This window comes from Eulemur rufifrons, chromosome 13, assembly GCF_041146395.1.
Source record: "Eulemur rufifrons isolate Redbay chromosome 13, OSU_ERuf_1, whole genome shotgun sequence".
In the NCBI taxonomy this organism is placed as follows: domain Eukaryota; kingdom Metazoa; phylum Chordata; class Mammalia; order Primates; family Lemuridae; genus Eulemur; species Eulemur rufifrons.
In genome coordinates, this window is record NC_090995.1 from 10,531,504 (window position 1) to 10,599,149 (window position 67,646).

At 40.4% G+C, this 67,646-nt stretch overlaps 2 protein-coding genes and 1 pseudogene across 3 annotated transcripts; all 3 read right to left on the bottom strand.

The window, feature by feature from the left end:
- Positions 1–10,096: 10,096 nt before the first annotated feature.
- On the bottom strand, positions 10,097–20,558 carry MEPE (matrix extracellular phosphoglycoprotein). Of its 2 annotated transcripts, XM_069485520.1 has the most exons (4): positions 20,505–20,558; positions 16,079–16,132; positions 13,869–13,961; positions 10,097–11,572 (listed from the first exon to the last, which is right to left on the bottom strand). In XM_069485520.1, the coding sequence occupies exons 1-4, from the start codon at positions 20,556–20,558 to the stop codon at positions 10,097–10,099; spliced, it is 1,677 nt and encodes a 558-aa protein (XP_069341621.1). The 2 variants fall into 2 exon arrangements, with proteins under 2 accessions (XP_069341621.1, XP_069341622.1); XM_069485521.1 differs by lacking the exon at positions 13,869–13,961.
- On the bottom strand, positions 14,304–15,068 carry LOC138393902 (RAD9, HUS1, RAD1-interacting nuclear orphan protein 1 pseudogene; annotated as a pseudogene).
- Positions 20,559–29,472: 8,914 nt separating the features above from the next.
- Positions 29,473–37,238, bottom strand: IBSP (integrin binding sialoprotein). The gene is made up of 6 exons (XM_069485588.1): positions 37,185–37,238; positions 37,041–37,091; positions 36,873–36,950; positions 32,774–32,839; positions 30,540–30,692; positions 29,473–29,982 (listed from the first exon to the last, which is right to left on the bottom strand). Exons 1-6 carry the CDS (start codon positions 37,236–37,238, stop codon positions 29,473–29,475), a joined length of 912 nt encoding a protein of 303 aa, XP_069341689.1.
- Between the last annotated feature and the right edge of the window lie 30,408 nt (positions 37,239–67,646).

Genomic DNA, 67,646 nt, shown 5'->3' on the forward strand with positions numbered 1-67,646 from the left:
TTTAAAGAGGAGACATTTACATATTGTCTCTACACATTTTTCTCACATTATGATGCATAGTTAAGCTCTATGCAGTATATAGTTAGTCCCATTCGTACAGAGATACCAGTCTTATGTGTGAGCACTTTCCAATGCCCTGCTGGCCTCACAGTTTGAAGCCCCTTAAGTTTTAGGGTGCTTTAACAATATTTATAATTATATTTCTGTGATGATTCAAACCTGGTTTTTATGTTTTCCAATTTTCCTTCAGTTGCTGTCGTTTTTGTATTTAAGTCCTTAGAGAGTCCTCTACTCAAGTGTACACGTCCACGACCCTAATCTGTATCCAAATATTTGAGAATTAAGTCCTATGCTTAGTATTTGCTATATAGACCCCATCCCTCCTCATCTAAACCACATGATTTGACCTTTCCTGAAGGCAATATATTAATTAGCATTAAATAAAGACGATTGGCTTAATGTACTCCAAGTACACAACCTATACAAATGTGTTTTAATTATTTAGCTTGCTTGGTAGAATAGGGAGGCCATTGGTACTATATTGTTGTGAATGACAAATCAATTAAGCTATTCACAGTCATCAGGTACTTCTGGGAAGTACTGGCGCATCCAATAATTAGGAGTGGGTGGGAAATTATAGAATTCCTTCCCCACAACTTTGCCAGCATGGTGGCACATCACAGTGAAAACAAGTCTTGGACAGAATGGTTCCACATGTTCAAGCATTTATTAGTATTTTTGGTTTTTTTTTTTTTCTTTCAATTCTTTTACAGGACTTGGAGACCAGATCAAGCATTTATTAGCAAACAGGCAAAAACAGCCAAGAGCCTGTTCCTGTGGGCACAATAAAGTCCCCATTCTGTCTTTTTAGGCTCTGCAATAGCACCTTGGATGAAAGGGTCACTCTCAGGCACGTGTAATAACATTCTGATGACAGGTCCTGCTAACCTCCTAGTTGGGTCAGGACATAGAATCCTTCATTAATCGGGAGATCAGATGACCTTACTTACTCTAGAAGAATTAGGCTACTGGGGGCATCAGATTCTCTCACTCTGTTTATTCAGAAAGGGGAAACTTGAGGGGATCTTTCTAGCTTGCTGTAGGTCTCTTCAGGTTTATCCTGAATGGGGTTCCCTCAGCTTTCCGAATCTGTAGGTTTTTGTCTTTTGCCAAATTTGGAAAGTTTTCCGCCTTATTTCTCCAAGCACTTTTTCAGCTCTGCCTTCTTTTTCCCCTCCTTCTAGAACACCAATGACATTAAGTGTTAGATTTTTTGTTATAGTCCTTCAGGTCGCTGAGCCTCTGCTCTTGTTTTTTGTTTCTTTGTTTTTACTGGCATTTTCTCTGTGTTCAGGTTGAATAATTTCTACTGTTCCACCTTCCAGTTCCCTGATTCTTTCCTCTGTTCCTCCATTCTTTTATTGAGTCCATCCACTGAGTTTTTTAAAAAAATTTCAGTTCTAGTATTTTTCAGGTCTGATATTTCCATTTGGTATTTCTTTATGTCTTTTATTTCTTTGCTGAGACTTTCTGTTTTTCCATATGTTCGAAGTGTGTTTATAGCTTTGTCGTTGAAGCATTTTTATGATGGCTGCTTTAACATGATTTTTCAGGAAATTCTACCATTTCTGCCATTTCAATGTAGACATTGATTGATTGCCTTTTTTCATTCAGTGTGAGATCTTCCGATTTCTTTGTATGATGAGTGTTTTTCAGTTGAGTCCTGAATATTTTCATATTATGTTACGAGACTCTGGGTCTTGCTTAACTTATGTTTTAAAATGCTGGTTTTCTATGACACCACTCTAGCAGGATAGGGGTAGAAGCCCAGGTTTCCTGCTTGGCTTTCTTTGGCATCCAAGTGTGTGTGTGTCGGGTGGAGTGGAGGGGTCCTCACTACTCCCGGCAGGGGGGAAAGTTCTGGCTCCCCACATGGTCTCCATTGACCCCACAGGGCCAGCTTGTTACAGGCTGGCTGGAACAAAAGCCCCAGCTCCCTTCTCAGCCTTCTCTGACACCACCCTGGTGGTGATGGGGTTGGGGCATCTTGTGACGGCCGCTCGAGGGTGGAAGGCTTCTCACTCAGCCTTGGCTTGGATGGGTTGGGCTGGGGCCCCAGGTTTTTCTGTGGTGTTTGACTGGAGTAGAGTGGTTATTGTCTAAAAGCGTTCAGTCTTGTTGGGCTGCCCCTTCTCTGTTCTTTTGGCTAAAGCGTGCAGGCTTCTGTTGGAGCTTTTTTTGGTCCGCATTTGTTGGCATTCCTGGGTTGCTGGGATCCTCAGCTCCCAATCGGTGATACACGACAAAAAGAAAACCCAGGAACCTTACCACGTTGTCATTCCTTGAGTCTCAAGGTCCCTGGCCAGTCTGCCTAATTCTCTCCACCTTTCAGAGTTTTCTTTGGTTTCTTTTACATGTGTTCAGATTTTAGCTGTAATTTCAGTTGTAATTTGATGGCCATCTCTTTCACCTTCCCAGAGAGTCATCTGTTTTTTAAGTCTGCATTATCACAATTTTTTTGTATTGTCTTGTCACTATTCCGATTTCACCTTTTGATAGTTTTACTGGTCTTAGAGATTCAGAAAACGCTGCAGAGCTCAGCATGTTGATATTAGCAAGGCGTTTGACACCATTCTCTTGTGGGCACATCTAGGCTAGGTAATAACAGAGCTGGGTTCATTATTAGCTGAGCTGCTGCACTTGCAAGGTATTGATTAATAAATCAGCATCAGCCTACAGGGGAGCTGAGGTCAGGATGCCACGGGGCACCGTCCTATCCTGGCCTCTGCCCTGCTGAATACTCCTACAAACAGCTGAGATGAACACCCAGGAGGTATTTGCCTCTCAAAAACTGGGAGTGATGGTTAGTATGTAGGCTCACAAAATCAAGATGGAAAAAACCTTGTTAAAATAGCATTAGGAAATATAACATTATAGATTTTGGTTTGGAACATAAATGATATTACATGTTACAAAGTGCAGAGCTGGTCTAATATTGGTTTTTATGGAGTAAGCGAACAGGAAGAAAACCCAGAAGGTTAGTACTTATATGATTCGAAATTAAATAAGAAGCAGGGAAACTGATATTAATTCAGCCTGTATTTTGGGACCAAGCACTGGCACAGGGATTTTGTGGGTACCAAGGAGTCTAGTAACATCCTAGACTGTCTGACCAGGAGTGAGTGGCCAGAATAGAAGAGGAAACTGTCACACTGTGTGCCGGGATGTTCTAACAATATGTGGAATATTGTGCCCAACTAATTGGAGGGGACTAATGTGGTGAAGGGTCACAGGGAAGGTCACCGAAAAATGTTTAAATTTAATGAGGAGAGGCGTAGAAAACATGAAAGATATCATGTGGAAAAAGAATAAATCATTCTGTTTATCACCAAGAGTATAAAGTAATGAGCTCCCTGTTAGTGTAAGTATGTAAGCAGTGGCAAAATTATCCGCTACTAGGGGTAAAACAAAGTGAACCTGATTTACATGAGCACTGGACCAGATGATCTCTAAGCTTCCTTCTAAGAGTCTGTGCACCTCTAGAGAGCAAGTTAGAAAGAGAATGGCTAAGTGGTGATGTCAGGGGGTTTAGCCTCACAAAACTAAGCACAGCTGGTCTTTGGCTTTAATGAGATCCAGACATTAGTAATCAAAAGAGATATTTTTAGTTAAGATAAATTCCAGCTATTATCTAAGGAAACAGGAAATTCAGAGTTTTGTAGGAGAGATGTGTGCAAAAAAAAAAAAAAAAAAAAAATCTGGATTAAAGTTTCCAGGGGTGGAAGGTGACCATTATTATTCAAACAAAAGAGTCCTTGTTTGCTATTAGGGAGTTTTACAGTCAAGGGATCTGGGCATTAAAAACGACAGCCACCTGCTTGTATATCTTTAAAAACGACTTCTTTAGGGAGATAGCATTTCCAAATTTAATTATGAATGAGATTAACAAAGTCTCTCTCTCTGCTTAACTTTATTTCAAAATGGGTTTAAAAAAAAAAATGAGTGAGGTTGCCATCTAGTGACTGTTTTCTGGCGTTCAACATTAGAAGCTCTAGAACGTGGGTCCCTATGGTAGTGATTCTCAAATCTGGCTGTGCATTAGTATCACCTGGAAGTTTTCCTAAAATTCAGATTCCTAGAACCCACCAAAGAATCAGAATCTTTGGAGAAGTAGCTTCCGAGGTTATTCTTCATTAGAAAGATCTTCAGATGACGGACTGGACCTAGTCTGCCACGGAAGTTAGGAATTAACTGCCCTGGGGCATATTTTGTGTGGACGCAATTATGCAAAGTGTAGTGTTCACCTACTTGCTGTAAGGACCTGGTTTCCGGCGTATGTAACTTGGTTTTGCATCTTCATATCTGATATTTGAAATAGACTTGGCAGTGCTAGGAATTTACTCGACTGCTACATACAATACTTGACCGAAGATGTTTATTGTTAACACTGATTTTAATGATTATTAACTAAAAACGATTTGAATGCCCATCGATAGCAGATTGGCTAAAAACCGACAGTAAATCCAAGCACTGAAATTCTATGCAGCCATTTAAAAAGAATGGGTGGCCATCACATATAATACAATTTTTATTTGCCAATCATACCTCAATAAGCTAAAAAATAGCTAATATTATGGATATCGGTCAAATACCAGTGGCATTAAGATTTGATGTAGAAAAACACAAGACTTTATGATAGAGAAAAACTGAGAAAACACTAAATATCCTTCAACAGTAGACCGAACAAACTGTGGTAGATATATATGATAAAATTTAAAAATGATTTTAAAATATGGTAAAATGACGCATTAAGCTAACAAAACGGGATATCAAAAAGAATAAAAAATACGATACCAGTGTTTTTAAAATGTATATGCGTATATACTTAGGAAAAGAACTGGAAGGACAAAATGTGATACAACTAATTTTTTCGTTACATCTTTCTATGTTTTTTGTAATTTTATATAATACATTTTTCTTTTCTTTAATCATCCGAAAAACCATCAACATTATTTTGAAAAAGAAAGACACGCAAATTCATTCCAGGGTTATTCTCAAATGCTTTTAGTAAGTGCTAGGTGAACAGGTGAGGGTTGAAATCGTGAGGCCTCCTCGTCTGCTCACTAAGCCCTGAAGGACCCCGTGCCAGGCTGGAGAGGCAGAGCGGATGCTCGTTTCTGTTGGCTACAGGTAGGTTCAGGGGTTCAGGCGGCTTTCACACTTGTATTCTCCGTCTTCCTTGATCCCCCCCATCTCCTGTCCCTCGTTATTCATATAAAACACTATGGCACACCCCAGGGGCCCTTCCCAGGAGGGGGCTTGTTCCTTTTATTTATCTGGATCTCTGTGGAAGACAGAGCTCCACCCCTGCACAAGGACAAAGGCAGATTTTGTAGACGAGCATCACAGATTCGTGGATCATTGCTTAAAAATCCTGCTAACGGAAGATTCCATTGATAGGGCGTGGTCTCCTCGAACGCAAACTTCTGTGCGCTGTGCAAACTCAATCTCACATTGGCACGTTGCGACTTCCGCTCCTTTGCACTTTCAACTTTTGGTCCTTTAGTTCCTTCTTCGTTTTCTTGTCACACTTTGTCTGTTCAGTCTTTGACAGAGAGGCTAACTTCGAACAGTTGCAATTGTATCGTGTTAGAGTGACCAGTTCGTAGGTGACCTGGGGTAGCCCGTGGCTCTACAACTGCCAGATTATTTCCCACGGATCAGTAAATGCGGGAAGCCACAGATGCACATTGTGAGCCGTTTCTGTTTTGCAAGAGTCTATCGAAAGGTCCGTTTTCATACGGTATCTTGTAAATTCACTTTAAACCACGCTTTCATTATTTGTTCATGTGAGATAATCCACAAGGACAAACTGTCTCTTCATCATAGACTGACACACTCCCACAAGGCCAGACCAGTACAGGGGAAGGTCCAGACAGGCCGCAGACCGATATCGGAGACCCAGGAGACTGATTTGAAGGTCACCGGGAAAGATGCCCACGCTGGTGATTTCCAACTTTGCCTCGTATTAAAACCACCGGAGGAATGTGTTATACCTGAAAATCCCTGGACCCCGTTCATGGCCTTTGATCACAAATATCACTCCATCCATTTACAAATGCAGTGTTTCTAAGATCTGCCCCAGACCACCTGCATCAGAATCGCCGCTTTGCTGAACATACAGCTTGCTTTCTTCATATAATACACCTGGGTATCTTCTGGAGGTGCTCTTATTGTTTTAAGTAAAAATTATTTAAATTAAAATTGTTTAACTTGTGTTACTAATCCATTAACCTAACAATGGTAACAGTCTACCTAAAATTCAAACATAGCAATGGCCACACCTCTAAACAGGAGCATATATGCTATACTGAACCATCCCCACAGATTTATAACGTATTGTTCATTTAGTGAAACAGAGTTGATTCGAGGCTCTTCCTGTCCTCATTGTCTAGTCTAAACCAAATATCTTCATGTAGGTTTTCTTGCAACTATTGTGTGAGTCCACTCATTGTTTTTACTTTTTTTCTCATCTGGATTTCCAGAAAACTTTTCTTTCCAGACTTCCCCATTAAGTTTTTTCTAATCTCTGTTCCACAACCCCCTTCTCTTTCTGCTCCCAATTCCTTTTCCCATGACTTTCATCCAGACTCATCTATTTCTTCTCCTTTTCCTTTGGGCCACCTAATACTATATTTTAACAACTGTGACCTTAAGTGTCAACGTCTTTGCTAGTAGAGTTTACCTGACTAGGAGTTGTTTCTGGAAGGTGAGCTTCTGTGAAAGCATTGGAGTGTCTTGAGCTCTAGCTTAGTCAAAGCAGGTCCTAAAGAGAGAGCGAGGGGACCACATGATGTTTCTTGCAGACCACAGCAATGATCTGTTGAGTGACCTCTGATGGCCAGGTATCTTCCTCCCAACTTTCGCAGACCCCCACCTCCCCCACCGCCACTTCCCGGTCCTCTGAGTGGGGAGATCTAGCTTAAGTTCTAAACTACATACAGTCTCATTTAAGATCACCGACTGTGAAGCTCTCATTTATCTGTCGAGACTGTCTGCAGCTTCTCTAAATGTGCAATGGTCATTTAGTAAATGAGCTACATGCGATGCCGAACAGGATCCGATATCTTGCCCTGACTAGCTGGAGTTGCTAAGATCAGATTAATTAGGGTTGCAAAGTCAAGGTCGATATTTACAAGCAGAGAAACCTGGGAAGGTGAGGTTAGAGGGAGTGGTCAGGTTACACATAAGTGACAGAGCTGGAGCCTGGTCCCGGGGCTGGTACAGCAACCTTTTCTTTTTGGGCACACACACACACAAAGGCAGATTAGATCATTTTCCATCATCCTTTATAAGGCAGCTACACAAGGCTGAAATTTTCTGCCCTATTTTGGAAATCCGTGTTTATTTTGTAAAAAATGACGCTAGTGCAGCTCTATGGCTGAAACACGGGTGTGGATAAAACACAGGCCACTCCTGACTGCAGGCCGTCCTGTGGACCTCTGGTCCTCCCGCGTTCAGACTAACTCCTCCACCTCTGCGTCCGATAGCAGCGCATCGCGGGTGCTCAAGTGTTTCTAGCTTCCCTTAAATGGAGGAAGAAAATATAAACTTTGCCAGTGTTTGGAGAAAAACCCATGAACACTCATGTTTGGAGAGAGGAAACAGGGTCTGACCAGAGAAATGAAATGTACAGTTTCTCCACTAGATAGCAGACTAGGACAGATTAACTCTGGAAGCTGCCACCTGTATTTACCCAAGGAAAGCATTCATTTTCCCTGTCAGTTCATGCTTTCCCTGCACTACAACGAGCATTTTTCATGCGATCAGACCATTCACATGTAAAAGTCCGATATCACCTGGAATGTAAGTAGCAGGTTGACTGCAGTTCATTAATCTGCAATTCTGATGTAGTTTTCTTCACTTCATTCATTGCCTCCGATTTTGGTGGTTCCCCCCCCCCCCCAATTGTCTTTTATAAAAAAAAAAAAAAAGCAAAGTACTAGGAATAATTTATTCTGGAATTCTGATGGTGACATTAGGTGACAGGTTAAGACTTTCCATTGATACTGATCTCTGTTATATCCAGAAGACGGAGAACAAATGAGGGTTCTCCTCAGCATTCCTTTCAAGTTTCTCTCTCTCTCTCTCTCTCTCTCTCTGTGTACACACATATACACACACATATGCATATGGTGCATGAATGTACACACACTTCATGTTTGTACACATCATATATAATGTGTATTATGTACTATGTACATCTATCTTTGTAATATATGGCAATATAGTCAGCGTTTAAGAGCAAGGACTCTGGAGCCAGACTCCCCGGGTATAAACCCTACCTCACTAGCTGGGCCATTTACTTACAGTTTTGTGTCTCAGTTTCCTCGTCTGTAGGATGGAGATTGTCATGGTACCCATGTTATAGAGTAGCTGAACAGATTAAAGGATTTAACAGATCATGGCACCTGGTAACTATGCAAATCATGTTAGTGATTATTATTTATGTGTATGTGGAGCAACTGATTTATTCCATAGTTTATATGGCCACTTTTATTTGGTAAAAAATACCTTCTATCTACCCAATGTGGGAGTTCATATTTTTGAAGGCGCCATGTTGTTTTGATATTGACTTGTATTCACTTTTGCTACACACATTATTCAACTCACTACTCTAAGTGCTGTATAGAATGCGCCAGTCATGATTTCTGCTGTTTGGGAACTTAGATCTTAACAAGACAAGGGAAATCATGTGCACTTTTCTTTCTCTGTTCTCTGTTTCTCCCTTTCTTCTTCTCTTGGCCCTCCTCATTTAGAAGAATGTCGGGAATGGAGAGATATATAAATGAAAAATTCAATTCGGCTACCAATTACCAAAAACAAAAACAAACAAACAAACAAAAAAACCCGAACAGCGGCTCAAGAAATAGAGAATTATTTTTCTCACAGAACGAGGACACTGGAGGCAGGAGGCTGATGGAGCTGGCTCAGGGGCACCTCTCTGATTATTTTGCCCTCTGCTTCATGGCCACAAGATGGCTGCCACACCTCCTGCCATCATGTTCACATAGAGCCAAGGATAGAGGAAGAAAGAAGGAAGGGTGGTATGCCAGCTGTGTGAGTTCTTATCAGGAGGAACAAAAACCCTTCCTGAACTCTGCCTCCCTCCCTTACCAAAAGACTTAGGTCTAATTTCCAGAACAGTGTCACAAGGCCATCATTAGCTGAAAAAACATTTATACCAAAACACAAGAAAAGGAAATAGGCTGGAAATGAGTTGGAATCAGCCAATGAATAATCCCTGCCAAACTCAGTTTTTGCCTTGGTTTTGCATTTGTGTTTCTCCTCAAATTCTCCCTGTTCCCCTTCCCCCACCCTTCTTATCCTTTTTGTCTGGAAGGAGCTAGAATTGAGAAAAATAATAATACGGAGATTTGTTTCAGGAAATAATATTTGCCTCATAAGAAGTGATAAATGCGACAGAGGAAAGCGCGTAGGAGGATAGGAAGTAGGATATTTTTATAAGAGCAGAGAGGGGTCAGAGGAGAAAGGCCAAGCTGGTTCCAGCTTTCTCGGCGGATTAATTCCATATAGGCACTGCCTTTGCTAGAGACAGAGCTAACCTTGTTGCCTCTGAAATGAAGCACCACAGACAACAGGGTTTCCTATAGATCATTTAATTACAATTTAACAGAGAGAGAGAGAGACAGAGAGAGACTGTTTATTTCCATGTCTATAGAGCAAACAACAGCGCAAGGCATTTGTGACATTCACAAACTATTTTAAAATGACACCTATTCAAAGGTTACCTACTTCATCAAAATCCTTAAGGAGTTTTTTTGTTGTTGTTGTTTACTTAAAAAAAAAGCATTATAACGTTGAATACGATTTCATGCTATGACCATTAAAACAGGAAAAATGCCCCCGAGCAGACCAGGCTTCCTGGCTCACTCAATTCCCACCCCCCACCCCCCCACCAACCCCTGCTCTGTCCTCCCTTTATTGGGCCTGCCACATCAGGTGGCTCTCCTCTGTGGTGACTCCCAGACGGCTAGCTCTTCAAACCTCGACCCTGCTGCGAATTCCTCGTGGACTAGTCACCGTCGCTCTCACTGGAACTGCCGCTGTCAGATGACTCACTACTGTCGTCCTTTCTACGGGAACTGAACCTCCTGTGGAAACGGGGTCTTCTGTGACCCCCGGAGCCTTTTCTTTGTGGTATACCATTATTTCGCACAGAATTATTGGGTCCATGGGGTACGTCATGGTATCTTCTGCTGTGTGCTAGATCCCTTTCATTATTGGGGCCATAATGGGAACCTATTTCGTTTTGAACTTCATTATCAAGACCACGAGAAGGAATGAACGGGCCCTGACTGTGGCCGTTACTAGAATATCTTTGTTTTTCATTAACGGTTCCTTGGTTCCTGGAAGAATGTTCTGTGCCCTTTCTAGTGCTACCTTTGCCGTTTTTAGGGATTTCATTATAATGGGTACTTCCGGTTATATCACTGCTGCCGCCTTTTCTTGTCCCTTTGGAGGGTGTGTGAGGGAAGTGGAACTCTACTTTCCCCTGGTGGGCATTTTGGCTGCCAGCATCCACTCTGTTCCCTTCTTTTCCAGGGAGTTCCTGGAAGTTGGTACTACCTACGATGTCGTTGCCGCCCTCCACAAGGCTAACATCGACAGCATCTGGCTCTTTCGCTGTTTGATCCTCGGTCCCAATGGCATCATCACCATTTTCTTCTCTCTCTGGGATCTCATTATAACCTGGCCCTCTTGTGTCCTGAGTCACCGCCTCAGCTTCACCTGGGCCCGAAACCCCCGTTTGAATATCCACCCCTTCCAGGTCAGGACCAATAATAGCTCCTCCTTTACCAGGAATGTCCTTAAAAGGTTGGCCATCGCCACTGAAGGAAGAGATATCATTGTCCCCTCTCTCCTGAAGATCTGCATAGCCACTACCTTCAAAATCGCTGGGGATTTTTTTGACTTTTGAGAGATGTTTTAGGTAGTTAGGGTTCTTCTGGGTATCAGGACTGCTTTGGGTTTTTATTGGACTTTTCTGGGCTTGGACATCTCTTTGAGGATTCTTTTTACCTTTTGAGGGGGCTTTAGCGTAGTTGACACCTGCTGGAATCTTGTTTAGAACATTCCTAGGTTTGTTCTTTTTGTTTTCTTCCCCCAAGAGTTTAATCGCAGTCACTGGTCCCATCATGTACTGCAGATTTTTTCGGATGACAGCTGTGCTGTACTCTTCTTGCTCATGCAGTTTGCTGACGGCATCGTCTCCGTCATCAGCCACTTTGTTCCCCGGTGATTCGGGATATATGGACATCTTCAGGTCATCGTGGACGTTCTCCTTGTTCCTGATACTATGGTCTTCATTCGGTGTCTGTCTATTCACGAAACGATTTGGGGATTTACTACTTGGGTTATTTTCACTGGCTTCAGAAAGGGACACATTTTTCTCTCTTTCCTGGACAATATTTTCTTTAGGTGATGGCTCTTCACGTCTTCCCTTGTCCAAATGGTGAAGAACAGTATCGTCTTTGTTTTTCTCTTCCTGCTAAAGCACAATTTTCAAGATAAAGTGATTATTTTATGTACAATTTTAAAAATAGAATAATTCTTAGGCAATATAAAAAAAAAACAACCCAACCACCAGATACTAATAAAAAGGGTCTATGAACTCAATAGAGGTTTGGTGGCAGAACAATGTGGTCAAGGAGAAAGAGAAGCTGAGACTGACTTTGCCCTCTGCCTCTCGCTATTTCTCTGTGGCAGAGCTAGATACAGAAGTCTTTGAGAGTCTAGTCTGGAGCTTTCCAGAGGGTGTCACCATAGAGGCACAGACTCTCAGGGGCCCCCCGGTACAAGTCTTTCCCAGTTTTCATAACCTATGGTCAACTCTTCTTACCTTGAACACTTCACGGGCTAATTACTTTTCAGGGCAGATCTTTTCAGCCATGGATAGTTGTAATTGTTTCAATTAGTCCATTTTAGTTATTAAGCCTTTTTCTATTTGGGCACCACTAGAAGGCTTTTTCTTTGTAATGTGCCAACCTGTAGTATTTTTAAGGTATAATTTGAAAGGATTCATTTTTAAAAGTTATGATACTATCATTTACCAATTTTTTTATATTGATGAGTATATTCTGAAAATAAATAAGATTTTTCCATGAGAAAAATAATAGCGATACACCTTGTCGTGGTATAGTATATTTGTCAATAAAAGGTATTTTAAACATTTGACTGATTTGAAATCATTGAGTTTTGGAAAGTTTTACTTTGACATTGACATTTTCCTTTGCAATCAAGCTCATTTACTCCCTGCTCATAGAACCTTTTGAATTAAACAGGTGGGTTAGAGAAGCAGTAGCTTATAATAATCCCTTCCTAATTTTTTTCCATCCCTACTCTGAAGTGGGAAGTTTTGTTTTATTTTTGGTGCGTCCTCTGCTTTTAAAACGGAAGCGTGTATATTAAATAGCCTTTCATTAGAAGACTAAATAGAGTTCTTTTATAAATGGAAACATAAAACAACTTTTAAACTGCAGTGTGTGATGGTTAACCATTTTTGCATTGGAGAAAATACTTTAAAGATAGAAAAAGCTTTGTGTTCTGATTTGCTTATGTTCAATGATTTCTGGTTGGGCTGTGCACCAGTGGCTGGTCTGCTTTTCTATCTCTGTGTCTTGGCTCATGTAATTTCTTTTCATGGAGAACATGGAGAATGGCTTCTCTCACTCACTTCTGTTTGCTCAAATCCGACTCATCCTCCAAGGCCCAGCTCAGTTATTTCCATTATATAGCTTTCCCTGAACACCAGGCCAGAAACTAATTTCTTTCTACTCCAAGCTCCTAAAGCAGGATCTTTCTTTTTCTTCCTACCTTCCTTTCTTTCTTCCTTCCTTCTTTCCCTCCTTCTCTCTCTCTCTCTCTTTCTTTTACCGCTCACTTAGTATTTTCCACATTCTATCTTGATTTATAATGATTTTGGTGAGTGCCTTTTGTTTATTTTCTAAGATCCTGCAGAGAAATAATTAAGTTTTACCAATCATTTTATCTCACATACCATCTTACACAACAGAAAGAACTCAAACATATATTTGTCAAATGATAAGTTTTTGCTTATTTACATAACCAGTTAGATGTACTCTTAGAGATACCATCCAAAGGACATTGAGCAGAAGAAAGACACATTCGGAAAGGAAACTACTACTTCCCTGGGAAATGAAGCCAGATTTGGAAAAAGCAAAGAGTTCTTTTGCTGGTGGCATTTTCAGCTGTTTCCAGCCCTTTGGCCAATTAGTCTGCAAGAAGGGACTGAGTGAAAAGAATTATTGTCATCCCGGCGACAAAGGCCTCATTCTTTCTCTTCTGAGCATCCTGACACAGATGGAGTCACCCATGGAATAAATTTAAGAGACACTAAAATGTGTCACTTTTTAGACCAAAATGATTTATTAGCTTTCCCCTGGTGAAATCCCCACTGTTAGAGCATATGGTAGAATATGTTCTGAAAACCTCCTTATAAGAGATGAAACATTATTCAGAAGCAATAACCGGGCCGTCCATGAGCATCTGGGGGCCGCTAGGACCACACCTGCAGTGGCAGGTCATGAGGCAGAGCAAGATTTGGGCCACGGCGTGGGGTGGGGACGAAGAAGGTTCTGGAACACAGGGTTCTGCAGCAGAGAGGCTCGAGGAGCACTTGAGTGTGGGGAAAGGGGCAGAGGTGCCAGCCACAGACGGAAGCCCCGGAGCAGGCAAAAGTAAACTTCACCTCCCCTCCAGGTTTTCCTGGGGTGAGTCCAGAGTTTGGATCACAGTAAGGATGGTCACTCAAAGATTGAGCTTACCTGTATGTCAGTTGCATTTTTCTTCCCAGGTGATGTGTAAACATACTTAAAAGTATAATACCCATGCTTCTCATGGTGACCCTTGTACGTTATCTACAAAAACATAACATTATATTAAGGTGGGTTTCTCTTTTACTAAGAAGTTTTCTGGCTCTCTCTTTTTTTTTTTTTTTCCTGCAACCATTTATTTACATACATTTTAAACAGTTAATACAAGAAAAATATGAAGTGGACAGTTTATGACACAAGGTATCTTAAAAAGCAAATCAGGGAATTGAATTCCCTTATGACGCCAGGACTCTAGTTAAAATACCTTTTTTTCTATTTGTGTTATTTCCATTTTATTTTATCTATATACTCTTGAGAGCCAGAAAAGTGACTTTAGCAACTCTATGAAAACCAGCAATTTCTGGAGACTGTTGATGAGAGAGGTAGTCAGTTTTTCACAAGGAACTGGCTTCTGCTCAGCCTCCCTCGCTCCCCGAGGCAAGCAAGCAGGTGCTGTCATCTCCTCCAGGTGACCTTGATTCCATGCTTGTTCTCAGGGGTGTCTTTCACCAGAGTGGGCCCCGGCTCTGGGCTGCTAGTAGTAGTAGTGTGAAGAGAGCAGCTTGGAAGGCCACTTTCCTTCTGTTCCGGGGGGGAACAGGCTCTTCCTTCACAGAAGAGGACTCCGGGGTCTGGATGTCAGGGGGAATGAACACATAAGGTAAACTCTGAAGTGCATGTACTGACAGGTCCCCACAACTTTGGGGCCTGAGCACTGGAACTAAGGGTCCTCTGGAATTGTCCCTTTCTGATTGATGGGGGCACTCCTTGATTAAGGGGATCTCCAACGTCTCTGAAATGGAAGAAGATTGTGGACTCTCAAAGGTGAGACGTGGAAACTTGGAGGTGGTAGATTTTCGACTTGAATGTCTTGCCTGGTCTCGGTAATGATGTTTCCGGTAGGCTGGGACCTGGCTTTCTGCTGTTGCATCAAACTCAGGTGACATCCAGGCAGTGATGGTGCCGTGGTCAATGGGCTTTGCTAGGCACCTGTAGCGTGTGAGTGATGGGAGGCTGCGGTGACCCATAGCGGTGTTTGGCGCCCTCCAGTGGTTTCTGGTGGAATAGCAGCCGGGCTTTCTGTGAACGGTGAGGCCGTTTTTTTTTCTGGGAGGCATCAACAGGTGAATGAAGAGCAGTTAGTGACCACATGGTGCTGTTTGTCTTCAGGTTGAGAAACAGGCTTCAGTTTTAACCCATTCCCGCCCGGCAAGGCCCGGCCGCCGCTCTTGTCAGGGCGCAGAGCCTCTGGCTCTCTTTTGGATAGTGCAAATAATATTTTTTAACTTGGACAAAATTGCATTCTGCGTTTGACAAATGGCAATACTTCCTATAACCACAGGGGGGCGTGCGTTCCTTCTCTCTTTCCTGCGTGTCCCTAAATCTGTTTTCCCTAAGTGTGACTGTCAACTGCTTTCCCTCCCAGGGTACATCAGTTTTATTACCGAATTTCAATGGAAATGGAGCATGTGGAAATATCTTCAGGTGGGAGGGGGCGAGGGGATTAGGAGAAAGACAGGTTTTATGGTATTCGTGTCTGACGTCCAGTTGGCAAAACTCGCAGCATCGTGAACATTCAGGCTCTTAAGTGTGCAGTTTTGGCCTTTGCAATTTTCATCTGAGCCAGCGAACGGAAGATTGTTAGTTCTTAGAACAGAATTTTCTAGAACTGCCAGAAGAAACCACGATAAGTAAACATAAGCTGCGATTTGGTGACATGCAGACCTGTTTAACTTTCTGGATGCATGTGGAAAACAGAATTTTCCATTAAGACCTGTTAGCCACCTTCCCTTTTTTCTCTCTTTTTATCACTCTGAGAGCAAAATGTTTGTTGTGTGCGAAAATATTGTTTGCTAGGAACAATATCCTGGAATTCTTATTCACTCTGGACGTTGCCTGGCAACCACTGTTTTCATCTGAAGGAAAAAACTGCATTGAAGAGAAACTAATCTCTATTCAAGATGTTTTCCTTTTTTCTATCACATGTTGTAGGAATTATAATACCCGATTAATCAGAAAGTACCAAAATTATGTTGTATAATTTTGCACTTCCATTCTAAGTACCGAAGACTATTTTGACAGCTAAAATGTTCTCTTACTGACTTTTTTTTTTTTTTTAGAGAACCAAAATAGAGTTATTTGAGAAGACGAATTCTGTTTACCCTCTGTTCTTCCACACATCCTTGCTTAGTTTTCTCCGTCTGTGGTTGAAATGTCTGAAAGGAAACAAGAAACAAAACTTCACCAAATAGAACATTCATTCTTTCATTAATGTCTCCAAACAACAAGCGATTCATTTATTTTTCTCTCACCGGGCTGTATTATTCAATGTGGAAAATTATTCTTACCCAAAGGAGATGGACATACTCCTCACTTGAATATTTATTTCAATATTATGAAGGACTGTGCCAGCTTCCTTCCCGCAGAGGGAGACAATGCCATTCCCATTCCAGAGCCGGATTGAGGCTCAGAGAACCACCAAGAGGGTGTGGTGGGAGGAAGGGAGGGCTGGCACAAGGGGCTTGCCTATCCCTGGTATCCACTGAAAAAGAAGTTTTCGCTGGCAAACTAGAAATTGTTAAATATAAGTGGATTAAAATCAGAGTTCAATGATGTGGGCGCTATGTGTGCATTGATTACATAAGTCCAGTAATTGTGATACTGAATTAAAATATGAGGGAGTTGGTGGTCCAGAAAGAGTAGAACCCTAGCCATTCACGTAAGGGGCAGGCTCACACCTGGGGATAAAACCTTCCTGCTGCGGGTCACCTGGCCGGACATCTCATTCAGGCAAGGGAAAATGGAGGTGGCCAACAGATTGGGACTAATTGCTTTTCTTGGTTGGACATTAAAGTGTCAAAATTTCTGGTGGTGAGGGGTGACTATTGAAGTCGAGAAAGGCCAGAAACTAAGAAAGAACAGAGCCAGGCAGCTCGTCCCAGGCTTTTGGGCTAAAGTATACATGTCACGGGAAAGTGTGCAGGACGGGACCTGAGATTCTTGCAGTAAGTTTTTTATGAAAGGAATAATGTTAGAACCGGTTTCCCTCAGCTCCAGGAACAGATAGGCAGAGTCACCAAGGCTGCAACAGACAAAGGAGTTTATTCTCTAGCTCGAGCTAGGGTCCAAAGCTCACAGCACCAATGCAGTGGCCTCTCCACGAGCCGGGACCCCACCCTAGGGTGGGCACTAAGCTTTTATACTCATCAGTAGGTTATATGTATCCGGCACACCATTCCCCCCACTCCCCTTTTAGTTCATTTGCTCTTTCAAAAGTAGCTGATAGTGTTGGCTCCTGATTGGCCGGTTTCCAAGCCGGGGGCCTTGGCTCCTGATTGGCCAGTTTCTAAGCTGGGGCCTTGGCTCCTGATTGGCCGGTTTCCAAGCCAGGGGCCTTGGCTCCTGATTGGCCAGTTTCTAAGCCGGGGCCTTGGCTCCTGATTGGCCAGTTTCTAAGCCGGGGCCTTCAGTTGTTACTAGCGACATTCCGGGGAGGGGCAGGGCCTGCTTCGTGGAAACCGAAACTTAGGCCTATCCTAGGAGGTCCAGTCTGTCATGGAGTTACTCCTGTTTTCTTTCCTGCTCTACATTAAATGTAACAACTCTTATTCTCACTATTTCTGTTTCCCTGTTTCTTTTCAAAACTCCTAGCCCACCTCGGATGTGGCTAGGGGAACCAGCGTGTGGGACAGGTTCGTGTTTGACTGTGTGTGCTACAGTGGCAGCAGGCACCATGGTGCGTCACTCCTATGAGAGAGAGAAACCCTTAAGGGAAAGATTAAATAAGGAGATAAACAATCTGAGGGCCACCTGGGCCAGCTGTCTCGTTTACCTAGAGAGTGCATGTCCTGAATACGCCTTAAAGTTCTGTGTTTTGTTTTACACGGAGAGGCTGTCCCTGGCAGTAAGACATTGGTGATTTTCCTGCTTGCTCTCAGATCCAGTGTTTCTCCCGCTCAGTCTGAGCTGATTCCTACCAATCCCATTTCCCGAGCTCCTTTGCCCTCCGGCTTCAGTCTGGGTTTGGCTGATGGAGGCCTGAGCCTGGAGGGCAGAGGGAGAGAGAAGCCCAGCTTTGCCCTTCCCTGCTTTCTCTCTGTGGGACTGTGCTCTAGAACTGGATCTGTCTCCTTTTGGGTCCTAGTTCCCGGGGGAGCCTGGGAATACCCCCTCCTCTTTTTTCCTTCCAGCCCTTGGCAAGGTAGTTGCTCCAATATTTAGGTGGCCTCATCACACTTGATTTCCCCTTTGTATTCTTCCTATACTCTATGGCTAGCTCTCCAGATAAAATCCGTCTACAGAACTCTCTATCCTGGATTTTGTTTTCCAGACTGGACTCCAACTGATAAAATCATCTTGGAAATACAAACTCAAAAGCTTAGAAAGTATTCCCTTAGCTCGACTCCAAGGCACATCTGCCTAAAATGTTCTGTTCTATTCTAGAAACAAGCACTAGTTTGTCAAAAACACCTTATATGTATAAGATATAGCACTTTACCATTTGTAAACTGCTTTGTACACATAATCTCATTTGAATCCCAAAATAACCCCCATGAGATAGGCAGAAGAATCAAAATTGCATACACTAATAAGCTGGTAGCCGTAGTAGAAGTAGAGAAGATATTTTAATCTAAATCCTCTGTCTTAAAGTCCCGGGGTTAAAATAATAAAAAATTTAAAAATGATTAAATGTGAAAAAAAAACATTTAGTAACTTTTATTATAAAGTTCATATTAAGTATCTTCAAGGCATATTTTATAATTTTATTCTTTATTGCATTTCTTTCTTCTGCTGGTTCTTATATGATCTTGTGAATATTAATCTAGACCTTTGCATCGCCCTTCAAAATATCATAGCAGTGAAAATAGTTTTGGAAAATGAGACTATAGGAGGAAGAAAACATGAAAATAAGATGGACAGATATTAAACAAAAGAAAGAAATCACAGTGTGGGGTATTTGGCATCTTCTTACAGAACACGTTTATGTATTAAAAACACCTCTGACAGTAAAGAGTACCTTAGTATAGCTCAGGATTTATTGTGACTTATAACAAAGTCTTTCTAGTCTAATTGCATATTGATGAATATTAATTGAATTGCACGACCTAATAAACATTTTTTATTTTCTTCCATTCTTAAATTGTTTGCAATGTGGCCTACAATTCCAAGATGTATTCAAGTGACTCAGTGTAGACTAATTTCTTAAACCACCAACCTATTGTCAAATAATTTAGGTAATTGCTGAAATGGGATCTACAGATCTGGGGAAAAAACATCCCGTGTAACCATTCACTGCTCCAAATGCTGTCTCCCTGTCCTTGGCGAGCCTCTGTCATTTGAAATCTGCACCCCTCCCTTCTCCATCCACATCCACTTGGCAGTTGTCCCACGCTTGAATGTGGCCCCGTGATGGAGATGGCATTGTCTGCCTCTTTTGACCCGTGGTCCTTGGATCGATGTTGACATGGCATATTTACCGCAAAATGGTCAAAGAGCACCATTCCAGCTGTTCTTTGGAATGAGTTGTTCAGAATAAAATCCTTGGCTGGTTGGTCTGAGCTGGGCTGACAAGACTGGGTCCACCACCTCGGTGTCTGAGTGCCGGCCCCGGGGCCCCGATTGGTGAGGTCGTGTGCATCGTGCCTGACACATGTCAGTTGGAAGCAGCGCAGTCCCAAGACTATGCGAGGATGTGCGCTGAGAGGGGGACACATTCCCTCGACTTCTGCTGTGCTCACAGAGGGCCTGGGTCACCCTTGCCATTTTGGGTACCCAACGGGTCACCCACTCGTCAGGACCTACGTTTCAGTACGATTGGCAACGGGATGGACTCTCGTTTCCACGATTCTCCGGCTGGAAAGGTTACTCTGAGTAGTTAGGATGCTGTTCAGACATTATCTAATCAGCGCTGTGTCTGCACTGCAGAAACTATCTGTCACGCTCAGCATTTTCACAAGATAATTTGGTCACATCCTGAATACTCATCTGGGTGAGTCACCGGGAAGAGAGGACACAAAAGGAAACAGGAGCTTGATTTGGGTGAGGCTTAGGGGTACGACGTCCCATACTAAGCCTTGCTGATGAAGAAGAAATCATTACAGGATCCCACGCTGTTAGGGTGTTGCAAGAAATACAGGAAAGTTCTCATGTTTTTGCATGGTCATCAACTTACAAAATCTAGTTAGTTAGCTTTAAAACATACATGCATGTCAAATTCTTTAAGTTGTTAGTAAAATATTGAAATGTTCTTTTGACATGTTATAATTTGTCTTTGAGCATCACTCATTAATGGCAGCTGATTTGAAACGCAATGGCCAGCTATTGGTTTTCTCAAAAATATTGGTTTTGGTGTTTCTGTAAAAGCACCATGGTGTCTTGTAATTTAGCACATGTTTATTGAGGGCCTCCTTGGTGACAGGCGTTTGTGTTAAGCACTGGAAGCTTTCTATTTGCTTCATATTTCATTGTAATGAGTTAGGTAAATGCCACTAATTTAAATAGACATTGCTTAAAAGAAAAATAGATATAGACAGCAAGAGATTCTATGAAACATACAATTCATTTAACAGTGAATTTGTAAATGCTTACTGGTGCCGCCCAGGTCACGCTGAGAAGGAGCAGTCCCACACAGACAACTTGCATCTTTGAGAATTTCTGTGAAAAGACAGTCACATCTTACCCTAAAGCACTGCTAATTATGAACTGCAGTCATAAGAAGAAACAAAACACAGGGCTGTCTCTAAGCATCCTTCCCCCTGCAATTTATTTCCTTTTGCCATATTATATATAAACTATATATAATTTATTTTTATCCAAGTATGTATATTTTAACCTAAGAGCTTTCATATGTCTAGTTATTCCAATGTGAGAATGAACATTATTCAACATCATTAAAACCATAAAGTCAGTTGATCGAAATGGATTTTATAGACACATTTATTTGCTCTGTTATCAGCCCTAATTTTCTCCTGTTTAGAAAGAGATCGTTTAAATTAATTATTGGTATAATTCAAAAGGACATCCAGTTAATGTAGCAGTGCCTAACAGACTCTCCGTCTGTTAGGTAGCAGATTCCACTGTGGGGAATGGAATCCTATCTGCCTCCAGACTGCTGCCCCCAATATTTATGTCCTCATGCTCACTAGCAATGTGTCTGAATTAGTAGCCACCCACAGGCTGGTGAGTGAAACAATGTATGCAATCCTTATAGTAATAGTAACATTTACTGAATACTAAAATGAGCCAAGCACTGTTTTAAGAATTTTACATGTACTCAATTATTTGAGCCTCACAACACCCCTATGAGTTAGGTGGCACTACTGTGCCTATTTTACAGATTAGGAAATAGGCACAGAAATGCCGAATAACTTGCTCCAAAATTCATGGATATCAAGGGGCAGAACTAGGATTAGCGTCCAGGCAAAGTAGCTATAGAGCCAGTGATCTTAATCAAGACTTTGTGCCACCTTAAATAGCTTTCTATTCTTTTATATTACAGAAAAATCTATGTGCAGTTGACTTAAAAGCAAATCATATTTTATATTGGGCTCCACAAAATGGTGTTTAAAACACCAATATTTATTTATGAATAAAGGCCCATGTTTATACTTTGGTAAATACATTAACAAGACCTAGTGAGCTCACTTAAGTCAAGTAGCCATTAGATTAAAAAAAAGAGTCAGCATAGCTTTGGACTACCAATCTGTTGGTTTTGATGAACATTAAATATTTTATTAACTTCCCCAGAGACATATAGCAACCAGTATCAGAATAATATTATGCCACTCTTTGAAATTACTTGAAGGAAAAACACTTGATGGGAAAAATTATCTAAATATTTTTGCAATCTTTAAACATTTCAAGGTAAAAACTTTTATTTGGAGAAATACATATAACTGTTAAATATATTCTAAAATCCTAGACTGTTCTCTTCTAAAGCAATACAATTTTAATGATCTTAATTCTAACTATAATTTAGTCTTCTAGCATTTTCAAGATAAGGACAATATAAGTTACTTATGAAATGACTCGATGCTGACCAATAGAAATACCAGCACAGATGAGGTTTGCAAGTCTGAATAGGTTCAGATTCTGTTGATTCTGGTTTATAAGTGACGAGATAGAGAACTATTAGAGTCTTTTATTTACTGTGGCTCTTGATAACGCTAGTAGCCAAAGAGAAGTTCGCTACCAAACCATCAATTTTAGTTGATGATTTCTAGAGCTTGATAACACTTCCTATTTTATAAAACAAAGCACTGAATGTTACACAGTTGTGCTCAGTCGAGAATAATTTCAATTTGCTTTTATTGCATTTATTTTCAAAAGCAATAACTTACCTGGGTGACAAGCATCATGAAAACGTAAGTGATTATGATATAAAGCTATTTGCTATCAAGAATATCAAGAGAATCAAATTACCTGGTATCTTGTACCTTCAGAACACCTGGCTGCTTCTGCAGGATTAGCAATCTCTGGGCATTTTTCCTGAAATTTAAAGTTGGGTAGAGTTGCCAATGGCCAATCAGCACGGGCTCACTGAGCCCTGGCAAACAATTTGTCACAAGTACCCACAGATAACCACAGGGGGCAAAGTAATTTTAATCTAAAAATGTTTTTGTGGTGGCAAGCTGCTATCAAATGTTCCAGAAAGTGGGATAAACAGAAAATATAAATACCTCAGTTGGGACATCATGTTGTCAGGTAATTAGAATTGATTTCGGAACTGTTAATTAGGACTGACTGCATACCTGACAAGTCGGTAAGTGGAAAATAGCTTTGCTAGCTTTTTTATGTAGAATGTTTATCATCTCCATTTTGTCTGAATGAAATTCAGCAACATTGAGCAGAAATGTTTCTCGCGCCTACTGTGTGACGGGCATTGGGGAAAAACAGCAGTGAGCAAAATGGACAGAAAAAGTCCCTGTCTTCATGGAGCTTGGACCCCACTAGAGGAGATGGACACGAAACAAGGTGAATGAGGACAATACATTATATTAGACAGTGACATAGGCTAAGTCTGAGGGGGAAAAGGATTGAAGTGAGGGGGAATAACACACATGGGGGTCAGGACGCTGGGTTCAAATTTTAGGTAGAGGGAAGGCATCATTGAGAAATTGACTTTTGAGAAAAGACCTTGCTATGGTTTGAACGCCTTTGTCCCTCCAAAATCCCCATGTTAGAAACTGAACCCCAGTGTGGTAGTATTAAGAGATGGAGACTTTGGGAAGTGATTGAGCCACCAGGGCAGAGCCCTCATGAATGGTATTAGTGACTTATAAAAGGGCTAGAGGGACGGAGCTAGGACCTTTTTGTCCTCTGCTTTTCCACCATGTGAGGACACAGCATTCGTCCCCTCCGGAGGACACAGTGACAAGGTGCCACCTTGGAAGCAGAGATAACCAACCCTCACTAGACACCACAATTGAACTTACTAGCGTCTTGATCTGGAACTTTCCAGCCTCCAGAACTGTGAGGAATAAATATCTGTTCTTTACAGATTACCCAGTCTGTTGTATTGTGTTACCCAGCGTGAACAGAACAAGACAGAAGTTTAGTGTGCATGAAAAAGAGTTCTCCCTCATTTAAGTGATGGGAACGTATCTAATTCTGATCTAGAAAAACCTGTGTTCTAGAGAAAAGTCATAGACTTTTCAGAGGGAAAAAACTGCCTTAGCTCTAGTTCTACCAAGGAGTGAACTGGCAGTAGCTAAATATACATGCTCCCAAAGCTAAAATGAATTCAAAGCTAAATAAAAAAAATTCAACTTGAGTTTTAAATTTAGAACCTACAATTGACAAAAGCAAAAAAAAAAAAAAAAAAAAATGGAGAGCCTGTTCTGGCTGGAAGGTTGCAGAGAAGAAATTCTGGGGTAAAAGATTAGAAGAGTGATCATTGCAAAAGTTATATAGAGATTTCACTTCTACCTTCTTGAAACTTGCTCCCCTGTGTTGAGCTTGAACTATTGCTTTGCTATACATGTTTTAAAACTTAGTATGGTAGGAGATCTTTTTCCCGTCTGCCATCTTGCTCCTTGTTCTCACACTATCAAGGTAACACATTTCTCTGCTGTCATTTTAGACAGTTAGAGGTGAACTTATGCCATGTATTTTTTCCACATGTTCTAGCTAGCTGAAATTACTCTCTATTTTCTCATTTACATACACAACATATAAATAGTATTTCTCCTCTGGAATCAGAGGGAAAAATCTCTACAGTGTTGTGAATAGAACAGAAGGGCCCTTGTTCTGTGATCTCCTCTTTATCATACAAATGCTTAGATTTGTCAAGGCTTCAGGAATTTTACAGAAGTATTTCTTTCCCATTAATCTCCAAAAGAGAGCATGCTGGCAGTCTTGCCCTGTTTATAGCAGAAGAAAATGTTTTGGTTTTAAATATATTTATTCATGAGGATACTCATTCCTAATCATGAGCTATTTGCCCCAAGCTAGAAAAAGGTCACTTTTTCTCCCTTACAACCAACTTTCCCATTTTCCCAAAATTTTATTTTTAATTGTTATTAGTTTTTCTCTCAATGTTTGGGAATTTCAACAGAAGTCCATAAAAATGTCAGCCAGATACAAGACCATGGAGGGTCATGGAATGGCATGAAGCTAGCTGTGTTCATTTCTCTGGGCTATTTGTTTACCCATTCAGCTATTACCAGCAAGAGGAGACATGTCAATATAATTTGCTTTTATTTTTATATTAGAAAGATGTCTTATTACGCCCTAAAATATAACTCAGAGGATGTAGTTAAAATATAATTATAATGATACCAACCCTTTCCTTCGGGACTTGGTGACATTACTGGAAGTGACTGCAAAACTTTGTTGTGTCACCTCAAGGAGAAAACATCTCTCATTCTCAAAATAGTCTTTTTCAAAGGTTGCCGTTTTGTTTTTCAAGATCAAGAATCTCCTCCTTAGGGGACTGAATATGAGGACATTTACCAGCTAGTTATTCATTGTATTGGGCATGTATTAATATTTTTTTACCAAATTAGGTCATATTTAGTCTTCTCAGTTTTTAATTTTTAACTTCGTGTTTATGTGTATGGCATTATCATTTTATTTTAGCTCTTCTTTCTTGACTTTCTTCATTCTCACAAACCTGGATTTTCTCCATGCTCACTAGTTCCTGTACTAGTTGTCTATTGCTATGTAACACACCATTTCAAAACGTAGTAGTTTGAAACTCTAATTTATTATTTTCTCTCAAGTTTCTCTGTGTTTACTTGGCTCAGTTTCATGGTTCTCACTTGGGATCTGTCATACGACACCGATCAGAAGCGGGGGGTGCAGGAGTCATTGACAAATTTGACTTGCCCATTCAGTGGTTCCTGGGAGCCTCTCCACATGACCTCTCTCCAGCAGAACAGGCTGCGCTTCCCAAATGGTGACTCAGGACTTGAAATACTCTACGGGCTAAAAACAAGTTACTCAAAACTAGCTAATCCTAGCACGCTGGGAGGCCGAGGCAGGTGGATCGCTCAAGCTCAGGAGTTCGAGACCAGCCTGAGCAAGAGCAAGACCCTGTCTCTACTAAAAATAGAAAGAAATTATCTGGCCAACTAAAAATATATATAGAAAAAATTAGCCGGGCATGGTGGCACATGCCTGTAGTCCCAGCTACTTGGAAGGCTGAGGCGGGAGGATCGCTTGAGCCCAGGAGTCTGAGGTTGCTGTGAGCTAGGCTGATGCCATGACACTATAGCCCAGGCAACAGAGTAAGACTCTGTCTCAAAAAAAAAAAACAAAAAAAACCAACCAACCAAACACCACTAGCTGAGCTATATACAGCAAGCCTGCTAAGTCAGCTGACTGGGCTTCCTACTAGCTTAAAAGTGTGAAATAGAACATCAACCGAAAAGACTCCAAGAGTAAGGACTGAGTAATGAGTGACAGTTCTACTGTCAAGAAGGAAATCCACTTCAACACAGAGAGGATAGGCTTCGTGGGGGGTGAGACTCTGGGAAGGAAAATGGGGTGAGTTTTTTTTAAAGCCACAACTCACAGTCTCTGTCTCATTCTAGAAAAAGGCAGTTCTGGATGTTGGTAATTGGCAGGCAGGATCGGATCTAATTGGCTGGAGATTGCGTAAGAGCTGAGCTGGCCATTGTGGTTGCTGTAGTCAGCAGTGTGGAGCTGCAAGGGTGAGGGGGACCCTGTGGGGTCAGGGTGCCCAGCTGCCATCTCTGTGTGTGACGAGTCCCCTGCAGGAATACGGGGCTCATGGCACTTCTCTGTGTGAGCCACCCCCGACAGGATTATGACGTCTAGTTACCCCCCTTTCTCTTTGTAAGGGGCACCCTTGCAGAATTATGGGGCCTTGGGGTCCTTTTCCGTAGAAGCCAGATGGTACAGCCATCAGCAGCCCAGGTGGCTGCATTATGGTTAATAACAAGTGTCATTCAGGATTTTAATTTCATTTCCACAAAACAACAATGACAAAAACAGCACATAAAAATTTTATCCGTGTCCTTGTCTTAATGTTATTTCAAAAATCTCTTAAAAGGCCTTCAAAAGATGTAAATTCAAACTATAGATACCTCAGGTTTTATTTTGCGAGGGAAGTCAATTGATTTGCTCCTATTCAAGCCTGTCTAGCTTCAGGGCTTATGCGCTTTGCACAATGCCAGGCTGCCTATATAGAAAGATACACAGAAAATATGAGAAGATCCTGAGCCAGGCATGGTGGCTCATACCTGTAATCATAGCACTCTGGGAGGCCAAGGCGGGAGGATCGCTTGAGCTCAGGAGTTCGAGACCAGTCTGAGCAAGAGTGAGACCCCATCTCTACTAAAAATAGAAAGAAATTATCTAGACAACTAAAAATATATAGAAAAATATTAGCTGGGCATGGTGGCGCATGCCTGTAGTCCCAGCTACTCGGGAGGCTGAGGCAGGAGGATCACTTGAGCCCAGGAGTTTGAGGTTGCTGTGAGCTAGGCTGACGCCACGGTACTCTAGACCAAGCAACAGAACGAGACTCTGTCTCAAAAAAAAAAAAAGGGAAGATACTGGATTTGAAAATATTCTTTAGGATTCGAGTCATAAAACATGGCTCGTTCTAAGGGAATTTGTGATATAGGACAAAGCTCGTTTTTCAGCAGTGTTCCCATCGTTAGCAATTTCCTGCCCATCCATTCCTGATGAATTGACAGGAATGGATATTGCGTAATGCTAAAGATGCCAGGTCCCAAAGCTAGTCTGCCTTTTGTTCCAACCCCAGCTCTAGTGCTTTGATATCTGTGCACCCCAATCCCTCCATCAATACAGGTGAGGATCTTAATCATACCTACCTGATAGAGTTTTGCGAGGCTTAAATGAGTTAATAATAAAGGACATTATTGGGATAATTGGGAAAATTTGAATACGGAGTGTATATTTGTTTTCTTTTTATTTATTTAAATGGGATTGTATATTTGAAAATATTATTGTATCTATTTAGGTTTTTTGAGAATGGTAACAGTATTATGGCTATGTAGGAGAATTTTTTGTTCTTGTACTAAAGGGTGAAGCATCATGATGTCATGATGTCTGCAACCCCCTCTTCACTGCTTTGGCAAAGGAGCATATATTAATATTTATGAGAAGGACACAGAAATAGAAGGTGACCTAAAAATGGCAAACCTATAACCACTGGTGAATCTAGGTGAAAGGAATGATAAGTGTGCTCATTTACTAATCTTCTAACTTTTCTTCAGCCTTGATATTTTTCAAAATGGAAAGTTGGGGACAGTGAGTGTCGTGATGCGTGTAATGCCTTACACCTGGCGGCTATCAGACTAGACGGGGTCTTCATTTTCACATGCTCAGTGTCTACACATGGTCCGGTTCTGTAGTGGATATTCAGTGCATCTTGTCAATGAATAAATAAAAACGTGAATGGATGTTTGCTCTTCCTGCTCCTTCCCACGATCTACTTTCCTTCCTTACCTTTGAAATTACTTCATGACATTTGAAATTGCTTTCAGGTTTACATTATAGGTATAAATTGCTGTTAAGACTTTGTGTATCCTGGCCGGGCGCGGTGGCTCACGCCTGTAATCCTAGCACTCTGGGAGGCCGAGGCGGGTGGATCGCTCGAGGTCAGGAGTTCGAGACCAGCCTGAGCAAGAGTGAGACCCCGTCTCTACTAAAAATAGAAAGAAATGATTTGGACAACTAAAATATATATATAAAAAAAAAAAAAATTAGCCGGGCATGGTGGCACATGCCTGTAGTCCCAGCTACTCGGGAGGCTGAGGCAGTAGGATCGCTTAAGCCCAGGAGTTTGAGGTTGCTGTGAGCTAGGCTGATGCCACGGCACTCACTCTAGCCCGGGCAACAGAGTGAGACTCTGTCTCAAAAAAAAAAAAAAAAAAAGACTTTGTGTATCCGCTTGTAGCTCTGACTCGGGTGGAGCAAAGGCAATATATGTATCTTAAACATTTGTACCCCTGTAATATTCTGAAACAAAAAATATAAAAAAATAAATAAAAATAAAAAGGACACAAAAAAGACTTTGTGTATCAACCCTCTTTTCTGTGTGTGTATATTTGTCTGTAGAAGAGGTTTTCTACCCCATTCTGCCTCCTGCCTCACTTAAAATCAAATAGGAGGGGGGTTTCCTGATAAAATACAGGACACCCAGTTGAAGTTGAATATCAGATAAATAGTGAGTCATTTATTTAGTATAAGTATGTACCACATATTTCCCAGAGGCCAAATATTGCACGGAGCATACTTATACTAAAAATTATTCATTGTTTGTCTGAAATTCAAATTTAGCAGGTATTCTATATGTATATTTGTTACGTCTGGCAGCTCTAATAAAAGCCATTCATTCCCCTGATGTCTACGGCTGAGTCTGCCTGAAGCACAGTTGTGTCGATTCATCCACGAGAGAATGTTAAAGTTCCTCTGAGTTTTTAACCATAGTGGAAATAAGCTTTTCTCCGTCAGCCGAATTGTCTCCCATCTGTTTCACCTTTTCCCGTTCCGAACCCGTTACTTTTCTCCCTTCATTATAACACATTTGAAGGATTGCATTTTTATTTCTGATAAAACTCATAGATAGATAGACTATACATATGACTCACATAAAAACACATGAGGATGATCGTTCAATCTAACATACAGTGTTGAACAGGTAGTGCGATTAAGAAACTACACATTTATTGTACAGAGTGTCATACATGTCAGTGAATTTCTTCTCAGAAGCAGTTCTCGCACGAAGAGTATGTTTTTGCAGTTAGCAATAGTGCAAACGTTACCAGTGCTATTTATAGAGCTCAACCTCGAAAGGGTCCACAGCATTCGATCTCAGGGACGGGTGTACCACTTGATAAATGGCCCTGATTTGCAAGGACCTTTCCATAACATACCAGGGAGAAGCAACAAGAAGCCCACGGCTTGCAGAAGCAATTGCAGAAAGTCACTGTGGAACGGTGGCGCCCTCCACGTTGCAGGATGGCGCATCTGTCGTCTTGCACCTTCCTGAGTTGACTTGGAAACGGTAGCCGGTGCACCGGGTGCAACGCCAGAAGCGCTGCATTCACCCCGGCGGCCCTCACTGGTGGTAGTAGTAGTCCTGACCCTCGTAGCCGTCGTAGCCCTGCCCTTTGAAGTAGCCGTACTCATCCTCGTAGGCTCGGTAATTGTCGCCGCGAGGCTCCCCGTTCTCGCCGTCATAGACTTCGTACCCGTTGTCATACTCGCTGGTGCCTGTCTGTTCGTAGTCGCCCTCGTCGGCGACGGTGGTGGTTTTCCCAAATGGTGGGGGGCTGGTCCCATAGACCGCAGGTGGCGGGGTCGTGGGCTGAAACCCCCCGTATGGAGAGGTGGCGGTTCCTTCTGCGCTGGCTCCGGTGACACTTTCTTCCCTGTCGTCGCCGCCGCTGCTGCCGTTGCCGTTCTCCGTCTCTGTGCTGTTGGAGCTGGTGCCGTTCACGCCTTGCTCGTTTTCATCCACCTCTGCTTCGTTTTCTTCGTTTTCTTCCTCTTCCTCCTCCTCCTCCTCCTCCTCTTCTTCTTCATCACTTTCCTCCTTTTTTGTAGCTTTGCTTCTCACATCCCCAGCCTGGAAGGAAAAGTTTGGAAGAGCACAGATCTGGGTATGAAAAAATGTAAAACTTAAAGTCATCGCTTCATCCAACACAGGCTGGTTCTGGGTGTCGTTTTGCACTGAAGTCCATTTAACTCACAGAAGGATGGGGGAGGGCTTTGCGCCTTCGGAATAAATACCCTCGTCATGGGTTTTGATGGAGAAAACGTGCTCCATAAACCTTTTCGGGGGCAGATGCTTTCTACAGCTTTGCCGCTCACCTTCTCTGTCTTGGTCTTCCCCGGAATGCAATGGTATCTCTTAGGACCTTTTGTCTACTCTTAGGTGACCTTAGTCTTCTGTTACAATGTAAAAAGTCAGTGTAACGACATGGGAAGAGCCTTCTCTTATTTATAAACAGTGATACTGTATTTACTCTCACTTTTTCAATGCGTTAATTTGAAGACATTATAAAATATGATGTGTATGGTGTTGGGATAACCTTAGACTTCAGGAAAGAAGGGAAAACAGATTTAACATAGCATAGTACGTGTGGTAACGGTTCTGTTTTGGAGGAATAATTCCATCATTACCTTCTTGGGCAGCTGGATTGCAGCCCACCCCGTTCCAGGTGTGACCTCTCCGTAGTCAGGTGTTACAGCGGAAACTGTGGTGTTGTCAGCCTCAGAGTCTTCATCCTCATTTTCATCAGAATTTTCGTTGTTTTCTTCTTCATTCGAAGCCTCCTGGTGAAAATGTCCACGGCAAGAGCAATTAGTTTAGCTGGAAGACAGCTCAAGAGTTGTTGGAGTTGTGAAGCATTTGTTGGAAGTTTGTTATTTGGAAAAACTTTGTATTTCTCAGCTGGCTCATGCCCCACAGTTGACAGTTCTGCCTCCCCTGATGCCATTTGCGCCTCTCACTTCTAAGAACTCAACTCAAAGTTATTTAATCCTACTCACCACACTATAGCGTGTGTTAGATATCTCTGCTTTCTATTTTAGCAGCTCAAAACATTTTTGTTTCAGGCATTTGACACACAATCAATGTTTTTTTGTACCAAGACGGAACTAAACACTGCAAGAAATTCTTAGTGATATGTTATGCTATTGCATGAAGATGTTTAAAACAATTAATGCTCTTCAAATGATTGCTCATTATAATCTTGAACACTTCATTCTTTCATCTTTATTCCATGTTGGTAGGCAATGGTTTGTTAATTGAGCTAATCTCTTAATGTAATTCATAGCTAATAATAAATGTCAGGATTTCACATATATAGAATGTTATTTACTTTAAACAAGTACTGAAAAATTGAATTCGTTTCAGTATATATATTCTTTAAAGAGATTGTGATATTAGGATAACTTTAAGACTTCAAAACAAAAAAAGAAAACCCAGACTTAGCCTGCCTTATTCTTAAAACAAAGTGACTAAAGCAGAATTTGTTTCATCAAATTTGTAAATTCTGCTGTTTCATTTAACCTCAATTGCTAACAAAATTTTGGAGAGGAAATGGGGAAAAAAGAAGTTTCAGAATGTCTTCAGGATGGAAGACTCCCAGTTTTAACTTTTCCATGATCATTTTTAATGAATGATCTTTGGAGTATTTATTCCTCTGATGTTTCAAAATCAAACCAACAAATATTCACTGGACACCATAAATGTATGAAAAATTATGCACAACAAATGAAGAACCACTATATGCAATCTAATTGGGAGATCTAGTTGGCAAGGCAACTTTACAATCGCTGTACAGCAAATAGCTACAGTTAAATGGATAAACCTAGCTTAGTTCTTGGGTAAGATTGCTACATGGAATTCCAGGTAAAATTTCATGGAATTTAGTAGGTGGCATGTTTTTTTTACTGGTACTGGCTTGACATTCTTGTAAGGCCTTCCTTCAAGCCATTAGAATAAATTATGATACGGGAAATGTTACTTTTACAGTTAAAAAAAAAAAAAAAAAAAACCAAACCAATGATTTGTCAGCTTTTAGGTGACCACACTATTTTCTTTTCAGTATAGCTGACATTTATACATGATCCATTTTTGACCGTCATTGTTCATTCATAAATAGCTTCTAAGAATACCTGAATTTAGAAGGCTCCCAACCAGTGGATAGCTATAATTGACTATCCAGGAAAATGCATCCTAATTGGTATGTTTCCTTAGGCAAGAGTGTCAGCTATAAACGTGTTAGCACAATTCCCAAGATGTGTGATGAATCTTAGCCATGAATTACACTAATGTGTAGAACTCCACAGGAAGATATTTATATATCTTGAATATTTTCAGTTCTATGAAAAACATGACTTTTGTTACTACACAAAGAGACATATGAAATTCCCATTAAAAAGAACAACTCTACTCTGTAGATTATAAAAGACAGGTAAATCATAATAATACTGTAGAGAATATAAATCAGCTTTTACATATTACCCACTTAGTAAACTGGATTTTTTTAAAGTTCAGTCCTTAAAACAAGTATAACACTGAGTTTACTTGTCTTCTATCATCATATTCTATCTGCCTCAATAGATGATTAATACTCTGTTGCTTTTTATCAGATTTTATACTTCTTTTGCTTAAAATGGAGACATTTTTGTTTTTGTGCCCCACTTATAGGTAACTTTAACCCAAAACAGCAATAGTGTTTTAAACAGGTCATTGTAGTTGATTCTAATTTAAATAACATTTTACTTATCCAGAATAGAAGACTGTGGGCAGCTGGTGAGATGTTTGCTGAGTTCAGACTATAGTAGACTAGTTTCTAGTTGTTTTTTGTGCTGTCTGGTTTGTTATGAAAAGACTGCAGAATTCCTACCTCTTCTTCCTCCTCCTCTTCTGAACTATCACCATCTTCATTTTCTTCGGATGAGTCACTACCGCCCTAAAAATAATAAATATGTATACATCTATGTGCAACAGCAATTAAAATTTCCTGCTGGTTGAAATAAGATAAAATACACACAAATACTTCCCACCTTGATTGATGATTTACTTAGAACAGGTCTGAGTATTAGTGTTAGCACTACCAACTTGATTGACTTATTTACTTAGAACAGGTCTCATCCTGCTTTGAGAAAGACAGGAAGAGATGGGCATATATGAAATGAAGTTAGAGAAGAAGTAGTGTTTTACAGTGATCAAGATATAAATCGGGATACCTCATTTTCAACTCCCAAAGCATTGACAATATGCTGAAATGTTTTGTATGTAAAAGCTAGACCAATGAATCACAGACTTGTTTAACTCTGGAAGAGCGAGGCAATTATCTGATCCAACCTTTTAATTTTATGGAGAATGAATCAGAAGTCCCCAAAAGCTGTGACTTTTCCAGCCAGTTCAAGGCAGATCTTGGGCTAAGACAGATCCCATTCTTTTCTTTTCTTTTTAAGACATAAGTGAAATGAGATTCAGCTTACTCTAAAATATACGCTATTACTGGATGATTCTCTGAAATGATGAGCTCTCCTGGTGAATTTAAATTAAAATTTGATTTCAAGAAATTAAGTGTGCATGTAGTTTTTAGTATCTTTCAATCTAATTAAAGTTAATCCCCCAAATGAGGTTAATTTATATATGTGAGACAAAGGTTATATATGAGAAAAATGTATTCATTTAGGAGATTTTTGTAGAGTACCATCTTTCTCTAAAGAGCTCAGTATTGAATGAATTAATCCAAACATTCTGTCTATAAAAATAAAATTAGAAGTTAATGAGCTTTGCTATTTTTTGAAAGGAAATATAAATCTAAACGTCTGTTGTCAGAGCCTTAATGGTGGTAGGGGGGACTCTTCCTCTCTCTCCCAGGGATAACTTAAGTTGAATTTTCCTTCCTTTTCTACAACCACCCCTAATGATACCAGGTGTCCAGATGGACATGCAACTTAAGATTCTGCCATATTCTTCTCTGCAAATTTCAAATTTTAGCTTTGATTCTGATGACACAGTTAAGTATCTTGCATTTAGAAAATACAGCTGCAGAAGGACCTCTAACCTCTCGGTTACAAATGAGATGTGAGAAAACACTTCCATCCCAGTTTTATTCTGAGCAGAACCTGCTGGCCTGATTTTTCAGGTGACCACGTCATTCATTCAGGGAAAGGGAATGCTTGTCCCCTTGAGCCAAGAATAACTTTGGGTGGAAAAGAGAATCATTAGACCTGTTCTTCCATTGCCATGACCTTAATGGCTGTGCCTTCCCTATCCCAGAGGGAGAATAAAGCAGGATACTATATTTGAACTCTTTCTATTTGTTAGTTAAATTAAATATAGAGGACAGCATATTTATGTAATCAGAGCTGTTTTTCTCAGGGGAGTGCTTTAGTCATTTTACCTGTTTCTTCACCCTAGTTTTCTCCCTAACTCAGCCACGGCGGTCTTCAATTCGTGTCTGCAGTGAGAACAATTTAAAAGCTGTACGAAATGCCTTGAAGCCGTGGCATTTCCTTTTTTCCCTCTTTTTTTCATATATTCCTTATTACCAATTTGTCGCTAAGTCCTATCGGTTTCTTCATATTGATATATGAAAGACTTCTGAAATGGAAGACAATTCTGAAAACTCAAAACTCTTGTATTATAGTTGAGATGAGTCTGATAAAAGACATATGAGATGAAGTTCTTGCTCCCTAAGAGTTCATACACTAATCAAATATCATTTGAATCATAAAAAAACACAATTTTCTCAATTAAAAAGCTTAGGATGTTGAGTTTATTTATATTTTTGTTTCTAAGCCTAGCAGATAGATAAGCTATAGTAGACTGCTGATAGCTCTGAAATCCATATAACATATTTCATACAAGTTGGTATTGTAGAAGTGATTGTATATAAACACAGATTTGTTTGAATAAAACATGAATTTTCAAAGCCAATACAGCTTAATGCATTTGGGGAGTGACACTTTGGGCACTAAATACCTTACTTAATATACTCAAGAAAAATCAAACTTTGTAAAGTAGGAGAATACATCATAAATACTAGGTCAGACAGTTTGATTGGGAGATACATTTTCCTGAATTTTATTTTAAAACAACTATTTTAAGCCAGGCACGGTGGCTCACTCCTGAAATCTTAGCACTTTGGGAGGCTGAGGCAGGAAGATTGCTTGGGGCCAAGAGTTTGAGGTTGCTGTGAGCGAGGCTGATGCCACGGCACTTTAGCCCGGGCAAGAGAGTGAGACTCTGTCTCAAAAAAAAAAAAAAAAAAAATCAACTTGATCTATGAACTTTAGGTCTATCAATATTGAAAAATGTAACTTCTAGGCCGGGCGCAGTGGCTCACGCCTGTAATCCTAGCACTCTGGGAGGCCGAGGCGGGTGGATCACTCGAGGTCAGGAGTTCGAGACCAGCCTGAGCAAGAGTGAGACTCTGTCTCTACTAAAAATAGAAAGAAATTATCTGGCCAACTAAAATATATATAGAAAAAATTAGCTGGGCATGGTGGCACATGCCTGTAGTCCCAGCTACTCGGGAGGCTGAGGCAGGAGGATGGCTTGAGCCCAGGAGTTTGAGGTTGCTGTGAGCTAGGCTGACACCACGGCACTCACTCTAGCCTGGGCAACAGAGTGAGACTCTGTCTCAAAAAAAAAAAAAAAAAAAGAAAAGAAAAATGTAACTTCTAATATTGTGTCAATATGAACAATTTAATTGGACTACACATCTACATCTGTGAAAATATCTAGATGGGCATGAATATCTCTAAGTATCTGACATTTCAGAACAGTTGAGGAGCTGGTCAGAAACTTGGAATTTATAATCCTTTCCATTTAGTACAAAAAAGAGAGCAGAACAAACTTTCAAACGAGCACTGTTTATTTCTGGGCTGAGGTGAACCAGAGAATGAAAGACAATTCTGAAAACCCACAATTCTTGTATCATTCATGCTCATATTTCTGTGGCCACACAAATTCCCCGTAATTAAGACGGTGCTAGAAATACTTTAAGAGGATCATTTCCTACCATTGTACGAGTTGGAGCTGGGTTAGCCCAACATATGGTGAGACCCGCTGCCAAGCCACCGTGCTGAGGCATCGTTTTCAGCGTCCCGACTGTGTCCCAGGAGTCCTGGGTCAAATGCTGCATAATTGGTGTCCTGAACCCAAAACTGTATAGTCCTAAAAACAGGGCCACTCTGGTCTGTTGTATATTTAACATCAACACCACGCCCTCCGGTTCTCAAAGGACTCTTCACAGGTAACTTCAGTCAAAATGGAAACTCTTATTTTTAGTTTTAGTTATTTTCCTTTTTTGTTTACAAATTTTAGGGGTGGTTTGTTTTTCTTACAAGCTTGTTAGTACACTTTGTGGATTTTTCTCTCTCCTTTGTAGTTCTTGGGCCACACTTCCATTATAATTATGCTCTAATGGATGACATTTTGCTCTAGTGACCCACACAGGTCAAAGGTTTAGAAAATCTTCAGGAATTACCATTGATTATCAATGTTTTGGTTTTTTTTTTTTTTTTTTAGTGGTCGCTGATGTTTAGGAAGTCAATTTTTCTCCTACCAATTAGAAGACTCTGAAGTGTTGAATGTAAAACAGCTGTATGACAGTATTGAATCAACTGTAATATGACAATTAGTGACCTTATCACTAACTTAATTGTCAACAACTGATAAAACTGCCCTCTTTTTGTCAGTAAGTTAGTTGAAACACTTGAACTCAATGTGCCAAGGTGTTTGTTTTTATTAGATCACGCTGGACTGGACTCAGGTGATTTTACTCTGTGTAGATTTCTGCTTTAAAAGAGAACTTAGAAATAAACCTTATTTTATTACATGAAAAACAAACTTTTTTGTCGTAAGCAGTCTTCCTGGCTGAATTTCAGTAAAAGTTGTATTTAGTTGTTTGGTAGTTAAATTTGATCCCCTTTCAATTAAAAAGGACATTAAACTGAAGGAAAGTTAATTTTTATACTTACCTGAACTGGAAATCGTTTCAGAGCAGGATAAAAGTAGGCATGCTTGTAAAGATAATATCGTGGCCTGTATTTAAAGACCTGCATAAACAAAATAATGATATATCCATGTTTAATGTACAGTAAATCTAGAGTATGATCCGCTTAAGGAAGTATGTGAAAATCAATTACCCCATTTTCTTCAGTATCCTCTAGTTTGGCTCTTCGATGCAAATTTTTCATCTGTTTAAAAGAACATTTAATTATGATATAGCCTTTCTTTTACATAAAAAGACAAAAATGGAAATAACTGTAGATTTCAAATAAAGAACTTACTGAGAAAGCGCAGGCCATTCCCAAAATGCTGAGCAAAATGAAAGCAGTCTTCATTTTGGTGATTGCTTCTGGAATTAATGAAGTGGTAAGATTCATAAATATTAAAACTAACAGCATAGCTCTTTTGCACATACTGAAAGATGAACTATTTAATTTGTTTTCATTTCTAATTATCCTTTTGACTGCCTGAAACGAAATTTCTGTTTTTGTTTTCAAATTATTCCTTCCATTTAAGTAGTACAGACTGACTTTACCGTATGTTTGAATAATCTTGAATTCCATATTTGGTTTTAACCTATTTTCTGGGATTTGTCATTGGAAGACCATTTCATCACTGCAAGAGACTCCAAATACTTAGAGCACTTCACATTGGGGTGACGGGTGTCTCTTCATATCATTGACATAGGAGAGTCCACTAAGTGAATCGAACTGGTGTAGGTACATGCCCTGTTTATTTATAATTAACAACTAAGCAGAAATCAAATACATTTAAATGATCGCTTTTATGCCAATGATTGTGTAGGTAATTTCCAGCTTTGGTATAGGTTTTGAACTCAAAATTCATGAACTAATTCCATTGGACTAAAATGGAAAGAAGGAGCCATTTTCCTATGAGTATCTTGGAGTGATTGGCATTTTGTGGGTGGGAGGAGAAAGGATCCATAACATATGAAATACTGTTCTCATAGCCTGTAGCATCCAACAGCCACGCCCCTAAGGGTGATTTCATGAGAAGAGTTTTTCAGAGTTTCACGTTGGGATGTGAGGGGGGCAAAGTTCCTCAAATTAAGTGGTTTTCCAGTTCCATGTAAGCTTTCCATCTGCTAGTGTGTGAGACTGTTGTGGGACAGATCGGGGGACTCTCCAGGGTTAAGGGGAGAGACATGGATGGAGACTTCAATTCTACAGAACCCTGAAGATGCAACTCTCAAAGTGGGACTAGTTCCTGAACAGTCTTGGTGGTTTACAGCCATGCAAAGAACCTCCATTCCACATAGATTCCTCATAAATAGAGAGCTAGTGAAATCCTATTGCATTTTAATTTCACTCTGTTTAATAAAATCCTGTTTAACAATTCTATCACAGTAGAGGTTGAACAAACTTAGCTGAAAGCCTACTGACACCCACTTGCATTGCCATACATATTTAACTGTACTTTCTTGGCAACATTCTGGAAGCAATATGCAATGGTGTTGGCAATTTCCCCATAAACACACTTTGAAAAGTAATATTTAAAATGGATAAAATTCATGTCACATATTGTACCCTGCAGGAAAATTTTGTATTCTGTCATAATCACCAAGATTTATTGCATCTTTATTGAGTGTCTGTCACTGAAATAAGCATTACACAGAGTAAGGCTTGAGGCCTGGAGAAGCTGTCTTAGATCCTAAGTCACACTCTTTGTGTAGCAGAGTGATCTTTTGATTTTGGTGCCTACACACTTCCTCATGGTCCTCTGTATCTTAGAAAAAGTTCTTAATGGCCACACAGGAATAAAGATGCTTTGCCCCTGAAGAGGGCCCATGTGTTTAAGAAGCTTTCGTTGCTATTGGGGTGCTCTGAATAATGGTACCAAGCCCATCAGCAAACAGGAAGGTTGGTGTTTTGCAGCTTTATGAAAAAAGTTGGAATATTTACAATATTTTAAAGAGCTAAAAACTTAATAAATAGAACTGCAGAAAGAATTTTGATTATATACATTTCTCACAACAAACCATAAAAATAACCAGATGAAAAAACATGGCAGGAATTAAAAAAAAAAAAAAAAAAAGAACCAAGTGATTCATGTAGGGAGAAACCGGCTGCCTACATAAATCTCATTTTATTTACTTTGTGATTCACCCAAAAGCAAAGACCTCTATAGTGACCACGACTAACCCAGACAACAATTCAAACATTCTTAAAAGATAGTTTTGAGAATTTAATGACAATTTTTTATTGGGAAGAGTATGATAAACTACCAAAATTATTTATTTCTCTAGATATATATATATATACATTTCTTTGCTGATTTTAGAGCTATAGATATTAACACTTTGAAACCAAATATATAACATATTGAAAAGGTAACATATATAAGTGAAGTCTAGACTAGGTATAATTCATGGAGAAATCTGCATCTCTCTAGGCAGAATTGCAATTGCAAAATAATATTTCAGTCAGATTATCCTGAATGCATCAGAATGAGAAAACAAAGTTATCCATGATGTGCAAAGGTAGTAAGAAGCATAATCTTCTAGTTCATGTGCATGATATTAAGAACTGATTTACATGCCTTTTGGAGAGAATCTAGAGTCTGAGGTGCTGGTTTAAGGACAAACAAGTGTTAAATCATTCCATAGCCATTCTACACAACGCAATAGCATCAATATTTAAATGAAAAATTCAAAGACAAGTCCAGAGCTGTAAACCGTGGAGTGTCTTGATTTTAAGATAATGAAGTTGTCATATTAAACCTTACCCTTTGGCAGCCCGGCAGTGAGGAGGAGGCTCACGCAGTGAGTAGCACAGATTGAGTATTCCCTCTGCTCTCTCACTCACTCATTCTCTTGCCCCTGCTGGCTATAAACTCTTCTTTGCCTTCCAACAGCCAATCCCTGTCACGACCCAGGTGATGTCAGAATGTGGATTCTTACCAGAAAACCCCTAAACTTCAACACTTTTGCAAGACACAGGCTCAGTTGAATAAACATGAAACGTGGTTTTAGTGCCACGAGGTTTGCATTGTGGAATTTAATTGAAGGTTCGGATGAAGATGAATAGTTTGAGTTCCGAATATATATAATAATATATTGGATTTGAATTAAAATAAATAGCAAAAGATTTAACCATTTAAAAATGTCATCATCATACAAGTTTTCACTGTGTTGAAAGAAAGGAAAACTCACTGAGATCAAATACAATTCTACATTAGTTTAGTTAAAAAATAAACTTAATCAGAGAAAGGAGCTGATGAATAATTAATATTTTAATATCAATTATTTTATATTTCCTCCTGAGCTATGCTTCAATGACTCATAAATTGAAATTGATAGGATTAAATCTGTGAGACTTTATAAAACATATTTGCTAAAACATGATGCTGACTATAAAAGACCTTTTAAGAATCATGCTACTGAGAGGCAGATTTCATCTTTTGTTTTGGAAAATAAATCTTTTTAGACTGTCCATTTTTGTGGTCCCTTCCTATCATGCTTATGAGGTCAGCTTATTTTATTTCCTTGGGCTTTTGTATACCTCTTTTCTATTCATTTACATTTTTAATTTTCTTGTTGTGAGGATAGAAGAAATGACTAGAGCTGGCAGGAGTGATCCGTTGTTATTGCAATGATTCATGAAAACCAAACCCAGAAGGAATGGACTGACAAATTAAAGCACTCATTTTTTAATTTGCAAAGGGGAATCTAGCTTCGTGGTTTGCATATTCTCCTTGTCCAGTCATTTTATTCTTCCTCTAGTTGCAAAGTCTACCTGAGAAACCAAAAATTAATCGACATCATTTTTAAGTTGTGTGTCAATCACCCCATCGGATTCTCTGGGTAAATCATCTTTTATTTCAGAAAGGTTGCTTGGAAAATACAGACTCATAAAAAGGGAAGTTGGATAGGCTCCAATTCCATTCAACCCCATAAATTTAGTTCACCTCACCAAATGAATTATTATCATTATTATTATTATTTATTTTTTTTTTTTTGAGACAGAGTCTTGCTCTGTTGCCTGGGCTAGAGTACCGTGGCATCAGCCTAGCTCACAGCAACCTCAAACTCCTGGGCTCAAGCAATCCTTCTGGTTCGGCCTCCCAAATAGCTGGGACTACAGGCATGCACCACCATGCCCGGCTAATTTTTTTTTCTCTATATATTTTTTTAGCTGTCCAAATCATTTCTTTCTATTTTTAGTAGAGAGGGGGTCTCACTCTTGCTCGGGTTGGTCTCGAACTCCTGACCTCGAGCGTTCCTCCTGCCTCGGTCTCCCAAAGTGCTAGGATTACAGGCGTGAGCCACCGCTCCCAGCCACCAAATGAATTATGGAGCATGTCACTGGGCCAGACTAGGTTATAGGCTGTGGGGAGCCAAACAACAAAACCCTGGTCCTCGTCTTTAAAAATTTCAGTTATGTAGAGAGACGGGCATATAGCCATAGGGTACAGCAACCAATATATCTATACGGTTCAGAGGTGCTATGGATTACAGAGGTTTAATTCTAACTGGGAAAAGATATGTGTAACTGGGCACTTATATAAGAGTAGGAATTTGCTAGGTTATCAAGAGGGAAGAGGGAAGCATTCTTGGGAACGAGTTCAAAGAACATGAAAATACATGAAACCACATAACAATACTGAGTGCTCACGTGCTAGCTCTTCCCCTGCGCTATGTCATTCATTTCTCACACACACAGAAAATGATCCTCTGAGATTATTCCCATTGTACAGGTGAGATAAGTGAGGCACAGTGATGGAAAGTATGTCTTGGATTGCATAGCTAGGAAATGAGGGAGTCTGGGGATCAAAGTCAAGTCTGTGTAATTGGCGCACACTTTTAACTACTACATCTCCTTTCTGGCACATTCAGAAAACTTCTATAATTCAACAGACTGGAATATAGTGAGTAGAAGTAGTAGCAGATGAGGTAGGTCAGAAAGGCAAAGCCAGCTGATGGAGAAATCTGTGGGTCACCTTGGAGAGTATGGACCGCGTAGTGGAAATCGAGAATATCAAGGGGTTAAGGCAGAAAAATAACACATCCAGATTTGCAGTTTGGAAAAATCTTTTGTTGACAGGCAGTGGTGGCTGAGGAAGGCAAGGCGGCTATGGAGGAGGGAATTTTACAGAGACGATTGTCGTGGTCCAGGAAAGCGACGATAAATATCTGAACTAAAGCAGTAGCAGTGGGGACGAAGAGGAAGGAATGAATGAGAGAGGCGTGAAATAGATAAAATCGGTAGGACTTAGCAGAAATAAGAGAGGTGGCGAAGCCTAGGGTGACTTGTGGATTTCTGGCTTGGATAATTTTGTGAGTGGTGGGACTAAAGCTTATGCAATGCCTAATAGAGTGCCAATATGTTATGGCCACTCAGCAAGCATTTGTTGACAATAACATGATACAACGAAAGAGGTAGAGGTGGAGATAAAAGACTGGGGTTTTATTCCTGATTCTTCCACCAACTTGACTCTATCACTTAACCATTCTGAGACTTCAATTAGCCTATCTTTAAAAAAATAAGGGGTTTTCTCATAAACACAGACACACACACACATACACACACACACACACAAAAGGACCAGCCACTGTGTGTGCCTCCAGTACCCGTGGAGCATTCTTGCCAAATAATTGAACTTGAATCTGATCCAGCCTCTATATCTACAAGTTTAGAGGAAATACAGGGATAGACAAACATGTAAAATGACACTATTGAGATGCATTCTGCAAAATCCAGAGTGTGGGAAACTTTATTAGACACATGACCTCATTTCTTCAATAAAATAGCAGGAAAAAGAAAACAGAAAAAAATTGGGAAACTATAAATATAAAAGACTTTAGAGACATAACTGAAGAAATTATGAAACAATTGCAGAAGTGTTGAATGCTGATCAAGTATTTTATGGCATTAGGAATTATTGTTAATTTTTTAGTTGTGATATTATCATTATTTGTTTTTAAAAATAATTCTTATCTTTTAGAGATGAAATAGTTATCTGAGGATGGGGATAATGATGACAAAATGTTGGCCATAAATTGATAATTGTCAAATTGGTGATGGATTAATGGGGGTTCATGATACTTTTCTCCACTTTTGAAATGGGGTATAACTAGTTTCTTTTAAAAAAATAAAATGATAGAACTAGGTAATCGCTAAGACTTTTTCAATGTCTAATATACTGTGATTCCTTATTTTCAGTATGTCATTCAGCCTAATATGCCCTTTCCAACAGTCCTCTAGCTAATAAATTTGTTAGATTTATTCGTAATATGCTCATCTCCACTTGGAAGTTTCAAAATGACCTAAAATGCCCAACTGCCTTTCCTCCTGTGTTCTTTGCCCAGTTGCTCAAGCTAGAAATCTGGATGTCATCCTACTCGCCTGCATGTCCCTTACCCTCGCCCCGGTGTCGGCCTGTCTATTCCCAGCAACTCTGAACCCCTTGAGTCTTATTTCCGTCCATTCCCATCGTCACCCTTATCTTACTCGAGGCCACTATGGCCTCCCTTGGGTTAATACAAGAGCCTCTTTTTTGTCCTCCCGCCGATCATTTTTAACACTGTGGACAAAGCAAACTTTCTCCAACACCACTGATATGTTTTAAATTTCTGCTTAAAGTCTTCCATGGCTCCAGTACCCTCAAGATGCTACGTAAACTTCTCAGAGTTGCCCAGAAAGCCTTCATGATCTGGCTCTTGTGTATGGCTCCACCCCTTTCCCTTTTCTCCCTCCCACTCAGCTTGGCCATGCTGAAATATTTCCTTTCCTTCCCTGCACCTCATGCCTGTTTCTCAGGACCTTTGCACCTGCTGCCTTTGTCTGTCTGACCCTGACCTGTCACTCAGGACTTGGCTCTGAAGTCACCTCCTGCAAGGAGCCTGCCTTGATTTCCATCCCAACAGTGGCCCGGTTGAGTACTCCCTCGGTGCGTTTCCATAGCACCCCTGTGACAGTACCAGTCCTTCTCTGTTGTAGCTGGTTGCTTATCTCTTACACCCCCTAGATGGAGTATGAGTTGTTGAGGATCCAGACAAGGACTTACTGATCACTGTCTCTCCAGCCACTCAGTACAGTGCCTGACATAGGGCATGTATTCAATAAATATTCTTGAAATAATGCCTAACAATGAATGAATAAAAGACCATCTATTAGAGTGTTTCTTAACCGTATTTCCCCATTATCATCCTACTAAGGTGCAAAATTAAATTAAATTTGAAGACATTAAACACCAAGGAGAGAAATTAAATACCAAGGAGTGGACAACTTCTAGAGCACCAGGAGTACATTACTTGTCCTAAAGACCTTGTTTTGTCAAGAGCTGGTAGAGCAGACGAAGACACCGAAAGCCTTAATTTTATGGCAGGCTTTGGCCCGTGAACAAAACCTACTCTGAAGCCAGACACATATGCTTTGCAATGGTTATCATTTTAATGTCATGAGGAAAATAGAAAATTATTTGGGTTTCTTTTTCTGTACAAACCAATCTATTAGTTCTAGATTTTTGTATAACATAATGATAAACAATCCAATTGGTTTAACTCTTCAATAAAAAAAGATTTTGTTGGTTAGGGCCACAAACCATAGTAATATCTAAGATATTTTTCTACCCCTAAGAACTGATATATTTATTTATCTTTTTGCCCAATGGGGCAATAATGTTCTCTATGAGAATGCATGGTGTATCAGTATTGCTTTTTTCTCCAAGATACTGAATAAGAAGCTTATAGCTCACCTGTTATTTTTTAAAATGAGAAAGTTATAGTGAGTCTGATATCTTAAGAGCCTCTAAATTTCCTCAGGATAGGTACAGTATTGTTTGCCATTAGAGAATGTGTTTTCTGAAAAAGTTTGTGACCAATGAAACTGAAGACTTATTTTTATTTATTTTTTATTTATTTTTTTTGAGACAGAGTCTCACTCTGTTGCCCAGGCTAGAGTGCCGTGGCATCAGCCTAGCTCGCAGCAACCTCAAACTCCTGGGCTCAAGCAATCCTCCTGCCTCAGCCTCCCCAGTAGCTGGGACTACAGGCATGTGCCACCATGCCTGGCTAATTTTATATATATAGTTTTCTAATTGTCCAGCTAATTTCTTTTGTATTTTTTTTTTTTTAGTAGAGATGGGGTCTCGCTCTTGCTCAGGCTGGTCTCGAACTCCTGAGCTCAAATGATCCACCCGCCTCAGCCTCCCAGAGTGCTAGGATTACAGGCGTGAGCCACCGTGCCCAGCCATTGAAGACTTATTTTAAAATATATTTTTTATTTGTATACCTCTCATTCCCATCAGATTTATCTCCAGGGATGTCTTAGTCAATTCAGGTGCTATAGCAGAATACCACAGACAGGGTGGCTTAAACAGCAAACATTTATTTCTCATAGTTCTGGAGGCTGGGAAACCTAAGATTAAGGTACTTGCTGCAGATCTGGTGTCTGAGTTCTTACTGTACCCTCACATGGTGTAGAGAAATAGAGATCTTGTGTTCCTTTCTAAAATTCCCAAGACCAAAGGCTAGTCGAAGACATCTGTGATTTCACCAGTGATATTAATAAGTGTGGCATTTGCGATTTTTTCCTAGAAGCCCTTTTTGATAGTAATTAGAGAGTGAGCATTCTCAAAGTTTTTAATATTTTGATCAAACCCCTTCACAAACTATTAAGATAAAGAAGTAGTGCTTCACAATTAGGTGCTTTAAAGGCTTAATTCTCATTCATTTATTTGTTGAGCACATATTTATTGTCTGCTCTGTGTCATAGCATACTTTGTTTTAGGCTCTAGGAATCGAATAGTGATAGAAATTCCCTCCCTACATTTTAGGAGGGAAACAGATTTTAAAGACAAGAAATAAGCAAATATTAATACAGAGTATGAGTAATAAGTAAAAAATTAAGAAAAAGTTTACCAAACGATGTAGGAAAGTGTTCCAAATCATCTATATTAGGCTTTGATTGGACCTAAATTTTGATAAATTCACGCGTAATTTCTTAAACTCAGGTTGAATCCCTTTCCTCATGATAGGAAATAATTGTCTTTCTAGTGGAATATTTTAGGTTATTAATAAACATGATTAATCCTAAATACAGAATAAAAATTTTTAAAAGATGTATTTTTGAAAATTTCTAGACTTGAGTTGGCCAAGAAACTTTTGGGCTAATGTCCTTACTGAGAAAATGGAGATTGTCATTTATTCAGGGACTAGGACAAGTGACAAATCGTGAATTGAATGGCATGCTTAGACATTCCAGCCTTCCAGAAAATGCTGTGGATTATTGCCCCTTCTATACCAGCCACAGTTAGGGAAAAAGCAAACAGAAATCTTTTTCTACGTAAGGACAGACTGAGGGATAATTTTGATCTGGCTCTTTATGTAATAATTTTCTTTGATCCCGCATATTTTCAGCCAGAAACAAATTTTTACTTACTAGAGAGGTTTCCTGCTCTTCTTTGATCATTTGTTTTTTAAATAACACGAATGTTTCATGAATGTTCATTTTATGTTGTTAAAATGCCTAATTTTTTTTTTTATCAAATCAGCACATTCTTTGGTGAAGAACTAAGAAATCGGTTCTCAGAAATCATCGTTTCAGGGATTCCACAACTGACAAATATAGTCTTTTAGTTACTAGCTGGGTTATATTTTTGGTGTTGCTTAGGTTTTCCCCAGCCTCGGACCTTCTGCAATAATCCACAATAATAACAGTTTGTGATTCCACAGAAAACAAATCACTGCCACGCTTTAGTTGTGGTCTTGCTGTCATTTCGTGCGATACGGCTCATTTTGTTGCATAAACCATAAAGTTTACAACACTCCTTGGATCTCTGAGGCCAGCTGGTCACATAGTGGACATTTATTGGGAATTACACTGGTGTCCTCTGCTGGAATGTGTCTGATGTGAATTCTCAGGGTTACCTCTGGCCTAGTGCATTCCAAGCAAGTTTGTCCCTTGTGGACGAAACATCACTGTATGTTATGTTTCGTTTCCATGCAGCTGAGTTTTTTCCCTTTCATATAGATCCTCTGTCTTAAAAATTTCTAGCTTTAGGATTTTTTTCTTTGACATTTTTCTAGTTACTTCATTGCTTTTCTCTATTCCCAAGTAACTCTCTGTATTGCTGTCATAGTGCTTCACATATAAAAATAACTTATTAAATATTTGGTGGCTGAATGACTGATTTCTGCCTTCTTCCTAATCTCTAAAAATAGCTTATTAAATATTTGGTGGCTGAATGACTGATTTCTGTACTCTTCCTAATCCCTACCCATCACCCCGAAGGTTAAAATATCAGTTATTTAGATTCAAATATTTAAATACCTACAAAAAATGTGTTCCTTGGAGGAATGTGTAAAGTTAAGGTGGTTATCTATACCTTTATATTCTGCAGGAGCAGCTGTGTTTCGAGGCGAAGAATGAGATGACGTGTCTCTCTTTGATTTTTAAAATTAAAAACAAATTTAAACAATTTAGAATAGAATCAGATGGAATAAAGGGATAGTGAGTTAAATGATTGGCCAGGATAAGAAATAAAATAAATCAGATTAAGCAAGAAATGTAACAAGTCTAGAAAACATAACACTATCATCACCGCAAAAAAAAAAAAGTTAAAATGCCTATTTTTCACCCAATACCTGGCAAAGTCTCCCTTTTGGAAGAATAATCTCTATTTTTTAAAAAAAATGTGTGTTTCATTTTTAGATATAAATATCTAAAAACCTAGAAAGAGTCATTCCTTTGACAGAAATATCAAATTAGGTTTAATAGCCCGAACAGGCCAGATTCTGTATGTTCCATAGCATAAGGAAAATCGTAAGTATGATTATGGGATGGCGGATTGGAGAGCTCATTGAAGTTTCAAATTTTGCGATCTAATGGTACAAAGTCAGAAAACCTTTAAAAATACATGAAACTCGTTTTTCTTTCAATGTGATGAGCTGGCATCAGGGTATGGTGTCTTCCCTTGGTCTGCGGCTTCACATCTAGGGTGGGGGTCAAGGGATTTGCCTGCAATTTCAGGCCGATGCAAAACCAGAGCCAGGTCCTCCTTGTAATTATGTTTTCCTGTAATAGCTCCCAAGCTCTGCTCCTCCTTCAAGTTCATGCTTTATTAAAGTCGATGGGCAGAGGCTTTGCTACCCTCTCGTGCTACCCTAACAAACAGTGAGAAGCCGCCACCCACGAGGGACCAGAATTGGTCTGTGCGGTGGAAGGAGGGTTGGCCACCATGACAGCTGGAGTTTTCTGTGGATTGGGATGCTTTAAAAGTCGGTAATAGATACTATTCAAGATTAGAGAGGAGCCTCACAAAAGAAGAGGTTATTTGAGAATGACCAACTCTAAAGGACTGCAAGGAAGGCAGCAGAGCGGAGCAAAGGAGGAGGCATTGGGTTGCAGGGGCCACTGTCCAGGTCAGGGGCCCTTGGAGAGTTACAAGCACAATACCCAGCATAGCTGGGGCGCCAGGGGCTGGAGTGCAGAAGGTGGCCAAAAAAGATGGTTCTAATGGAGAAGCTAAACGCATTCCTGTGTCTAATCACAAGAAAGGTGCAAGAAAATACAGAGCTTTGCAAAGCTCTCCCATGACACTAGGGGAAGAAAAAAAATTTACCCCATTTGTGTCTGAAAATAAAATTCATATTTCAAGAAAGAGGGAGTTTGGTTAACACAATCTAGCCATTTGTTCCAACGTTTGAAGGAAGAAAGATTAAACTTCTTTGACACACATTCCTGCTAAGCAATCCCTTGCTGCCTCTTCATTGCTCCACTTTCCCTTTTACTCATGCTTGACATGACCATTTTATTCGATTTATAACTGGGTTTGAGGTTGGCTGCTTTGTCAATTGGCCTTCCCTTTATAATAAATTCACAAGATATTTTAAACACTCATGAAGTAATCTCTATGTGTCAATAACTCTAATTTACTCTCTATAAACACAATATCACCAATGGGATGTGTTAATGAATACCTTGAGCATGAGGTAAGGACTCTCCACTGCGTTGTGCAAGCTTCATGCTGTATGTCTACCTAGACAGTGAAGGATTCGACCCCAAGTTAATAAGGTAGTTCATTATTCACTCACAAGACTATTACTCACTCCTAGCAGAATAATGCGGGAAATTGAAATTGATGTAAATTGTACTTTCAGATTTCAAAGCAATATGGTTTTTAGTGACACACTTGGGAAAAATGAAAGATGCCACTTCCTGGAGCAGAGTGTGTTATGACACTCTCTGATTAAGGCAGAACAATGAGTTCCATTCTCTGGTTAACACTCTACTCTGTATTTCTTTGAATTGTCTTTTTTCCTATTTTTAAAAATAGGTCTAGTTATTGTGACCAATATAAAAACTCTGGGTAGAAAAAATATTGAATAAAAATTGCTAAATCTGAAATATTTGAAGAGTTAAGTTAAATGGTAAGTATTTATGCTTTTTATTTGCTTCTTCTCTGCAGAAGAGGTTCATAAATGTGACTTCTTGCTAATGGAAGAAGGAATTAGTAGGGGTTTGCATTCAAAATACCTAAATTCTTCAACTCACATGAAATTACCAAACTGACACATTGGTGTGAGACAACAGCATTTTAACCTGAGAGCAGGAACAAGAAGGTTTATTCCTTTGACTGCTGCAATAATCCACCTGGGAATGAAGCCAAATATTGCAAAGTAAATTTTAAACGGTGTGGTGGTTTTTATTGACTATATTGGAACATTTTAAAAATGGATAAACCACAGCTTCTGTAGGTAAAAACTGAATGAGGAAGACTGAAATAAGAAAAGGAAGGAGAGAAAGGAGAGAGATTCGTTTTCTTGGAGAATGACATGGTTGTCTTTCCACTTAGAAATAACTGCTACCTTCACTGGACATTGTTCAGAATTTTCATGCCTTCACCGAGCGACCATTTTCCTTTGTGGTCCACATAACATCAGTAGGCTGCAGACTGACTTCTCTGCTTGTTAGACGCAAAGGCACCCTTTGAAGTCGGAGCTTTGTAGCCTCTTAATTTCAGTTTTCTCATAAAGTCCAAACTGATATTTCTATGAGTCAATAGTCACCAGTTCTTCTCTTTGTAACTCTGTGATGTTCCAGGCAAGAGATGCTTCAGAGCATCCTGAGTGTAACCAAGAAAAATAACTCGGGCCCTAAGAAGTGACATTTTCGTTTATTATATGGCCAGTTCTTACTGATAGCATCTGTTAATTGAAATCTCGTATTAATTATAGTAAAACACAATGCTATTCTTGATTTAAATTAAGTTAATTTTTGCGTTTAATTATTGTTATCTACAGCACAATTTACCAAATCACTCTGTAAAATATTTTTCTCACACATTATTTGTCATAGTTCATTTTTATAGTTTTATGGTCTCTTGAGGTATATTACCTTTTCCTTTGTTTTCCCAGAATAAAGCCTTCATGGACTTCTAGTTTTGGAATTTTATTACTAAAGCTTTTGGAAACCAAAATGGTAGACAGCATTAGTCTTTTTCTTTTGAGACAGAGTCTCACTCTGTCACCCTGGCTAGAGTGCCACAGCGTCAGCCTAGCGCACAGCAACCTCAGACTCCTGGGCTCAAGCGATCCTCCTGCCTCAGCCTCCTGAGGAACTGGGACTACAGGCATGCGCCACCATGCCCGGCTAATTTTTTCTATATATATTTTTAGTTGTCCAGCTAATTTCTTTCTATTTTTAGTGGAGACGGGGTCTCGCTCTTGCTCGGGATGGTCTTGAACTCTTGACCTCAAGTGATCCTCCTGCCTCGGCCTCCCAGAGTGCTAGGATTACAGGCGTGAGCCACCGCGCCAGGCCTAGATCTCTAGACTTGTTCCCCCTACATGTCTGCTTCGGTTCACATCCATTATTCCCCAGGGAAACACAAATGCGCAGTTTTCTGAACCACATGTGTGTGAATTTCAAGTATCTTTTAAATATATATGTGTGTGTGTGTGTGTGTGTATGTGTGTATTGCTATATGTGCCTATGTCTCTATATATAACACGTTACACATATATTTAAAACATTTTCTCCTCTACTATTTTATCATATCTATAAATATGTTTCCTTTTCACTAATTAAACATTGTAGTGAGAAAATTAGGGAGGAAAATGAAAAACGTATCAGCCACCATTCCTTGAGGTATATCATTCACAAACCATAGAAAAAGAATAAAACGGGTTGTGGAACACGGCAGCCTCCAACTAACCATTAGCAAACCAATGCTTGTCCAACCGAAGGGTCACTTTGGAGGTGGGGGGCTTGCTGCAACCTCATGTTTCCAAGCATCCCAGGAGGAACACCCTAGGGGAGCAATATTTTCTTTGGTGGCATCTTGTTAACTCACAAGCCCCAAAGCTTTGTGCTTAAAATGTGGTTGAAAATTTAAGCAGAAACCTGTAAATGAGTAGCTTAGTGTCTTAAAACCATATATTTAGCCAAATGAAGGTGTGGCCCCATGGTGTTTCTCTGTAGGTGCCCAAACTTTGAAGAGCAGAGGGGGTGGGTCACTTTTAGGCATTTCTTGCAAGTGTATAGAGGCTTCTTTCCTCTTATTTTCTCCCCCAAAATAATATTTTCATAGCTTGGTGAAATAGAAGTCACCTTTTATATTTGCCACATTTGAATGTGAAGACTGTGGTGGTTGTTTTAATAACTCAGGAGTATTCACATGTTTCCACCCTGGAGCTATTCTAAAGAGAAACCACAGTTCCAGAAATAAACAAAGCAAACAAAAACAAAATAAACTAATGTGATGTCTTTTAGGTGGCAATAGTTAGGTTACCGGTGAAACAGTGTTTGACTCTGCGAATGTATTTTCCCCTGTCTTTAAAATGTAACCATAATCAGGTATTTCTGCTCTATTTTATTTTGGTACCCTCTGAATGTCAAAGAGAGGTCAGAAGGGGAGACTGAGAGAGGACTCCTGGCATCCTGGAAGACCGTCCCTGCACGCCTCGTGTTTTGGCCTCAAGATGGCTCATTCTGTAGGTCCATTTTTCTGGTCCTCCTTGAAGAGGAAACACCACCAGCATTCAGTATTTCTTTAATTTGGGCTTCCCTGTCTCTCATTGTTTATTCTTTCTGTGTGTCCAAAGACTCCAGAGCTTCTTGCTATTATCATCTGTCTAAAGACTACTAAAGAATGAGTCATTACTTACTTGTTTATTCATTCAACAAGTATCTAGAGATTGTCTACTATGAATATATGGTCACAGGGTTCTGGGCTCCAAGGGTATAAAAAGAAATGAAGGCTGCAATCTAAAACTTGCAATCTAGTGAGGAAATCCACATTTAAAATACACACAAATAAAAATATGCACTCATATAAAAAGTGACATCACAATACAAATGCATGAGTTAAGAAAATGGCGGCCAGTGGAAACCATAGGACCAGCAGGGTGAACATGGGCACGGCCAATCTTGCAGGTGTGGAAACCCAAGCATCTGGAGCTTTTTCCATAGTTAGTGAGGAATCATTTGTTTTCAAGGGACAGAAATCCTCTTAAGCTAAGGAAAAGGGAGCTACACTAGAGCAATATAATGAAACTGGACTGTCAAAAGAAGCCTCTCTGACTGTCTTTCCATGTGATCTCTCTGCTCTTGCCTATTCCTTCTCTTCTCTGAAAACCAGCTTCCTCCACAAGGTTCTTGGTTTCTGCTCTTCTGCAACCTCAGTTTGGATGCACTTTTTTTTTTTTTTTGCCAAGAGCCCAACTTCCATTCCAATACCGGAAATGTGCCTATAATAAATTTATGAATGGTAATGACATAAATCTGTGCTTTTTTTTGGTTACTTTTTTCAGAAGCACCCAGAAACCCAGAGGTAGGAGTGGAGAAGCCAGACAGCAAAATGGATGTAGGATTGGTAGAATATAGAATGAATGCGAGGACAGCCAACGGAAGCGAGGGTGTTAAAAGGTATGGAATGGAAGGGCTTAAACTACTAGAATCAATACTATATTAGGAAGCTCAAAGGGACAAAAACAGTAGGAAAAAGAAGAAAATCCAAGGACAGGATTGGACATGTTGGATTAATAAATGGTGTTTAATTTTCCTTGTGCACTAGCTTGCCCCTTATAATTTAGCTTATACAAGCTACTTTTTCTTGCTGAAAGAGTTTCTGTAGTAAATTTATGTGTGACAAGGGATTTCCCAGGAAAGTCATCCTCGCTGGAGACAATGGGGTAGGAAGTGGGGGCCAGGAAGTAGCACAATGAGAATTATACTTGTGTAGGAGTAGATGGATGTATTTTATGTTAATTCAGTGGTGGGAAGGAACAATGCCCAGTTGTTTTGTAGGTGAGTAGTACTGAAGGTGCTAATCTAGGAGGCAGTTGTTGTTTTTGTCTGGCTATTGTTTTAAGAATAGTCAGCTAAGGACATTGAACTTTAATCCAGTGGGTAGAAAAGAGTTTGTAAATATTAGTGTGGGCTCTGGTCTGAAATAAGATAGCTGAGGGTCTATGTAGATGGAAGATGTAAATTCTGAGCACAGATTTCTACAGCTGCTGTGGGAAGTTTATTCCTTAGTGTAGTAGGAACATGGTCATTTCAAGCTGAAGAACAGGAATTGATAGTAGGAAAATGTGTGCTCTCTTTGATTCTAACTGATGCTGTTTGCTCCTGTGACTGTGCTTGCTTTTAGTTGTTTGATAAATATAGTTAATCAGAATGAAAAACAGGTATAAAAGCAAGGGTAACTCCATGATAGGCCAGGCTTCCTGGATGTGAGAAGCTAACAGCCTAGATCTGCTTCTGTATATATGGCTTGCTGGCTTGGTGCTTAGCGTAAGTGGAGCCATGGCAGGCTTCACTAAAGTTAAGGAAAACAAGGCCCCAGGGAGGTAACTGCAAGTTACTTCCTGATAAAGGGCTGGAGAGTGCAGGGGCCTCCAACCAACTAAGTAGATAAGAAGGGCAAGACATGATCAGCGCATGAACGGCTTGTGCGGGGCGTGTGTTCCCAGTATCGCTTGTAACCAAAAACTAAAAGGTATGCAACAACAGCCCCCCCCTCCCCCATCGGAGACCCTCCTCTTCCCCTGGATGATGTTAACTACAACTGGCGCCGTGAAAAGCCCGAAGCTTAGAGTCAACCAATCAGGAGCCAACTCGATCAGCCACTTCTAAAAGAACAAATAAACTAAAGGGAGATGTCGTGTGCAGACTAGTGTGTCGTGTGCAGACCAGTGTGTCGTGTGCAGACTAACGTGTCGTGTGCAGACTAACGTGTCGTGTGCAGACCGGTGTGTCGTGTGCAGACTAACGTGTCGTGTGCAGACTGGTGTGTCGTGTGCAGACTAACGTGTCGTGTGCAGACCGGTGTGTCGTGTGCAGACCGGTGTGTCGTGTGCAGACTGGTGTGTCGTATGCAGACTAACGTGTCGTGTGCAGACCGGTGTGTCGTGTGCAGACTAACGTGTCGTGTGCAGACTAACATGTCATGTGCAGACCGGTGTGTCGTGTGCAGACTAACGTGTTGTGTGCAGACCGGTGTGTCGTGTGCAGAACTAATGTGTCGTGTGCAGACCGGTGTGTCGTGTGCAGACTAACGTGTCGTGTGCAGACCGGTGTGTCGTGTGCAGACTGACGTGTCGTGTGCAGACCGGTGTGTCGTGTGCAGACTAATGTGTCGTGTGCAGACTAACGTGTCGTGTGCAGAACTAACGTGTCGTGTGCAGACCAGTGTGTCGTGTGCAGACCAGTGTGTTGTGTGCAGACTAACGTGTCGTGTGCAGACCGGTGTGTCGTGTGCAGACTGGTGTGTCGTGTGCAGACCGGTGTGTCGTGTGCAGACTAACGTGTCGTGTGCAGACTAGTGTGTTGTGTGCAGACTAACGTGTCGTGTGCAGACCGGTTTGTCGTGTGCAGACTGGTGTGTCGTGTGCAGACTGGTGTGTCGTGTGCAGACCGGTGTGTCGTGTGCAGACTAACGTGTCGTGTGAAAACTAGCATACAGAAAAGTATAAAAGCTTAACCTTTACCCCAGGGTGGGGTCCTGGTTCGTGGAGAGGCCACTGCGTTGCCGCTCTGGAATTTGGACCCTAGCTCCAGCTAGCCAATAAACTCCTTTGCCTTTTTGCAGCCTCAATGACTCTGCCTCTCTGTTCCTGGGGCCGAGGGGAACTGGCTCTAACAAAGCAAGCATCAGTGGCCACGAATATGAGTTTTTTCTCTGTAACACACACACAAACACACACACACACACACACACACACACACCCCTCTGAAGTTTGTGCTTGTTCCCATAGGTCTGATTACAAATCGCATCAGACAAGGTTAAATAGCTAACCCAGTACTCTGGACATTTTGGACCATAGTAGGCTAAACATTTATGCTGTAGACCAGGTACTAATTGAGAATGTAGGCCTGGAGGTGGTTTGTTGCTTCTGGAGGCTGATATATCACTATTTCTGGGTTCCTAGTTCTTGGCACATAATGTCTCCCAAGACTTACAGTTGAGATATAGTTTTATTTTCCCAGATGGTATAGTTTTGAATCAGATGAATAAAATGGTGGGAAATATTAGTCCAGAACCACAAATGGGTCAGTTTTAAGCCAGAGAGAGAAATTTCTGGCCCTGATGATATGTTAGACGTATCAAAGGTGGCTATGGACCTAAATAAAACAGCATCAGGAAACTATAAAAGCTATGTCTGGTCTAAATGATCTTCTGGGTTTAGGGCAATTGTGCTAAGGCATGGCTTTTCAGAAAAAGATTAGTGAGGAGTTTACAGCTCAGAAGAAATATGGGACATGATATTCTGGAACATTGAGGACCTACCCACTGAATACATTAACATTGCGGAGATGATTGTGTGTATTTTAGTCACTGGCCTACAGTTTGTGCCAATGAAGGTGAGCTAATATCTTTGGAAGATTTAAGAATCGGATTTCTAAGGTGATTAATCTAGGGATACCTTTGGGTGAAAATAGATGATCTCACACGTGTCTACATATGCTGGGCACCCACAGCATCCAAGTGGCTGTGATTCTTGAGCCAAGTTCAGAGAATGGTACCTCATAATTTATCGATCTGTAACGTTCTTCATGCGTTTTTTTATTGAGAGTAAAATTTACTTAACATAAATTAACTTTGTACAAGTGTCCAATTCAGGGCTCACTTCAGCAGCACATACACTAAAAGTGTGCAATTCAGTGGCTTTTAGTACATTCACAATGTTGTGTAATCATCACATCTATGGAGTTCGAAAACATTGCATCACCCCAAAGAAAACCCCAAACCCAGTAAGTGCTTCGTATCTTTTTTGCATTTGTACCATGTCCACCTTCCTGGAGGTGCTCCCATCTCCTACCCATCTGCGGAAATTAAAACCAGGTTATGTGGGGACTAAAATAATCAGAAAAAGGAAAGGAGGCTGGAACGAGCCTGAGGTTGGACTCAGTAGCTGAGATTCTTCCCAGGTGGACTTAATGCCACCGTCTGCCTTCAGCTGAAATTTTTCTTGTAAGATCTGCATTTAGGCACTGGGTTCTGGTCTTCTTTTTGTTAACTTTAATTTGTGATATTAAATATAAATGGGAATCATTTTACATTAGTGCGTAGGTGGAGCACATCAATATTTTCAGTTTAGGAAGGTATCCTTTGTGAAGTTCCACTTCAGAGCTTGGAATGTGATTGGCTGTTGTGTGAAACTAGATTAAAGGTCCTTTGGTTTATCAGATCAGCACATGAATAAAGGAGTCTGCAGGAAAGAAGGTTAAGAGAATAAGTACAATATAACTAATAGGATAGAGCCCAATTTCTTTGGACTCGTAAGAAGTCTTGATAAACCACCGCAATACTCACTATTCAATGCTCTGTGTAGATAATTCCTTGGCTTTCCAATGATTCCAGGTGCTAGTAAAATGAAAATGAATTTTCTTTATTAAAAGAGGGCACAAAAGTTATGCAAGATGTCTTCCATTACTAGTTTTACTATTTTACTTTCCCAAAGAAACAAATTTTAATAGAAAAGAGATGATAACAGATATCCTAGTATTCTATACATTCTTTCTTAGAACTTGTAAGAGGCTGTAAGTAACACATCTTTAATCATTTAACTTTGTAAAAGAACTCAACACGGGTGAAGACAAATTATAAAATTCCCCTAGCAGTTAATTGAACAAAAGAAAATATTGAGGCCGGGCACGGTGGCTCACGCCTGTAATCCTAGTGCTCTGGGAGGCCAAGGTGGGTGGATCGTTTGAGCTCAGGAGTTCGAGACCAGCCTGAGCAAGAGTGAGAACCCCATCTCTACTAAAATAGAAAGAAATTATATGGATAAAAATAAATATAGGAAAAATTAGCCGGGCATGGTGGTGCATGCCTGTAGTCCCAGCTACTCAGGAGGCTGAGGCAGGAGGATTGCTTGAGCCCAGGAGTTTGAGGTTGCTGTGAGCTAGGCTGACGCCATGGTACTCTAGTCTGGGCAACAGAGCCAGACTCTGTCCCAAAAAATATATATATATATATATCGTACTTGGAGTCTTCATTAATTTAGAATTTTGTCTTTGCATTCTTTAGTACATTTACGTTGCTTTCTTCAAATGTCTTTGGCTGATTTTTCTCAAATTCTTCCTAACATCCAAACATTTTTTGAAATAAGGTTACTGGCTTAATCTACAGGTCAATATAGTCATTGCTCTAATCTGTATCAGGCAGTGGCATGATGCCTTAAACTCTAGCTAAAAAATCCAGTGTCCAAACACGGAAAAGAAATGGAGGGGTGTCTACGCTGAGAAAGAGGAGGAGGAGAAAAGAATGACAATCTACAGCCTTGATTTGTTTTCTTCCCCCCATTCTTATGGGTTCCTCCCCTACACCGCCATCTGATATTTTAAGAATTAAAAGGTTCTTCCCAACCTCTAATCTTGTGGCTTTGAATCCTGCTGGGTGGCCCATTTGTCCCCTGTCTTTTCCTTTGAGCAGCTGACCGCTTTGAATTTTGCAATTAAAATATCCAAATCCAGAATTTCACCTTCTGGACTGAACTGGAAATATCCTATGGTGTACCTGGTGTAGAGTTGCAGACAAACACAACTAGATGGAATTAAAAAAAAAAAAATCACCTAGAGAGAAACATATTTTCAAGACAACCCTTCAAAGAATCAAAAATGTCATTCTTCACCCTCTCCAAGTTTGTCTGTCTTCAGTGGTTACATTGTATTAAGTAAAAATTGTTTCACTCTTGCAATAGAGCATTTTTCCATAAAAATTGTCCTTCAGAGACATAATTTGAATGGGATTATATGTTTGCATACAGAATGCTAGTTGTGGGTTTGGGTGACTGGTTTGTGTGCATCAAAAAACAATTTTAAAATGGGCGAAATCTGCTGTGGTCCGTATTGTGTGTACTTCTTCCCCTTCTGCTGGGAAGCGACCACACCGTTCTGTTCTCTGGGAGGCAGCGTTGGGATCGATCTGTCCCCACCTAGGTCCTCTCCTGCCGCCTAGGTGCTGCTTTAGTCGCTGCAGCCCTGATGCTCACATTTACTCACTTGCATTTTTCAGAGGTAAACAGATTCTCCTCAAAGAATCTCTTTCTTAATTCTGTCTCTCTCGCCCGCTCGATCTGCCATCTCTTCCTCTTCTCAGTGCATTCATAACCCCAAATCTGGCTGCAAAATGCTTCGCCTACTTGCATTAAAGTATCTGTAAAGGCGAGAAGGAGGCTGCCCTGTGTTGCCAAGGTCCCCTGCGCTGGGTCTCAGGTCCAAGGCCAACCGCAGGCAGCCTGCCCTGGCTCCCGACTCAGTATTTTCAAAAGCTTCCAAATCTGACATTCCACCAGCTTTGGAAACGACTTCTTCATAGCACTTTCTCTCCTCACTAATCCAAGCTGCTCATGACATTTTTTTTCCTCCCGTAGAGGAAAACAGGTTCCATGTACTTATGGAACTTGGAGACGCATGGTTGAAGACACAAAGTACCTTCCGTTTTCCTAGCAGTCACGAACCTTTGTGACTAGGAGAAACCTATAATTGCCAAGCTAAGAAACACCTGTAAATAAAAGAGATGGTTATTATAAAAATAAGCACCTGTAGACAGTATTTATTTTATCGAAAAAAAAAACAACAGTTTAGAGGAAGAATCCAAGCTATAATAAAATTAATTACTCTTCTGCAAGCCATCCTAAAGAGGGTTTCCAGTGAAAAAAATTCATTGTCACCATTCAGCTATGCACATGGCTGCCAGCATGCCAACTTCTGGGGCTCTCTGACCTGCAGCATGTGACACCTGAGGGTCCCAATAGTTTTGCCCATTTAGTGTTCCACCAACTGCTGGTTGTCTTCAAGACGTTACTAGGGGGTCCACTAAGTAAATGTTTGTCACATAATTTTGAAAACTGCTAATTACTCTACCTCCTTTAGGAGTTTCCCAAAGAATGTTAGCATGTTTAAAGGACTTCAGGAACAAACTGAAACCAGAAGTCATCTTTTCTGGTCAATATCATCCCAGCTTTCTGTTTCCCAATATATGTTTCAAAAATCAATGTAGCCAGGGATAGCTTTGAGTTTTTTACGTTGTAGGTCTGACCACCTCTCTTTTACTTTTGCAGTTGCTGATGAAAAGACAGACCCAGGTTGGGTCACATGACTCAGTAAACCAACCAGCTGTGACCAAGGGTCACAGTGTAGAAATGGAACAGCAATTCTGGGAATGGAGAGAGGCGTGTAAGGGATGATTGTTAGAAAGGAGATGCTGAGTAAACTCCCCATTCATTTGGTATGTGAGTGTTGTGAGGATAAGAAAAAGAAGTTTTCTCTTTTAATGGCCTTGGCTCTTTTAAAGGTTACGGATCAGGTTACAAAATGGTTATAAAATGTTCCTCAAATTTAGGTCATCTGATGTTCAGGATTATAGTCAGATCATAGTTCCTTGACAGCAGCATCATAGCAGTGATTCTATGTTCTTACTGCCTCTGGCAGGTGGCATACGGTTTGGATTTGTTTCATGATTGGTTATGTTAACTTCGATCACTTGATTAAGGTGGTTTGCAGGGCTCCTGCCCTGGGACGTTACTCTTTTTCCTTTTGTACCTGATAAGTATTTTCTAAGAAGGTAAGTTGAAACCATGGAAATGTAACATCCCTCGAAAAAATTTCAATTCATTCATTCATTCATTCATTCATTTATGTCAGCACCTCCATTTGCTTTTCAATCTTTTTTGGAAGGCAGCTATGCTCACCACTGTATCACCAACGCTGCTTTTCAATCTTTTTTTGGATAAATCAGTTGCTAGAATTCTGCAGCAGATCCTGTTCGCTCTTAACCAATAACTCCTCTGATTTCTGTACACGCCAAAGGCAAAGCGACTCTCTCCCTGGGCGTTCTTTTGGGCTGTAGGAGCACGTTCCCACCTTGTTCAAGGAAACCCAGAAGTCAGTCCTAGGGAGTTGGTGTTTCCAAGGGCAGTTCCCAACCAATGAGGATGCGAGCTCATAGACAAACCCCCGAGCTTCCTCGCTCCTTGGGTTGAACCACTCTGAGCCTGTTCTACCCTGCTTCCCAGAATTCCCCGGGACTGAGCCCCAGTTCCCACATCCCTACCTTGCTCAACAACCATCTTTATTATTGGCTCCCTCCTTTCCCGACTAAATCTCCCACCCTCCTACTCTGCTTCCTGGGCTCACCTCTCAATAAGCTATTTACACGCAAAACGTTTTCTCAAGATCTGTTTCTGGGGAGCTCACCCTGAGACACATGTCAGCCCACTGCAAAAACTTTAAAAAGATTTCTCTATATTTGCAACAGACTGATGACAATTTAGATGTTGTCTAGTCACTGCATCAAGTCTTTGCTTCTCTTTATCTAAATGAAAGGTAACGCTTCTTGATACCAATCAATCTCTCACCAAAGTGTTGAGTCAAAACAGGTGGACAGGATAAATCATTGGTATTAATTAATTAATGCTCCTTACAGCAGTGGGAATTCAGGCCAAACCTACGCTAAAAAAGGTTGCAACAAGGTGCACACATACCCTCTCAGTCCATCAGCTCATTAAGGTCTGCAGTATGCAGTTGCTTTCTTATGCTCCTGTGTTTCCATGGTATCTTACAGTCAGTCCCCGAGTCTGACCAAAGCATCTCTTTCCCACCCTCCCCAGTGTGGTCCTACCGGGAATGACCATTTTTGCTTCGTAAAAGTAAATGCATACTGTGCATGGCATTTTTTTTTGAAGAGAAGGCTGAAAATAATAATAATGTAATTGGACTTGCTATTCTTAACCGCCCCTCCTCAAAACCACTCAGTACAAACAACTTCTAGACCAACCCCGTCTGGGAAAAGCAGATTTAGAAAGAAGGGAGACACTATAGACAGCACCACATGCAAGAAAGAAAATATAATGTCTAGGCCTGATACATTGTGGGATACTGCAGGATGTTGACTCACTTTGCAACTGTAGTCCTTCCTGAGCTTAGGAAAAAACCGAAACGGTCTCTTATGCAATGAGTACAGCTCAAACAGATCTCTCCCCACCCTGCACGGCTGCACAACTAGATGTCGCCAATGTTAATATCTGTGTTGGACACTCTGCGTAATTATTTTTCCGAAAGAGCAGACCAAACCATCTCTCAAGTATAGGAAACTCTCTGTACACCCAGTACTCTCCCGTACAAGCAACAAGGAGGGTTTGACCGATGAAAAGAAGCCAGAAATATTGATGAAACTTGAAAAATAAACTCAGAATTCCACCCTAAAAAAGAATAGACTTGCAAACAGCACAACCTGCTAAATCTTGCTGGCAAAGGAGATAGAGCCACACACCCCAGCAACCTCTCCTGGGAGAACTCTGAGTTTTTATGAAGAAAAGTTCCATAGTTATAAATAAATGTTCCCAACATCTCTATAATTACTTGTGACTCCTAAAGTATTATCCAGGCAGAAATTCATCTTACTTAAGACCTATTTGACAACCTGACCGGTAATAAGGTATTTAGTCCAAGAAGGTACATTTTTACTTTCGGCAGGATAAACTATAAACATGCCACCTCCTCTACCATGGGGTGGGTGTTTCCTCACAACTCTACCCCTCCCCCAGAGAGATCACAGGCTGAGACCTCTTTGGTGACTTCAGCCCCGGACTCGGTACACACAGGATCATGACCAGATAAATGACCTCTATCTATCCATTTACTTCTCAACAAAATCTGCAATGAAAGCTCTTTCCCACTCAAACAAAAGCGCCTACGAAAAAGAAACTGGTTTGTGGGAACTAATAACCAAATCTTTTCTGTCTTTCAGCTCTTCGTTCTTGGCCTTGGAAAGATGTATGTAGTTCCAATAAGGGAATCCTCAGAGGAAATAGAAGGCTTTTTTTTACTTGTTTGGTTTCGTGGCCTTTGAATTGCCTGGATGCTCCTACCATCATCCGTGCCAGGAGCCCGGAGTCATGGCGTTTCCTGGACTTTCTGGCCCTGACCAAACCACCAGTTCTGTTGATTTGGCTTTGTGAAAACATCCTCTGCAACTGATAACTTTTTTAGAACGTTAAAAGGAAGAAGAAGGTAAAATGATGGAATCACACTTCGAAAAGAAAAGAAGAAACCTTTTTAAGAAAAGATTTTCCAGGTACTCGGTAAGATTGGAGAAAAAAATTTTCCGCAAACAAATTTAAAATCCATACTAGAAAAAAATGAGGTTAATCTGATGAATTTCAGAATTACATAATGAATGGCTAAGTAGGCAACCTATAGGCCAGAAGATAAGATCTGCTTAGCTGGAATCCTAGAATATAGCTCTGTTCTCGGGATTCAGGCTCTTTGTGGAGAAGTAAGATATGGAAGGGCAAAAGAGAGAGCTTTTGAGTTTAAAGGGGCTGGATTTGAAATAAATTTCAATATTATTTTTTCTGGGCATGGGATTCTCTAATCTTCCATTTTCTCATCAATAAAATGGGAGTTATAATTCCCACCCGATTGAGTTGTTGTCGAGGGATTAAGTAGGATAATATATGGAAAGTTCTTGTTGCATAGCAAGAGCTCTAGAAATGGTGACCCACCATTATTACTCACTATGGGTCCCCACCTTGAGCACTTTTCAGGTATGGGGTGGGGAACCCACAGTCCAAAGGCCACATGTGGCCTTCTAGATCCTTAAAGTGTGGCCTTTTGACCGAATCCAGATTTTACAGAACGAATCCTGTTATTGAAAGGAGTGCAGCAGAGAAAGATGAAGCTTTTCTTGCCTCCTTTGGTGCTTCAGAAAGAACAGTCTTGAAGTCAGAAGGCCACAGGTTACGGAGATCCTAATAGAAGTGGTGGTGATGATGGTGGTGGTGACAAAAATCATAACAGAACTTACAGCAGCTAGTATCTGTTGAGTGCTTATTAGGTGATAGGCACCACGCTAAGTGCCTCGTGCGAATTACTGCATTTAATCCTAACGCAAATGTATATTGGAAAGGAAACAAGTGGGACTGATGCTTGTGTGTTGCAGCAGGATCCTCTTGGAACAATGTGTGTCTGGATCTCGGGAATCCAAGTCACCAGGGATACAGTTGCAGCCAGGACAGGAGGCCAGGAACAGTGAAAGGCACTGAGACCGAGGTGCAGGGCTTAGCTCCCAGTGGAACCCACGGTACGGTAGTCACAAGGAGTGGCAGTCTCCATCTGACCTATGACGGTGACTGCCCCGGGCGCGGCCACCACTCCAGGTGGTGCTGTGACCCTCAGCGGAGCCCTATAGGGGCAGGAGAACACGACAAGCCAGACACAGCCTCCGTGGGGAAGGAGTTTAGCAAGAGCGAGGCAGGCTGTGAGGACCCCATCTCATGAATTAGGGCAAGAATGTCAATTTTTTTCTCCTCTACAATTTCTAGGCAAGCAAGTGGTCACCCGAAACCTTGTGTTTGAGATCAAATCTAGGCTTAGCAATAAAGAATGTTGGGATCTATGCATGAAGGAGGCCACGAGCATTAGGGAAAGAAGAGACAGCATGCTGTTTGTGAATCTTGGGTTTAGAAGAACCTGGTAGACTTGGGGGGAAAAAAAAAAAAAAAAGGAGGAGAGACTGTTATAAAAGGGAACTATTGGCCGGGCATGGTGGCTCGCGCCTGTAATCCCAGCACTTTGGAAGGCCAAGGTGGGAAAATTGCTTGAGGCCAGGAGTTGGAGACCAGCCTGTGCAACACAGTGAGACTCCACCTCTACAAAAATTTTTAAGAAGTTAGACAGGTATGTTGGTGGACGCCTGTAGTCCCATCTACCTGGGAGGCTGAGGCAGAGGATCCCTTGAGCTCAGGAATTCAAGGTGACAGCCCCACTGCGCTGTAGCCTGGGCAACAAAGCAAGACTCCATCTCTAAAAGTTAAAAATTTAAAAAAAAAAAAGGAGGGGGGGCTCTTTTAAGGGATGCAGGAAAGAGAGACGGTAACTTGGGTCCTGTCAGTCCAGCTGAGAACTGAATGAAAGGGGTGTGTCTATGGCCATTCTATCGCCCCCCTCCCCAGCCTGTTGCCTTCCTCCTAAGCACTGACCACAGCGTGTGATTCCCCAGCTGCCCACGTTTCCCCAAAGTAAAGGTTTGCAATTAGGTGTCCATGTTTCCAATCTGCTCTTCATAAAGACCCAGGAATTTGTCAGAAAAATTCAGTCTGCATCTCAGAGAAATCACATTGCAAAACAAAATATTGGATTGGGCAAAAAAAAAGATATACACCTATTAAATTGATTATTTTCATAACAAAATTAAGGGGTGCTACTGTTTTGAAATACAGCAAAAGAACAATGGTATTTTGTTGGGAGTCCTCTTGAGAACTATATTTAAAATTTTGATGTATCTGATATTTATTTGCTTACATAAGAAAGAACACAAATGCCAGAAAAAAAGAAGAAAACATCTCAAAAGGCTTTCAATATATATTATAGCAAATTATTCTTTTTTTAAAGCGAGGAACAGGGAGGTGGATATTTGAACATTTTGCCTTCTTCAAACTGCATTCCTGTGGCATTACTCAAATTAAATCTTTCAGTCATATTGAAAGTGGAAAGAGAAAATGACTATATTAAAACCAAAGAGAAAATAAATCTGGATCTTGTCATTATATTTTTCTATGTCTGTAACTTCCCAACCTGTTCTGCTTGTGAAAGTATATAAATATAATCTACACAAGAAGAAACGGTGGTCAGTCTTAACAGCCCTGTGTCTTAGAGTGGACTTTGTTTTGAGAGACTGAGAGGGAGGCCGCCATAAGCAGAAACACCAATTTGAAAACCCTTGTTTGTACCTATGGTAACCTCTCGATTTATGTCTTACTCTAGGAGAGAGAAAGGAGACCATATATAAAATAAATATTTAAAACATACTTTTTTGAAAAAAAATAATAGTCATGTCAGAAAAGAAAGCAATATAGTTAGAACGATTGTATAGATTTCCTGATTGTGTCTTTTGATTTCACAACTTTGATTTTTACACAGCAGGATTATTTAACATGCAGGATGCATAAGAACATGCAAACGCAGGAAGCAGGTAGAAAAATCAAGAGATTCCCCCAGTGTTTTAGTTAGGATTAATTAAACAATTGAAATTTAAAAAGGATGCTGGGAAAATTGGACAGCCATATGAAGAATGAACCTGGATTCCTATCTCTCACCATATACAAAAATTAACTCAAGACTTAAACGTAAGACTGGAAACCATAAAAATTCTAGAAGAAAACCTAGGAAAAACTCTTTCGGCCATCAGCCTAGGCAAAGAATTTATGGCTTAGACCCAAAAGCAAATTCAACAAAAACAAAAGTAAACACATGAGACTTAAGTAAACTAAAAGCTTCTGCATAGCAAATGAAATAATCAACAGAGTAAATAGACAACCTATTGAATGGGAGAAAATATTTGCAAACTATGCCTCTGACAAAGGACAAATATCCAGAATCTACAAGGAACTTAAACAACTGAGCAAGAAAAAAAACAAATAACCCCACTAAAAAGTGGGCAAATGACATGATCCACATCACTAATCATCAAGGAAATGCAAATTAAAATCACAACGAGATACCACTTTACCCCAATCAGAATGGCCATTACTAAAAAGTCAAAAAAACAATAGATGTTGGCACGAATGCAGTAAAAAGGAAACACTTATATGCTGTTAGTGGGAATGTAAATTAGCATAACCTCTGTGGAGATCAGCATGGAGATTTCTCAAAGAACTCAAAGTAGACCTACCATTTGATCCAGCAAGCCCACTACTGTGTAACCACCCAAAGGCAAAGAAGTCATATCAAAAAGACACCTGCACTCGAATGTTTATCACAGCACAATTCACAATTGCAATGACATGGAATCAACATAAGTGCCCATCAACAAAGGAATATACACACACACACCATGGAATACTACTCAGCCATAAAGAGAATGAAATAACGTTTTTACAAAAACTTGGATGGAACTGGAGGCCGTTATCCTAAGTGAAGTAACTTAGGAACAAGAAAACCAATACCACGTGTTCTCACTTATAAGTGGGAGCTAAGCTGTGAGTTTGCATGGTCACATAGAGTGACATAAGGGACTCTGGAGACTCAGAAAGGGGGAGGTTGGGAGGGGGTGAAGGATAAAAAATTACCTATTGGTTACGGTGTACACTGTTTGGGTGATGGGGCCACCTGAAGTGCAAACTTCACAACCATACAACACATCCATATAACAAAACTTCACGTGTACCCCCTAAACCTATTGAAATTAAATAAAAATTTAAAAAAAAGCAATTTATTAGAAGGAAATCAAAGGATTGGAATGCAGCAGAGGCATAAAGAATAACATAAAGAAGGAAGGTGACCTCTGCCTCCAACTTTTGTCTCTGCTCCTACCTGGGCATCCTTTCCCCTTTGCTCCTCCTCTCTTTGAAGACGGTGCTCTTCCTTTTTGGGTCAGTTTAATAAGGTTTGTACAGATTCCCCCTGTCCTCAACTTCCTGTCCTCGAGGATAAGAATGATACTTTCCTTCCGGTATAGAAAGGGCATCTTTGACATGGAAATTTCATCTTCTGCTTTTAAGCAACAGAACAAAGGTGAGAGGGACTTTCTTGCCCTTGCTGTTTTTCAAATGCCTTTGAACCCACGTAGTCAATATGCCAGAGCAGCGTATGTGGGGTGGCATATTCTTTAACTTCGTCGCCACTAACAGATACGTAAATTGGGATCAGTAAATGAAAGCCCGTAATTTTCTGCTTAAGGAATGAAGATTTTTTTCAATAGTCAAAGAAAACAAATGTACAGTCATAGGGAAGAGATGACATGGGAGATGACATGGTGTAATAAATAGTTTAAGAAGATATTAGTGATGAACATAGGATGCCATCCCTCGGATGCAAGAACTGCCCGCATTTCATTTGGTCAGAGGTTGACCCATTCTCCCGCATCCGTCTCGCCGCCCAGGGACCGCGACAGCAGGCAACATCGCCACCTGCTGGGAGCTAGAGAAATTACAGAATTGGATTCTCTATTCAAATAGTCTTGAATTTCAGGATTTGAAGCTATATTAAAGAATCCCATTTTGACAAAACAGATGTAAACAAATTCCAGTTGTGCTTAATGACGATTTTTATCTTTTAGGTCATAATGCTATTGTTAGATTATAACTCTTAGACTTAAGCTCTGGAAAAGCTGCAATTTAGGAATTGCTGTTCTCTTTGAATAATTTACATTTTTACTCTCAGTTGGTGCCATTAAATTACAGGCATTAAATCAAGCAAGTTTTGCAATGGGGGAGTTGTTTAAAAGGTACATGTGATTCTCCATTCAAACTGGGTGAAATAAATGTAGTT

Coding starts and splice junctions, on each gene's coding strand:
- MEPE (XM_069485520.1), bottom strand. CDS start 20,558: ATGCAAGTTGTCTGTGTGGGACTGCTCCTTCTCAGCGTGACCTGGGCG. Junction 16,133..20,504: donor GCGTGACCTGGGCGGCACCA/GTAAGCATTTAC, acceptor GTTTCCTTTCAG/ACATTTCAACCACAGACGGA. Junction 11,573..13,868: donor AAAATGCAACTGACATACAG/GTAAGCTCAATC, acceptor ATTGTGCTTTAG/CAGGAAGAGAAAAACAAAGA.
- IBSP (XM_069485588.1), bottom strand. CDS start 37,238: ATGAAGACTGCTTTCATTTTGCTCAGCATTTTGGGAATGGCCTGCGCT. Junction 30,693..32,773: donor AAGAGGAGGAGGAAGAAGAG/GTAGGAATTCTG, acceptor CATTTTCACCAG/GAGGCTTCGAATGAAGAAGA. Junction 29,983..30,539: donor CAATCCAGCTGCCCAAGAAG/GTAATGATGGAA, acceptor TTTTCCTTCCAG/GCTGGGGATGTGAGAAGCAA.